This window comes from Malaya genurostris, chromosome 3 (assembly GCF_030247185.1).
Source record: "Malaya genurostris strain Urasoe2022 chromosome 3, Malgen_1.1, whole genome shotgun sequence".
Lineage (NCBI taxonomy): Eukaryota > Metazoa > Arthropoda > Insecta > Diptera > Culicidae > Malaya > Malaya genurostris.
Window position 1 is genome coordinate 80,575,890 of NC_080572.1, and position 72,089 is coordinate 80,647,978.

General features: G+C 36.4%; 6 protein-coding genes across 14 annotated transcripts in view; 4 read left to right on the plus strand and 2 right to left on the minus strand.

Moving 5' to 3' along the window:
* Positions 1 to 785: 785 nt before the first annotated feature.
* On the plus strand, positions 786 to 2,177 carry LOC131438321 (CD2 antigen cytoplasmic tail-binding protein 2 homolog). The gene is made up of 2 exons (XM_058608242.1): positions 786 to 1,136; positions 1,236 to 2,177. The coding sequence occupies exons 1-2, from the start codon at positions 994 to 996 to the stop codon at positions 2,134 to 2,136; spliced, it is 1,044 nt and encodes a 347-aa protein (XP_058464225.1). The 5' UTR covers positions 786 to 993; the 3' UTR covers positions 2,137 to 2,177.
* Positions 2,178 to 2,980: 803 nt separating this feature from the next.
* LOC131434706 (probable citrate synthase 2, mitochondrial) lies at positions 2,981 to 25,919 on the plus strand. Its single transcript, XM_058601726.1, has 6 exons — positions 2,981 to 3,080; positions 3,355 to 3,457; positions 5,719 to 5,877; positions 14,805 to 14,931; positions 23,681 to 24,372; positions 24,432 to 25,919. Exons 2-6 carry the CDS (start codon positions 3,410 to 3,412, stop codon positions 24,804 to 24,806), a joined length of 1,401 nt encoding a protein of 466 aa, XP_058457709.1. The 5' UTR covers positions 2,981 to 3,080; positions 3,355 to 3,409; the 3' UTR covers positions 24,807 to 25,919.
* A 1,420-nt stretch (positions 25,920 to 27,339) lies between these two features.
* Positions 27,340 to 28,116, minus strand: LOC131436093 (vacuolar protein-sorting-associated protein 25). The gene is made up of 2 exons (XM_058604578.1): positions 27,918 to 28,116; positions 27,340 to 27,856 (listed from the first exon to the last, which is right to left on the minus strand). Exons 1-2 carry the CDS (start codon positions 27,965 to 27,967, stop codon positions 27,385 to 27,387), a joined length of 522 nt encoding a protein of 173 aa, XP_058460561.1. The 5' UTR covers positions 27,968 to 28,116; the 3' UTR covers positions 27,340 to 27,384.
* Positions 28,117 to 32,607: 4,491 nt separating this feature from the next.
* On the plus strand, positions 32,608 to 46,854 carry LOC131436013 (uncharacterized). The gene is made up of 3 exons (XM_058604424.1): positions 32,608 to 33,010; positions 33,073 to 35,056; positions 45,005 to 46,854. The coding sequence occupies exons 2-3, from the start codon at positions 33,113 to 33,115 to the stop codon at positions 45,614 to 45,616; spliced, it is 2,556 nt and encodes an 851-aa protein (XP_058460407.1). The 5' UTR covers positions 32,608 to 33,010; positions 33,073 to 33,112; the 3' UTR covers positions 45,617 to 46,854.
* Positions 35,907 to 39,440, plus strand: LOC131436014 (ankyrin repeat and LEM domain-containing protein 1). The gene is made up of 2 exons (XM_058604426.1): positions 35,907 to 37,623; positions 37,713 to 39,440. Exons 1-2 carry the CDS (start codon positions 36,147 to 36,149, stop codon positions 38,468 to 38,470), a joined length of 2,235 nt encoding a protein of 744 aa, XP_058460409.1. The 5' UTR covers positions 35,907 to 36,146; the 3' UTR covers positions 38,471 to 39,440.
* A 10,834-nt stretch (positions 46,855 to 57,688) lies between the features above and the next one.
* LOC131435732 (solute carrier family 12 member 4) overlaps positions 57,689 to 72,089 on the minus strand; it is a 652,550-nt gene continuing 638,149 nt past the window's right edge. For all 9 annotated transcript variants that reach the window (XM_058603892.1, XM_058603893.1, XM_058603896.1 and 6 more), the window contains one exon: positions 57,689 to 67,037. In XM_058603892.1, the coding sequence (XP_058459875.1) occupies positions 66,946 to 67,037 (92 nt within the window). In that variant the 3' untranslated portion in view covers positions 57,689 to 66,945. The remainder of the gene's footprint in view (positions 67,038 to 72,089) is intronic.

The window sequence follows — 72,089 nt, forward strand, 5'->3', positions numbered from 1 at the left end:
ATTTGATACAGATTTCCTAAATTTAATACGAATCTCCCAGGAAGCAAAATAAAAACTTTTACGTATGAGCAATCTATTAGTATTTGATTGCAGTGACGAGAAGCAAAGTTTTGGTCTCATTGAATCTAACATTCTACAGCCATAATGTGTTGAAATAACATCTTTCAACATAATTTTATTGTTGAAATTTAATTTTGTTAGTGAATACAGATAAATACAGATTTTTTATAGAAAGTAATAAGCTGCCCTTACACCAGACAATATTATTGTCAATACAAGGAGTATTGACAATACTTTTGATCGTGTAATGGAAACTTCATTGGATTGACGAAAATATTGTCAAAAAATCAAAACTGCCCATCAATCCGACAATACTTTCTCTCCAGAGAGAAACTGTTAAATATGTGCAATGTCCTCTTCTCTTAATATTTTAATATTCATTTGCAATATTCAAAGCACCAAACACTTGAATTTCTCGAAAAACTCGGACTCTAGTTATCAAACCAATTGGATTGATGGTATTGACAATACTTTGGATTGACAATAATACTGTCACGTGTAAGGGCAACTATACAGATTTCCTATGAAAATATCTGGCATCTCTGCTTGGCAGTTTGATAAAATTTGATCTGGCATCTCTGGATTTAGCATTTCAAAATGATTACTCGATTAACATTACAAATAGTCCTACTCGCAAATGACAAACTCGGTTTGTTCTTTTTCTTTTCAAATCATCAACGTGTAATCCTATATTTTTTTGATTATCTTTTCAGTTCAGGTAAATAAAAAAGATAATTGTTTCTAGTCGCTTTATCATCGGTTGAGTTAGAGTGAAAGATTGAAAATAGTTAAGTAAACAAAGAGAAATTGTCTTATGCAGATAGTACCTTTTCTAATGTTTGTCTTCTAGTCTAGTTTAGTGTTATTGTTCAGATATTGCGATTTGTCGAGAAAATATTTTATGAGCCATCGTGCAAGTTTAATATAGCACTGATGTACAAACGCACAGCTTCCATAGTAGCCGAAGAGGACAACTATCTTGATGATCTTGTGCATGATAAACAGAGCAACCGACCTTCCACTAGTAAACATACTCTAGACTCTGACGAAGAGGATAGTGGTGACGATGATACTCAGTGAGTACGAAATCGTAATGAAATTATATTAAAAATAATGATTTCGATAAAATTTCATATCGATATAATTATTGGACTGGGTGTATTGTATTTTTTCAGGTACAATGTTCTTACTGAGAACGATATCGAAGGTGAGGAAGATGGAATCGCCCGTGTTGATGGAGAAACCAAAATTACCCCTTTCAATATGAAAGAGGAAATGGAAGAAGGTCATTTTGATGCAGATGGTCATTATTTGTGGAAAAAAGGTGGAGAAATCCGCGATAATTGGTTGGATAACATAGATTGGGTCAAAATAAAGAATGATCCCAACTATAAAGACAAAAAAGTTAGTCTAGTAAAAGGGTTGGCAGAATCTGACTCAGAAGACGATAGCGATGATAAAATCAAGCCTTTTGATGCATCTTCAACGTACCGAAGTATACTAGATATGATGGAACCCAAGGAAACCATCAAGAAAGCTCTTCAAAGGATCGGTAAAAAAACGGTGAAATTAACTACTGCTCAACGTTGGAAAATGAAAAAGTTAGGTACTTTGGATGAGTCTAGTGAAAAAATTACCAAATTGACGGAATTAGCCAATGAAATTCTGACACAAGAAGGTAATATGGATATTTACGACGAAACCTATGAGATGATTCAGAAAAAAGTAAAAGATTCCAAAGGACAGCCTGACGAAGAATTAGACATGTATGCAGATGATTTTGATAACAAGGAGAAAGTCAAATTGAAAGAACATAATTCGACGGATGGTTCAACTCGTTCCAATGAGGAACCTTCCTCTTCCAAAACCCGAATTGATGAAATCACTCAGGGGCAAATGTGGGAATATAAGGAACAGCAAAATGCTGATAAGATACTCGGACCTTTTACAACGGAACAAATGCAACAATATGCTGAGGAAGGACGATTCAGCAGTGGAGCATTCGCTAGAAAACTGGGCTCAGAAGATTCTCGGTTTTACTCTGCTGCTAGAATTGATTTTGAGTTATATTTGTAATTACGATAAATAAAACGAATGTAGATGAATCTAACTAGAAAGCACTTTTCCTCAAAATGCGCACCGTCAAACTTCAGCACAAAACCAGCCTGTCATAGCAAATGTAAAATTGTATTTTTTAGTTTAGTCCATTTGGTTTTGTTCGGAAAAAAATTTCGTTTACAAAATACCGCCTTTTTAGTTTTAATGCTGATAACCGCATATTCTACCAAAATACAATTTCAAGTGAGAAGCATCTCCCTCCATACGTCATGAACTTCACAGCTCGGTGAACTCAACATTTTACTGTGGATGTTGACAGATGGTTTATTGACCACTATCATAAAAAGCGCGAAAAATCACGACGAACATTACAAATGATACTATCTACAAATGTGAATTCATCTGTTTTTTTTTAATTTTTCCTTCAAACTACTGTTGCGGAATAATCCATAGATCGATAGACTGTTGAGGCGCCCAAATGATTTGAGTAAAATGCTTACAATACCGATATTATCGGAAGAGAAAGTAACTAAACTATCGTTTAAAGATTGGATCTTTTGTCATGTTAGTTTTCAAATGGTGAAAAGCATAAAATGCCGGTTACATTACCGCGATTTGATTCTCATATACTAGTGAATGTTCTAAATGTTTCAGGCACACATACTATTTTACTAAAAAAGGTTACAATTTACATTACGTAACCCTACAAGAGAAGTTCTTGAATAGTTTTATTTCCAAAACCAGTTACTCACATTGTAATAAATAATTGTTATTATTCATGAAAAATCAGAACATATTATAGCGTAATTTATGGTAGCTCTCAAGCCACGCCGCCAGCGCGGGGAGTTCGGTGAGCGTAGTTCTCTTTCCTTTAGCTCAGTTGGTTTGGTGACAGCGAGCAGTAAAGAGGTGATTGACAATCTTGAGGAAGCGTCTCCTTTCTCATCGTGGTGTGGAAATTGGTTAGTAGAAGAAGGAGAAAATTGTGCGTTCGTATAGTGGAAATGAACAGTGTCTATGTGTGTGTATAAGTAGGAAAAGTCCTCACTAATGACAGTTCCTTATCTAGTGAATTGATTTTTAGATTCCCAAAAATAAAACTATAAATTAAATCGAATCAAAAAGTTGGCATTTGCGTTATAGATTTCCAGTGAATACATGTGTTTGGACGAAACTAATCCATTGGCAGTGGGGCACAAGTTCCTTCAATTTTCCCTACTTTTTCTTCTCTTCTAGGTTTGGAAGGTTGTTTTGCGAATAAAAGAAAGCTAATTAGGAATCTTCGACGATCATGGCTCTTAGCCGCATCTACACATCAAAATTGGCTAGCGCCAACAAGGTAAATGGAAATTTCCTCTAATCAATGTAGATGATGTAGAGCCGTTCATATTTTCTATCCATTGAAATCGACGTCAGGTATCTGTTTCATAACATAAATGAAGAGGTCAGGAAAATCCATACACATTTTCTGTTACGTAATGTGCGGTTCTACTAGTCTTCTGATTTAGATATAGTCAGCGATACGAATAATGAATTGTAGTGACCATGCAGTTACTTTATTAACAGAAAAACCAATAAATATCTAATTCTACACTTGCACATTTTCTACTACCTACTACCATGGATTTTTCCTCGATGGCACATTGTAAGCATCGATGTGGAGGTACGTTTAATAGTACAATTTCATTGAAGTAGTTCGTACATTTACCGCACTAATAGGCGCGTGGAAGTATATTTTTCTCTTCCTAGGAAGTTGACCTAGGTTCGATTAGAGGACAAGTTGTGTTATGTAGCAGGCTAGAAATTACGTTGCATTGAGGTGTGCTAACTACAAATAAGCATTCTTCAACCTATGTTGGTATTTGTAGCGCAATGTTAAGTAATAAAATCATGTAATTTGGTATGTTGGGAATGTACTTTTTAATCGATAATCGACCTTCACCAAAGTGCCAAGTATTGTTAATTTGGCAAAAAACTGTTCGCGAATTTTCCAAAGTGTGCACATTTTGTGGATTTGGTGAAGAAAAAATGAAAAAAGTATTTTGAAACCTGCTAATTTAAACAACTTAGAAATGTATAGCAGAAGAGGCATCCCTGTTTATCATATCAGCTAATTTTCGTAAGATAATCTACTGTGAGGTTTAAGCCCACTAGTGCAACAATAAATACCGAAATCACAGAAAATTGTCAATATTTTCTTCTTGAAATATATCAACTAGCTTCGAGGAATTAACCCTGTTTTTGACTAATCTAAAGTTGCAAGAAGCCACATCGGCAGAATTCAGCAAAATAGTTTTTTTATCGGTAAATTACTAGAGCTAATGAATTGAAAAAAAAATCGTCTCTAATCACCTTTTAATCGTTATAATTATAGACCAAACAAACAACACAATACTGTGACGAATCGATTATAGTGGCGATTATCAGTACACTCACTTTAGTACAATTACACGTGTGCATAAATGCTAAAACTTCTTCATATATCTCACGCGTTCAATAGTATCGAGTAACCATTGCATGCAGTCTATCAAGAGTTTACGTCACCGCGATATCACAGAAAAACCAAAGACAAACCACCGCAGCCCATGACTAGTCGGCATATACTTCGTGGTAGTCAGACAAGGAATAGCGAAAACTAAAAAACCGGTTCGCTATCGAGTGTCTGAATAATGACCTGACCTTCCAAGTTGCTTCCTCGCGCATTCTTCTTATGTGTGTGCTCAAACTTCTCTGCCAGGCCATGACCATGTGCGTACACAATTTGATAATGTTCTGGGCCCGTAACTGAGAAGACGAAAACGAAATACAATGCTGCGAAGGTTTTGTCGTGCCTCCAATTTTTTCTACGAACGATTTACTCCAGCTCATTCAGCTCGCTCACGATGTGAAGCAGGTTGGTTGCTAGTCGCTACACCGTTTATCGGCCTCGACCTCGTCTTCATCGAACGGGAGTCATCAGCCAATCACCTGACTGGTTAGGCAGAGATTGAACGTACTACTTGGCGCTATTTTATTTTACTACTCTCTACCTTTGTTGCAGCAGTGTGCGAAAAATAACATTATAGCAGAGAATACCGATTATCAAGAATAAGAGCAAAAGAAAATGCATTTGTTGCTGCAGAGCATCTTGAGAATTTTGGTCGTTTCTTTTTAGTCTAGTTTCAAAAAGACTTTGTCTATCATGAATCGATATCAGCAATTCACGTTAGATTGGATCATGAAGGGACAGCATCACTAGAGTAGCTATTTCTGAATGATCCATTGACTAAAAGTAAGACGAAAATAGCAGCATTCGAATTGTCGAACTATTTTTTCTACGATATTGCTTTTTAGAGCCAAAGCGAAGACAATGCTATTTATGCAATAGCCCTACAAAATGTTATAATATAATGTACAACTATTGCGAAGATGTTATTATAATTACGAAAACAGCTCGCTGTGTTATTTTTATCAAATAAAGGATTTACTTACGTCGATATCGGTGGAAAATCAATTCATAAGAAAATTCTTAGTTCAGTGTTATTAGTTTATTTGATGTGTGATAAAATTTAGTTTTTAATTTAATTCATGTTTTTTTTTGTTTCCGTTTCATTTCATTAGAATCTTCTTCCTTTGATCACGACCTACGTGCGTAATGCTTCTGACAGTACCGATCTGAAAACTGTCCTTAACGAAAAAATTCCGAAAGAACAGGAGCGCGTCAAAAACTTCCGCAAGCAGCATGGCAACACCAAAGTCGGTGAAGTTACTGTCGATATGGTAAGTTTTTATCAGCTATAATAAATAACATTCGGGAGAGGCGTTTTACTTTTGGCACTGATAAAAGTGGAGCGCATAGGCACATACTCAATATGAATAATCTTTGCTTGTTCTACGAATTGTACTGATTAGAAAGTAGTTATTGTTCAATATGTCACGATGACTTTGGTATTTTTATGGCATACGTTTCTTGCCATATACATGATACACGTCGTTTTACAATCCAAATAAAATTCATGTTTTCAAACTATTTCCTACGTGAATTATTTGCATTATTTAAATTTCTTAGTGATACCTTTCTTATTCAGCTGATCTTATGTATCCACCAAATAAAAATCCCATAAATTCATAAAAAAAAATAAACTCGCCAAAGTTTCTCCAAACGTTAGCATCGTTGAATCGAATCACGTGACATCATGGTACATCGTAGCTGTATGCGAATTCGGCCCAGACTCATCGACCGCGCAGCTGCGTTGGCGAACTCGCCTCAATTGAATTAAGTTATAGGCGAGAAGCTTTCAACCTCGCTGATGTGGGCAATCATATTGTTACCGGCAGGGTTAGGAGCAGTCAACTGCCAACTAGCGTAAATTGACCTGCGTGATGAGAGCGGACAAATGTGCACTTGCCGGTCATTTTGATCCAGTTGGCAGTAGTGGCGCTACGATACCACCCAGGAGTTGCATATAATCCAATCAAATCTGTTACTGAGCTTGATCGTGTGTTCCGTCAGATATTGAAACCATAAGTGTAGAGGAACACAGGCTGGGAAGTATGCACTATTCATTTTACTAATGCATTTGTCACTAATTAACATGTTCTAGAATAATAGTTTATGCATCTTTTGAGCTTTCATTCAATCAACATTTGTAGGCTAATGTTGAATAAATCATGTGAATCGCTAAAAATCGGTTAGCGATCTTGGATCTAAATTTTAAAATATGAGAATCGAATCTCATTGAATTGTCTATCTTGGCCAAATTGATCTTTACTGGAAATTTCAAGATTAAATCAGAAGTAAATGCAGAGATTCGCTGTCCTATCTATAAAAGTTAAAAAAAACCGGATATTTCTTGTTTCGTCGATTGTTGCAATTGTGAAGTTGTCAACTTGCAACGGGCCAACAATGTAGATATTACGGAATTTGAAAAAGCTACTCCCTATTTTGCCATCATACGAAACAATTGCGAAGCAATATGAACATTTCAATATATAAGCATAGATAACATTCGTTTTAATTAGTGCGTCATCACTTTATAATTGGTTTTCTTTACGTTTAAAACTCGAACTCTATTACCAAACTTTGGTCTACGTGGTTTATGAACGGTCCCTATATCAAATTCCAAATAATATCTGAAAAAAATCATTATCAAATTTTTCTAAACTTTGTAAATATTTTTTATAAATTTTTGGCATCAGAAAGTAGAAGAATGAAGGTTTATTTTCATCCATCATGAATCACTGGAGTGTCGCTCACCGCGTTTTTATTTATAACATGTTTTTGTAGGACCAGTGGTACGTTACAACTATTCGCGAGTTTAAGAAACATTTTAAATAAATGGATGGGCTTCTTCACAACCTGTAACGGATTCGTCTCGGTATAAAAACGACAATTTTGCTTGTTTACCGCGCCGTCCAAGTGGAATTCGCCTTGGCGGTCATCGTAATATCGCTTAGCGAAATCGCACCACTGCCTAGCGTCTTGTTCGCACCAGTTTCAACTGCTAGGAACGACGGATTCTTTGAAACCGAGTTATAAATAAAACCGCGGTGAGCGACACTCCAGTGCTCCATGATGGAAAACTACTAGACGAAAATAATCCTTCATTCTTCTATTTTCCGATGCCGTGTTTGGTTTCTCCTTCCCTTGTTTGGTTCCAGTGTAACCGGAGTACAAAATGTGCCAGGTTCCTTTGCGCAATCCTGTACAAAAGATAATGAATATTCTTCCTTTTTTACGCCATTTTACAAAATTTTATATAATCGTAAGAAAACTTAGCATTCTTAATTTTCACAAATTTTACTTTAATATTTTAACCGAAATTGTACTTCAATAATTTCAACCTGGCTATTCCGTGTTACCTTAAAAAAGTTGACTTTGCATCGGAGACCCGGAGAGCCCTAGTGCTCTATAAAAAATCGACTCAGCTCCGTTTTATCTATCCGCTCCATTTTTTCGGATATGGCTGAACCGATCTCAAGAAATTTGGCTCGTTTGAAAATTCCTATTGAGTTATTGATCAAATCCGAAGATCAGATGGATAACACTTCTGGTGAGATATTATAGTATGAGTGACGTAACCGACAAACCGAACTAATAATAAAAACCGATTCTAACAATCTTAAGCTCATTTGAAATCCCTTATCAAGCTCCAGTTTTAGAGATATAATCCTTTAAGTCGCGTAACCAACAGACCACACTTTTTGTTATCCGAAATGCTTTCCTAGAAATGGCTGAATCAATTTGAACAAACTTGGTCTCATTTCAAAGCTTCAGTGTGGTCACAGGTCTCGTCCAAAAGGATTGTGCAGGGCACTTCCAGTTCCGTATATACTACATGGAATGAGAAGTTCCGGGCCTAACAAAGAAAAAGTCGTATTATTACCGTGTAAACTTTTCAGTATAATCTCCATCTACAGTGATACACTTGACCCATCGGTCCTCCAATGTTTTGATGTTCTTTAAAGAAATAAGATTTGTCTAGGCCTTCAAAATAGACTCCCATTTCTGCATTCGACGAAAATTTCTTTTCCCGGGGAAACCTTTTCAGGTTTGGAAATAAATAACAGTCGCTGAATAGTTATGCACGAATGCGCTGGTGCGTCTTTCTTCATAGCTTGATGAAAACTAGAACTCGTCTGACACGATCAACTGTTATTCAAACACTAGTGAATAAATTGTAATGTAATTTGGATTGGCTAGAGGCTTATTCTCAACAAAAATGTGACCGGCTCGAAACTATTCACGTCTTTTCTGTGAGAGGCCCCAGACTTTTCATTCCATGTAGTATTATCGTAATGATGACATTACCAACAAAATACACTATTTTCGCAAGAAAGACTCAGCCGATTTGATGAACTTCGGCTAGTTTGAAAACTGCAGAGGGATAAATTCTGAAGTTCAAAAGTATTATTGCTGATGGTTCCGCAAATGTAACCTAATGAGCAACCTAAACCTTAACGCACCCGTTTGTGAATTTCCCGGATAAATCTGCACGGAAAGACCGATTTGGCGAAAAAATTAGTTGATTTTCTGATTTTAGTTAGTTATTTTTTGAGACAACTAAAAAAATCTTACTTTTGCTTATTTAGATTTTTTAATTCTAATTTCCTTGATAATAATAAAATATTTATTGAAATGGCTATTTTTTTAGTTGAATTCACCAATTGTCATTTCTTAGCTAAGGCACACTTCATATCCATTCAACTAATTTTTTAGTTGAATTAGAGAAATAAAACGTTGTTTTCAACCAACATAAATGGTTGAATTGGTTTCTGCAATTTGCAGCTATATGGCGCTCTGTCGCCGAAATAACGCACCTTAATGACTACTAGCCACTAGATGGCACACTACTACCGAAAAAACTTTCAGTCGCGGTTGTCTTTTCTATATTGGCAGGTATAAATACGATGTTGTATTGGAGAAAAAGACATAAGCGAAACTTCTTTTTGAACATTTTTCTTCTAAATCGCTGTTTTCTTCATTCGACTTCGCGAAATCGACTCTCTCACTGAAAACTTTGAGCACTCGGAAAATAAAAACCGAATACAAGTAGTACATCGAACGGCGTGGCCCGGAAGGTTGGAAGATACAAAAAACATCATTTGACATGTACAATTAGAGTGCAACATTCGAAACTCAATTCACTGTTCCGCGTAAAAACATTATTACGCACAATCGCTTCAAATGCGCACCAATTCTGAATAAATACACTTTCCACTAACAGTTTACGTCATTTTTACATACCGGTTTAGAAATTTATATATGGATATATCCTAACACATGCGTAAAACATCTAAACAATTTGCAAGCAGTTTCAACAAGACTGTCCCTTTTAGCTTTTTATTGGATTGTTTTGTTTTGACACTTCTCACGAATTTTGTGGCTAATAAACTGGTGATAGATAAATAGAAACAAATTTTCTGATTTTAAAAACAAAATTAGTTGTCAATGAGAATTTCGTGTTGGATTGAGATATTGCTGGTTTGTGTCCAGAATATTCGCCAACTAAACACATTCTCTAAAAATAAGAGTTTTTTTCAGGAAATAAATTCTCAATTTTAATTTATTTTATTTTGGAAATTTTGTCAACTAATTCAAAAACAGTAATACGAATTAGGCGCAGAGCTAATTTCGGTCGTTCCGTGTGGAAATTTTGAATCTGGCCAAATTTGTGCCAAAAACAAGCTCATTGAAGAAAATTTCACGATGAGATTATTTGAATGACAAGAGAAGGCATTCTCATGCCATTATGTGTTTAAAGAATTAATCCTTAGAATGATAAAAAATAATTTATTTTAGTTTATTTCTGAATGTCTAAATGTTTCTAGTTTTTTATGCTAAGAAGGACTACAACCTCTGTTAAATCCATATACTACTACATCTGAAATATATCCGAAAATATAAAAAAGGTTTATTCTTCTAAATCAATTTCAACATCTTCAAAGTAATCCTCTCCCGACAGCATGCATTCATGCCAACATTTTTGCCAGTCCTCGAGGCATGCCAAATAGCCCTTTTTCGGTATGACCTTCTTCGATTCGGCTCTTATCTCTTCAATCGACTCGATCCGGAATCCACAAAAAGAGCCTTTTGAGTTTGTAGAACAACCAGAAATCACACGGAACCAAATCAAGCGAATACAGTGGTTGTGGAAGGATATTTATGGAATGTCTGGTGAAAAACTTACGGAAATTCATTGCAGAGTAAGACAGCGCATTATCGTGGTGCCAAAACCTGCTTTACCCAAATGACGCATAACGCCGTAAAAATATTCCTTGTTTACAGTTTAGTCGTGCGAAAGTAAACATGACCTTGACGACTTTGGCGTGATTTTTTCGATCTTGCTTCTCCTTTAGCACGGAATTCACTGCACTGATCGGTTGTTTCCGGCATGAACCCAAGTCTAATCGCCCGTAATAGTTTCAGCTTATCTTGATAATGTAAAAGCATTGTATCGCTCGCTACGGAAATTATTCGAAAAAATAAGTGTTTTAGGTTTCAATCGAGATTTGATGTGTTTAAGATACAAAATATTCTTCAAAAAGGTAATTTTGAGATATCAATACCGTCAGCAATGAATTCATCATCAAATGAAACCGTCGGTTGACAGTAAGAGTACTGTCAACTTCTTGAAACAATAATCTAAGAGGAATTTCATACAAGAATCATCAGTTATATGATTTATACTAATTGATGTTACACACGCCAATAATCATTTTAATTTTCCTGATCAACATTCTAAGATTGCTTCAGGAAATTTATCATGAATGTCACACCTTTGATCCGATGCGAAGCACGAATTAATCATCGGAATCTGCTAAATGAAATAGAAATAATATCCAAATTCTCGCTAGCCGAAAAACAATAAATTTTGCCATTCCAAACCACTTGCTAAGTAATCCGAAAATCTCACATCTTCCCGCTAAGTGGGCTTTTTTGTCCAGTGCTTCTATTTAAGTTCAATGTCATACAATTAGAACATACGCCGGGGGCTGGTAGTGAAGCTGAAGTTAGTTCACACAGGTATCATTGATTGACGTACATTTGCTTATCGCTGAGCAGCAGCTCACGATGAATAGCCATGTGACTGATTAGATAAACGGCACGTCCCATGGTAGGTGAGGCTGAGCTTCGCTATTTTCACTGATCACGTGATGATGTCGGTACACGATGAAGAGGCTTGTTTTTAATTTCTTGATTCGATAAGCTAAACGAAGAAAGTATTTTTCTGATAAGAAGAGTTATTTTATCGCATACCCTGCTAGAACACACTGACATTGAAAATAACCTTCGGACAACAGTGCATGATGCACTGTATGTGCATCTTATATGGAGTTGAAAACTATACCAGCTTGCAATGAGCGACTGTTTTTTTTTTACAAATGTTCATTCCAGAAGGAAACTTATATTTTTGTATATTTAAAGTATTGGTCATTGCCAACTACACATTTTTTCCCATCTTTTTGAAAATTTATGGATTTTTCGCCAACAAAAATATGCATTTTTTGAATCAGAGAAAGAATTGGTCCATTTTTGACGTGCATGCTCCTCCGACCCAAAAAGCGGTAATCTGAAGGGGCATGGTATGATGAGTAGAAACCAAAGCTCAATCGCCGGGGCGAAGATCGAAGACAAGTTAAAACACGTCCACGCACAATAGCTGTCTAAAACTGACTGGTCATTCAAAATGACCGTCATTGTCAGCATAAATGAGGGTCATGAGTACCAACACAACGCCATCAAAAGATAAAAAATCGAACATGTGATGTGATGTGAAGTGAAGCCACCATCAGTTCAAGGACTTGCCAGTGGATGCGGGTAGACTTACAGTAGCCCCAATATGACTCATCCATTCACCTTCTTAGTATAGCTGTTACCGAAAAGCGAACAAAAAGGGTTGGGCGGATATGTAAGTAGAGTCACTTACTCGTATTCCGCGGAAATAAAAGATGCTCTTCCAACCAGTGCATGGATGAAGCATATCGCTATACATGCTTGAAGCCGTATCTCGTGGTACATTACGGCAAAAATCATCTTGGGCCTTCATGAACAATTTGAAATATATTACTTCAATTAAGGGGGCCGTCTTGGGTGACAGTAGTTTTAGATGGTTTACTTTTGAAAAACTTTCGCAACAAAATAATCATTTTGTTATACATCTTTAGATGTGAAACTGTTCTATTTTTATATATGGGGATGAAAGTTAAAAATTCAAAGGAAGGGAAAATACAGATAGAAACGTGGTCAGGTTTTGAACACTTACAGTTTAGTCAATTTCGTTTTGATTACTAATATTACCACCGATGGATTGTTAATATTTCTACGTATCGTTTTAAATGGCTGCAGCCAGGTATTTTCAATATCATATGATAGAAAATCTAATCATTAGTTAGCAGCGTCTTATTTCGCCTGCTTGAAATCGGAGACGCTATAGTATTTTACGGGCTTTCTCTAACAGGTTCGACGATTTTGAAGGAGTAAACGACATGTTGATTGGTTTGCGTGTTCAATGTTCTTCGAATTTACTCTCGAAAACTTAAAGCTTTGCCTCCGTCGAATGACCATTCAAGTTAACGCCGGAGTGGAATAAATTGAGAATAATAATAATGATAATAATAACAGCAATGTGTTATGAAATGTGGCGCTCGTACTTTTGCGCATTAATTTGCATTAAAAGAAAATCAATTTTTCCCCTTTTTTGAGACTACATAAGAAAAACTAACAAAGTGTTTCTAATTCTTTGAGTCTAACTTGAAAAAATATTTGCGCTAAAGATGCACTTTGAGGAAGACGCGTAAAAAAAGGTTCCTAATTTATTCATAATAAGTATTGTCTCAATACAAATCTAATATACCTGAACTATTAGAGGGCCGTCGACTTCTTCAAAGAAATCATTCAAGGCCGTGATTTGTGAAAAAAACTAATTGTATCTATTTGACACGCTAGATTATCCCGTTAATAGCTGCATGTTCTAATAGCAAACTTTTCTTGTAATAAATCTCATTGTCTCGCTATTAGAATTACTCTAGTCAAGTCAACGAATAGCTACAGTTTTAATTTTCAATGTCACTGTTGTCATGCCCTGTACGCAGAATCCTCTAGTTAATTTATCGTACGAAATAATAAAAAGAAGGAAATTACACATGCACATACACAGAGCATGCATTATCTCCTGCCAAGCGTTAGAATTTGACCTTGGCCGTACTTCACACTTCATTGCTTATTAATCTTGAGTATCTGCTTCGAAACTAAATGTGCGATTTGCACCGATGGCAGACTTTCTACATTAAAATCAAAAGTCGCAATCAGCTCACAACCAACACAAAGTGCATACTTTCTATAAGGAACCAATACTTTTTCGTAAGCACTTGTTCGTAACATTCGATGATGTAAGTACTAATGAACTGATACGGCGCATACCTCTCGCTATGCCGAGCTATCATTATCGCTAAAGTGAGCATTCTCAGTTTGTGTGACTCCCTATTTGCAGCTATTAATCCGTCTAATAACGAATGTCACTAATGTCGTGTCATTAGGGGTACTGGCACTCATCTTCATCCCCGTTGCTGTTCTCATTTTTGACATTGAACTAGAAATGAGTAATGAACTGAAATGATACACGATGGAGAGTTTCCGAGATTACATTAAAGTTTGTTTCAATGTAGCCTACCGGTTGCAGACAGAATTCAGAATTATCTGAGAAGTACTTTGTAAGTATACTGTGTAATTAATAGTCACCGGTAACAACACAATTAATTTGTTCCGCGGAATAATTTATGCGACTCACTACAACACCGTTTGAAATTGATCATGCATCGGTAGAGGTTAAGCTCAATGACGAGATTTTTCTCTGGTACAATACAACGATAGAAAAATCTCAATGGGAATTATGAAAAAAAAAAGTGTTTTTCAGAAGTAAATATCTATGGTCGAATAGTCAACACATCACAGCCCGACTGTGGGACTAGTGAAAACACATTTGACTGACCATTCAAAACACCGCCATCATGGTCATGGTACTACCGCTATCAAGGGTGAAATGACTTGGAAAATGAATGTCATTCAAATTTATCTTTTTTTCAGCAACCCAAGCAGATTGCATAACGGTGGCCAAAAATAAACGCTTCTCTAAAAACAGATTGCGCGCAATCACACGACAAGAATCTTAAAATGGAACGCTTGTATTAATGTTATGCTCTTTTAGATGTACGGTGGTATGCGAGGAATTAAGGGTTTGGTTTGTGAAACTTCAGTACTCGACCCGGAGGAGGGTATTCGCTTCCGTGGATTATCAATTCCCGAATGCCAGAAGGTCCTTCCAAAGGCTCCAGGTAGGTGTCATAAAATAAAATATATTACACGCTTCCCTAAAGGTTTGACATGACATTACCGTATTCGACTTTGCATCGATAACAAGACTGAGACATGAATAAAATATTAACAGCCTGTACATGCACTACCGCCGCTTTTGTAATAAGTAGATGTACTTGAAACGTGCGATCAGTGACATCTATTGCTCTGTACTGTGCCGTAGTAATTGGCACGATCCGCGCGCGATGGCGAATGCCCGTCCTTAGTTTAAATGTTAGAAGTGCTTGCTTATGTCTTTGACCCGTTTGATATGCATTCTAATGCACTTACAGTAGGAAACAGGTCTAGTGTATGAGGAAGTGGCGCTAGTACAGTTGCATATTTGTTATTATACTAGATTGACAGTGTAGGGAATAAAACTGGTATAAATAAACGGATTTGATTAAAAACGAATTTCAATTAGTAATAAATCGCAAACCTTATTTTACAATCTAGGTTTCTTTATTTTGAATTTTCAAAGTTATGCGTTTTTTATGCGAATTTACTAAGAGATCTGGTGTAATCTAGAAAAAATTCCATTTCGGAAATCTCAGCATTTGTCTCAATTTTAAAATCGGTATATTTCAAACACTTTTATTTGAATTAACATTATATCCCGACGTTTCATGAATTTTTAAGACATCCAACATACAAATTTTTTTCCTTGGTATTGCGGTTTTTAAGCAAATTTTCAAAATTATGCAAGTTTTATGCGATTTTTTTATGCAGTACGTATTTTCCGCATAGAAAAAATTTCATTAGCTGTTGTGAACATTTCATATCTAGATCAACATGAGAAAAGTGCGAAAGAGCTAAAGTGTAAACAAAGCATGCTACTCTTTAATTCGATTGAACAACTCATAAACTATTACTTTCATCAAAAAATTTCCTCAAGAATCGTTTAGTTATGCTTACAACGAGACTTGTGTCAAGGTCGTAACTCAAAAATAAAATTTCTCCATCATTATTGTTTATAAGCCTTTCAACTAAATTGTTGAAAATTTTTCAACAAATACGAATAAATATATTCGAATGTTAATCATACTTTTGAAACGATGGGTCGGTCATTTCGCCGTGATGTTCCGCCACTTGAAATGTCAACATTTGAATTTCGCCATAGTTCATTAGCAATTGAAATATGCAGCCGGCATTCAGTTGGTTTGTGTTCTTTTTACCTATAGCACTATCACTATAATTTTAGGCAGAAGCTTAAAAGTACAAAAAAGAAAGCTAACATTATCTGAATATTATGTTAGGATTTTAGACAAAAAAAAAACAAAAAAGTTGCACTGAACCCTACTCATAAATATTTATTTTACTTTCATCAAACATAAATGAAATGCAACACTTTTCGGCTCAAGTTTTCTATCAAGGTTATAAATTGTATAGTTCTTAACTATTTAATTGCTGTGAATTTTCGCGTAAGCCTTTCCTTATAAAATAGCATTCGATTGTTGTATACCTATCTTTACCGGCTGTTTTTTTGATTCGATGAGTTTGAAATTTCGCCTATTTCAAATTTTGGTCTAGATATTATTTCATTTATTTGATTAAAATTTAAGATACTTTACAAGCAACTTTTGATTTAAGTATAGAAGAAGATGATGTCATAGATATAACCGAGAGATTGACGTAGTTATTTGTAAAAATTCAGAGTTCAAGCTGGTGATATTTTGAATCTTTGAAGTTTTATACGTCGCGACGCTTCTGGACTGATATTCAAAGTGGGGGAGACCGGGGCTGGTTAACCGAAGAGGCAGGTTGGCCGAGTGGCTTTTCTGGAAAGGCTATCATGCGTAGTGGTGACATCTATAGTGTTTTGGTAACGTATTGGGTGATTACACATGTACCGACGTAATTTCAGGTATTTTTGTGTTATCGTTTGTGCAGAAGAACGTTTGTTATTTCTTCGGAACTGTTGAGTAGATTTCTACTTTTGTAAAGTCATACGTGTAACGCGGATCAATTCACGTCCGATTTCCAAAAAAGGTAAGGGAGGGTATTCAAAACATTACAAAATTACATATCGGTATCCAGTATAACTCTTCCTTCATTTTTGTTAATCGCGATTGTTCTTGAAAACATTCATTGGGTAGGTTGACCAAGTTTTGTGCGGGGTTGGTTGGCCGAATTGTATTTTTTGCTTAAAGTAATGTGTACTTGAATATTTGTGAAATGTTACCCTTTTTTTGAACGGAATTAAGTAATGAAAATAATGAAATTTATTAACAAACAGAAATAAAAGATTCGTCGAGACTTGTTTTCGTTCGGCACGTCAGGAAAGACTTAGCACTTCTGTGCTGATTACAAGTGTGTTGCAAATAGCAATAACTTTACGTCTGCTTAGCGGTTCAAATTGAACTGTTTAACCCAGTATGAAGCGTATGATATATCATACGTAGAAATATCTATTTTTCAAAAAATGTTTGCAAAAACAGATAAACTACACTACGCAACTTCTTTGGGTGTTAAATCTGCAGTTTGTTTTTCAAAATTTCATTGTATTTTGATCCTTGACCTTTGACCTACTAACGACTAGAAATGGTAGTGCAAAAGTGAGTTATATATTGCTTTGTATTTTTTGGTCAAATTATGCGCTAATACTTATATCTTGCGACAAAACATTAGCAGAGGCTCTAAACAGGTTATATTTATAAAAAAATCCCGAATAATGTGTAAAATAATGTAAAATTTGATGCTAGCATTTGTGTGTATAATATATCATACGGTGGCATAATTTCGTTTCGAAAAGATTTTAAACAGTGGTTTTGCGTTTCCCATAATCTTCAACACAATATGCTGGAACGGATGATATCAGCTCATTTGATTCAAATTTTAAACCCCTCGGGTTATAATGGGTTAAGTTTGCAGTAAGCAGTTCAATTTGTCTAAGACGAAACGTAAAGATAGTGAAATTGGTTATGTGCCCTAGCACAGAATAAGATTAATCCCTAAATTAGCATTTAGAGTTCCTGACCGGATAGGTCGCAGATTGACCCAACCCCGAGCTAAATTCGTCTTCTAGTATAGAATCTGCTGCAAATGAAGGCCATTCTGAAAAGGTCATACCTCCACAAAGGCGAGTGTAAGGATTGACGCTGGAGGAGGGAAAGGTAGAAGCGAGAGCTGAAAAAAGTTCAATAATGCTGCCGAAACGAAGTCTAAAATAGTTAAGACTAAAAAGTGAGGAGGGGAATCTTTTACGTACCTACACAATACGAAATGTTACATGCTAACTTTTTTTTGACTAATAAACTCTTTCCATTGATTCATTTTGCCACTTGAATGTTTGAATTTGAACGAATGAAGTATACTTTTCATTGAAAGAAATGATAACTTAGCAAATTTAAAACAATTTACAAACACAACGATGGATTAAAAAAACCTTATTTGGAAACGCTGAAATGGAAATTTCTGCCCCGTCGTCCGTATTCAACGAACATTGCTCCATCGGATTATCATTTGTTTCGATCCATGGCGAATAGCTTGTCAGAGCAGCACTTTCGAAAACTGCTAAATAACCTACACATCACTACTACAGATAGAGAGGAAAGTTGAAAATGCATGAAACAGCGAAAATTGAAAATTTTGCGAAAAAGTATCGCCCGAAGAAAGGACTTGATGCTTCAGTCTTCTCCTCTCCGAAGAGACGCTTTACCAACTACGCTACTCTGGTACTCAACAGATGAACTCTCGGTTAATTTTTCAAAAGGGCGTATAAACAAGTGACAGTTTCTCTTTGTTTACTTTCTCTTCTATTAATTACCAAGCGGTTCCCACGTTTATCACTCAACTCTTTGCATGAAATGATACCCGAAACTTTTGACTTTCGAACAGAATAGTGATATCAAAGAAAATATTTTTGATCACATCACAATTAGAGATGGTCGGGTATAGAAATTCTTATACCCGAACCCGACCCGTACCCGAGTGATCAGCAAAAAAAATTACCCGTACCCGACCCGTACCCGATTAAAAATTTAAAAAATTACCCGTACCCGACCCGTACCCGATCAATAATAAAAAAAAATTACCCGTACCCGACCCGTACCCGATAAAAAATAAAAAATTTTACCCGTACCCGACCCGTACCCGATTAAAAATTACCTGTACCCGTACCCGACCCGAATGAGTAGTAAAAAGTTTACTAAAATTCAGGATGGAAAAAATAAAGTGTTTTAGATAGCGAGCTAGATAAAGCGTATCAGGCTCTAGTTTGTCAGTAAAATACATTAAAATGCTTGTTTACATTTAAACATGTAAACAAAGACAAATAATAAAGACATGTATGTGCTTACAAATTTATATATATAAAAATGGATGTAAGTTTGTATGTTTGTAACGCGATAACTTCGGAACTACTGAACGGATTGCCACCAAACTTGGCACAGGTACTTCTTGTATTTCAGAGATGTTTTAGGGAGTATATTTATATGGGAGGGAGCGTAGCACGTGTCATTACCAAGGGGGGGTCATGAAAAAATTCATATAACTTCACAAGAGTCGATACGTTTTGTAGAACGTAGAAACATTTTGCATACCTTAGATATGACTATATGAGGGGTGGATGTAGCAAGTGTCTTTAAATAGGGGGGTGTAGTGTTTAAAACGGCATAATTCCGAAACTACTGAACGGATAGCCACCAAACGTGGCACAGATACTTCTTGCTCTTCTGAGATGGTCATAAGGATATTTTAATGGGGGAGGGAGCGTATTAAGTGTTCTTAACAGGGGGAGGTTATGAAAAAAATTTACTAATTTGACGAGAATAGATACTTTTTTAAGACCATAGACACATTTTGCATGTATTAGATATGATTATATGGGGGGTGGATGTAGTAAGTGCCTTTAAAAAGGGGGGTGTAATGTTTGTAATGACATAACTCTGGAATTACTGAACGGATTGCTATCAAACTTGGCACATGTACTTCTTGCTCTTCAGAGATGGTCATAAGCGTATTGTTATGGGGAGATGGAGCGTAGCAAGTATCATAACAAAGGAGGGGTCATGAAAAAATTCATGTAACTTGATGAAAACCGATATTTTTTGAAGATCTTAGAAACATTTTGAATACCGTAGATATAATTTAATGAGGGATGGATACAGCAAGTGCCTTTAAAAGAAGGGTGTAATGTTTGTAATGGCATAACTTCAAAACTATTTAACGGATTGCTATCAAACCTGGTACATGTACTTCTTGCTCTTCAGAGATGGTCATAAAAATATTTCCATGGGGGAAGGGAGCGTGGGAAGTGTCCTTAACAAAGGTGGTCATTAAAATATTATCTAATTTGACAAAAATCGGTACTTTTTGAAGACACTTTTGCACAACTTAGATAAGATTATAAGGATATTCTGTGGAGAGAGGCTGTAGTAAGTGCCTCTAAAAAAGGAGTGTAATGTTTGTAACAACATAATTCCGGAACTATTGCACGAATTGCTATAAAATTTGGTGCAGTTATTTCTTGCTCTTCAGAAATAGTCATAAAGGTATTATTATAGGGGAGGAAGCGTAGCAATTATCATTAACAGGAGGAGGCATGAAAAAAAATTCAAAAATTTGACAAGAATCGATAATTTTTGAAGATCATGCAAACATTTTCAATACCTTAGATATGATAGATATGGGGAGTGGATGTAGCAAGTGCATTTAAAAAGGGGGATGTAACGGCATAGCTCCGACACTACTGAACGGATTGCTATCACACTTGGCATAGGTGCTTTTTGCTCTTCAGAGATAGTTGTAAGCGTATTTTTAAGGGGGAGAGCGTAGCAACTATCCTTAACAGGGGTCATAAAAAAATTTATTTAATTTGACGAGAATCGATACTTTTTGAAGACCATAGATACTTTTTGCGCAACTTAGAGAATCGACATTTAGACTAGAAGGAGGGTTTTTGAAAATAAATTTTATTCTCCCATTTTTTATAAAACAAGAGAGTGGCAAGAATTTCAAGGTCGTATTTTTCTTTAAATAATTTTAAAAGTTCTGGTTCCATTTTGCGGGGAATTCAAAGAACTAAGGGAAAATAGTCTTTGTCTGCTTATGAACGTGAGTGTATTCAAGTCTCAGCATAACTACAAAACAACTAAACGAATCGCCATCAAGTTTGGCACATGTACCAAAGGTGGGAATCGATATTTTTTGAAAAGCATAGATACTTACTACACTACTCAGGGTAATCATGAAAGAGATCTGTAGTACGTTCACTGACAAATTTCTAGCAACTAAATGAGGTTTGTCGAGAAATGAAATTTATGATTATTGAGAGATCTGAGATGGGGCACTGATCATTCGCAATTTGAACATGAACGGAGTATTGTTCGATCGGGTTTCCGTCTAAGTTATGTTTCACTACAAGAGTATTTCACTAAGCAGGACAACTTCGAGAAATTTTTTCGGTCTTCCCTTCACGAAACATTTCCGAGCAACGCCGGGTAATTCAGCTAGTATTAAATAAAAATCTGGTCCGTTCCCGGTCTTCTGAAATGACCGCACTCACCGCTTGGTGGAGCGCGAGATTAATTGCATTGTTATCATTTCGACCAAAGTGTGCCATGAAATCTCAATATATACCATTGAGCTAACGTATCGAAAGGGTTCTCACGGTTTGACATTGGCATTATGAATGCGATGATGGGAACTCAGCAGTGCAACCAATTTATCACCATTGGTGCCAGTTTCACGGAGGACCGTAGATGTGCGCCAAAAAAAGATCGTGACTGTCATGTCTGGAAATTCGTTTGTGATAAAAATACACTGTGAAGCATGAATAGATTTCAAATGTCTTTGGTACTTTATACTCATTTACAAATGTCAACAAAAGGGAGTAATATCTACTCAAATTTTTCGAGAAGCATATTTATCCAAAATGTCGTAATACCCATTCTATTCAATTTTTGGTAGGTATGGTTTTTACGAAACAGTGCGACTTTTGATCCAATTCTTTAGAACCACAAGTAAGCGTGCTCATTATCTTGACACACAAATAAAAATTCACATTAGAATCACTTGAAAAATCACGAACATTCCCTAAAATTGATAGAGTATCATCGGTTCGTTTACGTGAATTGACCAAACATCGAATAATTCACGTGTATTCCCGGTGTGAAAAATTCAATTTTGAAAATGGTGAACTGTGAGTCCTTCAAGTGTAAGTAGTTTGAACATTTGTAGGTACTTTGTAGGTACACGTGAAAATTAAGGAGATATTCACAAAAGAGAAAGTAAACAAAGAGAAACTCTCATTGGTTTATGTGCCCTTATGAAATGTTGACATCGAACTGGCAATATAGCTCAACTTGCTGTGCCATCAATCGGTGTCATTTCAAGTGAGGTGACACCACCCAGAAGTGAAGAATAAGAAGAACTTCTATGCAGATTTTCTGAAATAAATGTTCATGTTTTTATGGTTAGAATCCTAATGATTTATATGTAAATTTTGAAAATCTCCAACCAATATTTAAAATAACAGTTCTCTGGTATCTGAATGTGATATGAGTACTACACTACATTTTATATATTAATCAAATAATTTTTACTGGATTGTGCATTATACAGCTTTAAAATGGGAGTCCATTAAAACCTACGTGGAAAGTAGGGTCTGACAGCAACATCTTAGAGCTAATGCAGTGTATCTTATTAAATATGTTATAAAAAAGTAGGGTGGAAAATATTCACATAACTTTTCACGTAACTATGATTGATCGTTTTTTTTAAATGAAGAAAAGAAATGTTTTTTTCTGGAAAAAGATGCCAGTTTTCAGGTCTGGTTCTAGGCGCGAATGTCAAAACCCCTTGAATCAAATTGTTTATTTTTCGGAACAACTGTTTTGCAATAAAAAATTCTCGTCAACGTGTAAACATATTTATGTGAAGTACAAATGCTCGGGTAATCGATCAGAAAAAAAATTTACCCGTACCCGACCCGTACCCGAGTGAGTAGTAAATTTTTTTACCCGACCCGACCCGTACCCGAGTAAGCAGTAAATTTTTTTTACCCGTACCCGATCGAAAATAAAAATTTTTACCCGTACCCGACCAAAAACCCGTCGGGTACGGGTACGGGTCGGGTTTCGGGTAAAATACCCGATACCCGACCATCTCTAATCACAATCACCGAAAGAGAGAGTGATTAAAGAGACACTGTCACTTGCTTCTACGCCCTAATGAAAAATCAACCAAGAAATGGTGTTGAGCTTGTGCGTGATACTAGACACGAGCCGAGTGGAATTCAATTACTGCTCTAGCTGCTGGGTGACCTCATTTCGCAATCTCTCGATTAAACGGTGTGTAACAACAAGAAATAAGATAAAATAAAAAAAATCCAAAGCGTCCTGCTGGCGAGCTATGGATAAAGGAGAGAAGGTTTATCCATAGATTTAAATTTAAAGAACGATAGTCACTGTCGGGAGTACTGCCACTTTTATAATTTTGTTATTCCGCGTTCAACGATTTTATGTTGTTTTTCCGAAAATTTTCTCCTATGACTTATCTAGAGACAGAGAAAAAAACGACAGTGCAATCCGATGGTGATCTCTTCTAATGAACCATGCACCAAACCATTCTTCTGTATTTGTCATCTGAACATAAATTTATATTTCATTTTAATTTTCTTGTATAGACTCTGCAGACATATTTTCCCTCATAGTTCTAATGCACTCGACAAAATGTACTAGTAACGGACATATTCTAAATGAAATAATTGATAATCTCTTTTGTTTCCAGGTGGCGCTGAGCCCCTACCCGAAGGTCTGTTCTGGCTGTTGATCACCGGCGATGTTCCCACCCAGGCTCAGGTCGATGCCTTGTCCCGCGAATGGGCCAACCGTGCCGCACTGCCATCGCACGTTGTGACCATGCTGAACAACATGCCCACGACGCTGCATCCTATGTCGCAGCTAAGCTGCGCTGTGACCGCTCTCAATCACGAGAGCAAGTATGCCAAGGCCTATTCCGAGGGCGTGCACAAGAGCAAATACTGGGAGTACGTGTACGAGGACAGTATGGATCTGATTGCCAAATTGCCCGTCGTTGCAGCTACAATTTATCGTAACACTTATCGCGATGGTAAGGGAATCGGTGCCATCGATCCCAAAAAGGATTGGTCTGCCAACTTCACGAAAATGTTGGGTTACGAAGACGAAAAGTTCACTGAGCTGATGCGTCTGTATCTGACCATCCACAGTGACCACGAGGGCGGTAACGTTTCGGCCCATACGGTTCATTTGGTTGGTTCAGCTCTAAGCGATCCCTACCTATCGTTTGCGGCTGGTATGAATGGCCTGGCTGGTCCACTACATGGCCTTGCTAACCAGGAAGTATTAGTGTGGCTGCAGAAGCTCCGTAAGGAACTGGGAGATAATGCCAGTGAAGAAAAGGTTAAAGATTTCATTTGGAAGACACTAAAATCGGGACAGGTAAATAGATTTTTATACAAGTGTAGCAAAAAATATATATACTTCTTGTCTGTACTCAGGTTGTCCCCGGTTATGGTCACGCTGTTCTGCGTAAGACCGATCCTCGCTATACTTGCCAACGCGAGTTTGCATTGAAGCACCTGCCAAATGATCCACTGTTCCAGCTGGTTTCCAACATCTACAAGGTCGTTCCACCAATTCTGACTGAACTGGGCAAGGTTAAGAACCCATGGCCCAACGTAGATGCTCATTCCGGTGTCCTATTGCAATACTATGGTTTGAAGGAAATGAATTATTATACTGTATTGTTCGGCGTATCCCGTGCGTTGGGTGTTTTGGCTTCACTGGTTTGGGATCGCGCTCTTGGACTGCCAATTGAACGCCCGAAATCTATGTCTACTGACGGACTAATTAAGGCGACCGGTGCCAAGTAAGCTGACGGTAAATCTACGAAATGTAAAACTCAAACCAAAAAAAAAAAAAGAAACAAAATAAGTGAACAATTTTCAAAGATCCCCGAGTACCATGCGAATTAGGGAGCCGCTCAAGCAAAGTAATAATAAAGAAAGGAACCCCATAGCATCTCGTTCAAGAGAATGTTCGGGAAAGAGTGTAACAACAAGTCAAACTTCAAATTGAGTTCCCCTTCATAGTTTTACTTCGTCCTCACCAACTCAAGCGCTAGGCAACAAACCTTTCACGCGTATACATTTGTAAAATTGTATGATTTTAATTAAGTGTTAAAAGCATAAGTAACTTAATTAGTTTTAGGGAACAAGCTAAAGCTTGCGGGCGCTAACACAAGACAAGGCTTCCGATACCATTCTTATCAGTGAATATCAACAAATAAATGGGAGCCTTCTCGCAGAAGTAAAACATACTTTTATTTATTTTCTATTTAAAACCTGTTAATTTAATTGCTGATTGATATTCAAAAGCTTGAATGAAGCGGCCATGAAAAACAATAAAGAGGAACCAAAAACAATAAAACAAATGTTATTCTCTTATACAATCACAAGAGATCGATTAAATACAACATGTAGAATATGCTACCTCATAATCATCCCGATTTTGTAAAAAAAAGACGAATTATTTCATTTATTGATAAACGTCCATTAGTAGTTCCTCCATGTTCATTTTTCAGTTCCAATTGTTCTTTGCTTCACAACTGCCCACAACAGTTCCCTTATTTATAAGAGCCACATTGCAATCGATATTTGAAAAGTTACGCATTCAATAGGAAGAAAATATATCGATCTGATTCGCCAAAAAATAAATGAAGTTGTTTAGCTTCATGCAACAAAACCAAGGAAAATAGCAACTAAGCGTACATGCTGTTTAAACATGGTATAAATACTTAAAAATATTCTTCGGTAGTATTGTTTTGCGTACTGTTCTTAACATTGGCTTACGACAAAATTAGTCAATCTGATTTCCATGTGACCACAGTAGTAACGTTGATATGCAAAATATGAATTCAATAAGCATCATCCTGAAAGCATTATACAATATAGCTGTGAACATACTAAATTAAATCTTTGAACAAACGAATGCCTAATTTACTGACTTTAACACCGAACGAAAACCCTTTTCAACCCCAAAAAACTCATACAATGCACAGTGGGGAAAAATGGACCAAAAACGCGACGGAGGAGGCAAGATTTTTTTGGAGGCATGATACAGCACTTTTTTTGTGTAAAATAATCAGTAAAATCGATTCCACGTATTTAGAAGGACCACACGAAACGCTATCATGTTCATTTCACCCCAAGTTCCCTTTTTATACTGTATCGTATCGAAGCTTAACGATATAACATAACACCGAAGTAGTAGTAGAAGAGCGAATAGAGTGGTTGTACCGTTTTACCCCATTTTTTTTCTAGTTATAATATGCAGTTGAAATATGATCTACAATCCAAAAGCAGATCCAATACGATCTATCAATATTGGTTCATATTACGTACAAAACATCTGTGATCCAATCAAACACAATGGGAATGCCAGTATCAGCCTGTTTTACCCCAATTTATATCAAAAATCGAATTGCTGGTTAAACTTTCTTTCGCATACCGGAAGGAGGCTGATTGCGCTTGATGAAAATCGATTGATTTGACGAAAGAAAGAGCAATCCGTAATACGAAAGAACGTTCACCCAAATATACAACTTATGACATAAACTGAGATAAGCGCGAAGCATGCGATCATGGAAACTACCTTTTTGAGGTTACATGCGAAACATGATAGTGAATTTTACGGATATTCTAACTATCATAAATCGATTCTATAGAAAAATTTACAAAAGAAATACTAACTTTGAAAATATTTGATTATGTTTTTATAAAATTATTGAGCAAAGTCGTGTTTTTAATCGTTTTTCTTTACTGTGCATTGTCTGCAAATCAGCAATTCGTGTTTTTAATAGAAATATTTCGAACATGTATGAAAGTTTCACTCTAAATTTCAATCGAGCTCCCTTACAAAACCGTCTAGATTAGACTTAACTTGGGTCAGTTTCGAAACTGAGTCCTATATCGGGTTCACTTTCACCACTGCATTTTATTTGACGGACCTACTCTGAGTCAAATCTTTTTCGCTTGAGAAACCTGAAGTTTCTTGAGGTTCTTGAGTGAAAACAACATAAGTTTTGTAGAACTGTTGCCATCATCCCTCGTATTGGATGCCAGTAATACAAATGGAAAATGACACGAAATGCTGAAATTTTGTTGGTTCTAAATATATCGGTTTGGAATAAAACTTCAACGCTTTCAATTCCCTTCAACGCTTTCAAATCCCTTGAAAAATTTGATACTACATGAAACAATATGCAAAACTTGGCTCTGTCCATCACTTCTTATTTAAGAGAGGTATATGTCAGTAATCAAAAAAATTTCATTCAAGCACCTTAATTTGAACGAAACGATTCAGTTGCAGAATTTATTTTGGATTTTCTCTACAAAATGAATTAAATTTACTTAAACGATTTTAAATATATTTACATATATATCAGACGTATCAGAAAAATTTTACACCTTCGTTATCTTCAAATGCAATTATTTCACATTTACCTCTAGCTTCTAGCAACTTCAACACCTTTTTGAATACTTCTTGATCTAAACTGTGAAACTCTTCTCCAATGCTTGTATCTCCGGAAACTAATTCGTAGATTGTACATACAGTATTAGTCATTCCGTTTGCAACGACCCAGTCATATACTAGTGCACTCCACTCTTCCAGTGTGTGCCAGTAGACTTCCCATTGTTGTTTACGCTTGTCCACAGGTGATGCATTACCAGACTTCGACAACTCTTCCATTACCCAAAGTCGTCCTTCAGGGGACAATTTTCTTGAAATACTTTTGTTTTCAAACAGTTCACTATCTTCATTAATGTTCAACACCGCTTGTCGGTTATGTTTTTGGTAGCTTAAAACCAACGATTTCCAAATCATTAATTGATGTTCTTTCGTTTTTACATGAGGTTGAACTCTGAAATGAATAAATTGAAGGATCGGTTTGACTACAAAAAATACAGTAAGTTATTACTTACGTGAAAAACGGAGGAAAATTGTATTCCCAAGGCCACTGATAATCAGCCATTTGGTTACTAAAAAATTATAGCTAATCTACTTTTTTTAAATGTTCGATATCATTGTTTACAATTTTGCAATTATATTAACAACCTATAATGCCTATAGTATTATAAGTCATCCCGTATCATTGCAATACTTCAGTATATATGCATATGCATATGCACATTATGTGAACTCTACAGAGATGCCAGGCAACAATTTCAAATATCTTCAAGCAGGGTTGAACAAGTCTGTAAACTTGAAAAAAGTCTGCGAAATCAAGTTGGCTTTAAAGCATGGAGCACGGAATTGGTTTAGCGAGCGAAACAAATACTGCAACAATTTTAAAAGTCTGAAAATTTGGCGAATATCTGCGAAAAACATGATTTTCAAAAGAGTGACACCAAAACATGCCTTCAGCTTATTTAAGAAATTTGCAGACCTGGCATCTCTGGAACTCTAATACGAAATGTCAAAAAAGGAATATTATACACTGAAACGAAAAATTTCAGAAACATCCCTACAAAATAGCGGGAGATTTCAATAATAGCAAATTACAGAGTAATGAGAAAATATTACGCAGAAAAATCTGGGTTGTTTAAAACAACAAAACGACAGACCCTGTCGGCTGGGAGCGAAAACAATCTTCAATTCAGAACGGCATCACATCAGCATATCATGTCAATTGTATGGGCGCGCAGTGCTGCTATTTTGGTCGGCACGAATTTGACATTTCTCTCCCCTACTTATATGTACTAGAGATTTCGAAGATATGGTGCTTAGTGTAAAAATGTCAATTTCAAGAATATTTGTTTACCTCTTTATATTAGCTAGTGAATTTCTCTAGTTTGCAGACCATGAGAGTCTGTAACCAAATAAACTATTGTTATAAAGAAACCCTTGATTGTCATAGAGAATCGTAAAAAAAATTGTAGGTCATATTATTGTATGGTTGAATGAACCGAATGTCACTATGCCGATATCCAGCTTTCGTTTCCGGAAGTACCGACAATAATAACCAAATGTGATAAAATCGAGATCACTTCACTTTCAGCTTTGGTGGTGCGTGCTATAATGTCAATATCATCAGCGAAACCAAGTAGCTGGACGGACTTTCTGAAAGTCGTGCCACACGTATCTATCCTCGCTCTTATTATTACACCCTCCAAAAGCAATGTTGAATAGCAGACACGAAAGGCCATCACCTTGCCGTAGCCCTCTGCGAGTTTCGAAGGGACTCGAGTTTATCCCCGATACTCAAACAACTCACATCACCTGATCCATCGTAGCCTTGACCAATCGTATCAGTTTCTCCGGGAATCCGTAGTCGTGCATGATTTTCCATAGCTGATCTCGATCGATTGTGTCGTAGGCTGATTTGAAATCGATGAATAAGTGATGTGTGGACACATTGTATTCGCAGCACTTTTGCAACACCTGGCGGATAACGAACACTTGGTCCGTGGTAGCGCGTTTGCCCATAAATCCTGCCTGATATTGTCCTATGAATTCGTTTGCAATCGGTGAAAGTCAACGGCATAAGATTTGGGAGAGTACCTTGTAGGCGGCATTCAGCAGAGTTATCGCGCGGTAATTGCAGCAATCCAGCTTGTCGCCCTTTTTGTAGATGGGACACACGATTCCTTCCATCCATTCCTCCGGTAAAATCTAGTCCTCCCAGATCTTGGTAACGACCCAGTGCAGTGCATTGCGTTCACTAGTGCATTACCATCGTGTTTTAGTAGGTCGCTTGGTAGTTATTTTTCAACCGGCTTACCTCCTCCTCGGCTTCTTGGAGGTTTGGGACCGGCAGTCTATCGTCCTCCGTACTTGCACATATCGGCCTGTGGCGCATGGCCTCTGCGCGAACGGTTCACCTTCTCGTAAAACTTCCTTGTGTCATTAGCATGGAACAGCTGTACCATCGCTTCGCGATCTCGGTCTTCCTGTTGGCGCTTTTTTCTACGGGATACCGAGTTTAATCTGTTCCACGCCTGTCTGTATCGCTCCTCGTTTGCTCTCGTCCGGTGTTGCAGCTTGCTCGTCCAAGCTGCATTCTTCTCGGTCACTAATTGTTCACATTCGTCGTCGAACCAGTCGTTCTTTACATTCGGAGCCGCCGTACCTAGCGTTCCTGATGCAGTGCTACCTAGGGCAGAACGGATGTCTCCACAGCCATCTTCAAGAGTAGCTACACCAAGCTGTTCTTCCGTTGGTAGTGCCACTGCCAACTGCTGCGTGTAATCTTGAGCTACTTCAGCATCCCGGAGCCGAGCGATGTTAAACCGCGACGTTCGGTTTCGACGTTTGGTACCCACCGTCGAAAGTTTTGAGAGCATGCATACAGCAACCAAGTAGTGGTCCGAATCTATATTCGCACTGCGGTAGGTGCGAACATTGTTGATGTCCGAAAAAAATTTTCCGTCGATCAAAACGTGGTCGATTTGGTTTTCGGTCTGTTAGTCAAGTGATCTCCAGGTAGCTTTGTGGATATCCTGTTGCAGTTCCATGTTCCAAGTTTCCAATTGTAGTCCTTATTTCGTCGCGTGGGTCTATGCCGATTGTTCCGAGTCGTATTCTCTCCTGTATTATTTATAATGATTATTTTACGGGCGGCTTATTAGGCCTACGCCAACCTCCTGTCTCGCCGGAGGATCATCGTGCTTGTTCTGTTCAACGTCCCTACTAGCACTAGGACGATCCCGTTGATGAGGTTACCACTTTGGATTTAGCTGGACGGGATGCAGCATTTTATACTCAGCCGCTGGACACCAGAACAGACAGTTTGAAGCCGCTCCTAACAGCACTCCATGTTAGGAGCGGCTTCAAACGCTCCGACATCCTCTAAAGAGGACCCCCTTCCCTGTCAGCATACGACCAAGGTCCCACCGGGGTTGGTTATCCGATCTTTCCTATGGTTACTCGTACCTTAGCCGGTATCGCGGGGAGGTAGGGATAGGAGTTACTGGACAAGAGGCTAAGAGCCACACTGGGGCCTGAATTACGCATTGTCCAGTCGTTTACCACACGTTAGCATCATTTTCGAATACCATTTCACGAATGAAAGCCGAAAATTCGAATTGAAAACACATACTTTAGTATTCAAAATAAAACTTCAGTGACGTAACGTTTTTTTAAGACCCCCTCACCCCTTGTCAAAATATTTGAAACTTCCTCCCCCCATTAGAGCGTGACGTAATTTGTGCATGACGCCTAAGCAGAACTTTATCCGCTAGGCGAAATTTCCGGTAAGGAATCTTCCAACAAAAAACAAAAACAAGCATTTTCACAACTAGACTTGGTATCTCTTGATAATCCATTGCTTATTTAACCTGGATTTTCGATATGAATATCAATCAATTGGTTTTATTGCGTATCGTACTAATTAGAGCGAAAATAACCAACTCAACTGATAATCAAAGACATCATATTTGCAAGATAACCTGCTCTCATATTTCCCGAACAGGCGAGTCCGCATCGAATCTCGTACATAGAAGTAGGGGAGAGGAATGTAAAATTCGTGCGCGCCAAAATAGCAGCACTGCGCACCAATACAATTGACATGATATGTTGAATGTGATGCCTTGCGATGGCGTTGCTGAACTAAAGATTGATTTCTCTCCCAGCTGATAGGGTCTGTGATAATGCAAATAAAAATGTGCCAAGACTTCTTCAAATATCATATTCATAATGTAATCGCTCATTATAGAAATTATTGGTTGTACCTGAATTGGATCCAGAAATAAGTGCAATTTGAAAAAAAAAATGGAATAAGACTATTCAATTGACAACAAAAGAGCATCATCACTCCACTAGGTGGATTAGAGTTAGTTCTTCAAGTACCATGACTTGGAGATTACAAATTATCGACTACTAGCTACTCGTGATTCCAGATGTGGTTTCTCCAAGAAGCATTTCCGCAGTGACCGGCGATTCCGACGGCTGGCCGACAGTGACGCTGATGAGCTTTGGCCACTTAACCATGAATCATCTACGAATAATTGAATGTTATGATTGTGAATTGTACAGGTTTTATTGCAAATATCCAAATAACTTCTCGCATTCTATTTTATTTATGGTTAGTCTTTGACTCGTGGAGAAATTGAAACATTCTCGATGTGATAACCAATTGCTGTGAAATTTATTTTCGAAGTATTGAGCATCAAACACAATATTTTGACACTTCATGAACATTTTTTGCAGCTATTTTGTGGGTGGATGAAATAAATATTGTGCATGATATTCAATGCGTTTCAATTCCTTTCACTTCGATTGAAAATCGCTTCGAGTATGTTGAAATTGAGTATTTGGTATGCCTTACATCATAATGAACTGTGTTTTTAATTGACCTTGTTTGTTCCATTCAAAACTTAAATAACAGTTTCCAGTAAAGAGTCAAACAAAAATGTTTCAGATTCGTTCGATTTTGGTCTTATGCTGGTCCTATGTTTAACGTTTCAATGGGAAGGTCCGCAAAGGGTTCAACTTCTTACCGGGCTGCTTTTCCCTTGAGTAGAAAATATCCCATTTTTTCATATACATACATATCGAGACGCAATTACATTTCTATGTATTTGAGGTTTGAACACGCCTTTTGTGTATGAATGTGTGTCGCAAAATATAGAAAATCTTCGTATGCCACTCGCCATCATTCTAGCTACAACTCCGTCGGCCTGCGGACACAGCTGAATGAATCTCGCGCTCCGCTACAGCTTGAATAGAGAACTGTTCGCAATACAGGAGAACAAGAAGAACGTTGTGGTGATTCGTTTTGTATTTTTCTTTTTAGAACCCTAATTAAAAACATTAGAAACGCACTGATTGGATGAAAATGTTGCGAGTAAGTTGATTGTTAAAACTAGCGGATTTTCGCGATTCGTGGCACTTTTTCGTCGTTAGTTTTCTTGTGTCCAGCAAAATAAGGTGTATAACATTGCGTGTGTGTAACCTTACGCGTCCTTGATTGAATGTTTGTTTGCGTGATGAAGAGAAGTTAGCTAAAAATTAAATTCTAAATATTGAAAATAGTGAATAATAAAATCGTCATAAATTGAAATCGAGTCAACAAAAGGTAGTATTTCTTCAATGAAAGTCATGAGAGAATCTGAAGATTTTATTTTTCATTGTCGTCAGGGTCTTGCATGCTAAAAACAGTTGAAGGAGGGGAAACAAAATGGAAGAGTCACAACAGCTGCAGTTTTCATTACGTCAAAATCTAAGTGATATTGGTAATAATAACAAACAATTAAAAGATAGTTCTTTACCAAACGCATCTGGACACGATGGTAGCGGTCACTTGGTTGATAGTGGCTATAATTCATACCAATCGTTCAATGCCTCGTCATCCGTCGTTCGATCGGGGCTGGCCACGATCGAAGAAGATAATGAAGGAGATTCCAGTTTCGAAGATTTGCGAGATTCCGAACCACTGAAAATTAGTAATATGTTGACACCTACAACGGCTGCAAGCATTGAACAAATATCGAACTTTCACCTGACCACACCAAACAGCACTGTCAAAAGAATAATTGCAAAACGAATTCCTTTGGCCCGCAAGCCTACGTGCCAAAATCTGTTTGTTCAACGTACTCCAGAAAAAAGTGATTTAGAGAATGTGCTTGAATTGGACGGAACACCCATTCGTTCGGGTAGAAAATCTGCGATGGAAATTTCGACACCGCGAAAGAATAAAACTTCGGCTAAACGCAAGCTGAATAGTTTTCGAGGAAAGCTATATTCGGATGGAGATATGGAAAAGGTTCACCCATTCCCGAGAAATGTCGAATCATCACTGGAGGAAGAATGCAAAAAATTAGATCAGGAGGATATTTCCCCAATTTTTCACAGTAAGCGCCGCAGAAATTCAGTTATTGATGATTTTATGCGTTCAAGCACACCGAAGACGGCTAGTTTTAAGAGTAGCTTCCATGTTGAAGCGCGAGAAAACATAAACTGGGAGGCGCTTAAGCAAGGCAAAGCAATGGTTGCTGCACGTAAACCACTGACGCTGCGTAAGTTTCAAAGTTTTAGTCCAAGTAAGATGCACAGTTATCGGAAGCGAGACAATATTTTACAAGAGAAACTGATGAATAACATTAACAGACCTCCGCTCCAAAGACAGTGTGCTTTTCAAGAATCTTCCCCATTAAAACTTCCTATTAGCCAGGACAAACAGTCCTCGGGAGTTCCACTAAAGCAAAATGTTGATTCATCTGTACCTGGGAATAAACCAGTCTCTGTGAATAGCGTGAACATTGCCACATTATTAGATGCACCATTGATAGAGCAGCAAGCATCAGATGATAATTTGAAGGTAACCGACTTGGATCAGGAAATATCACAGCTCCCGTCGTTTGAAGATTTTAGTTTCACTCCCAGTAAGACAAGTTACTCCAAATTAGAATTGCCGGAAAACGATTCTGTTATTCGTGAAGCTCTAGCCTGTAATCATGGAAAATCAGTGACATCGATTCTGGAAATTGAATCTCCTAAATTTTCCGTATCAAGCATTCCCAGAACGCCCACTTCGGCGAACAAATCTCGAAAATTAAAGCGGCTATCCTCACGCAGTTTAAGCTCAGTGAAAAAAGATAAACCACACAGCAAACCAACATCGCCTAAACATAGAACCGAGCCTACTATTCCGGGAAGATACCGACGCTCGTATGAGGGTGTTGAACGGTTGGATATTCTCAAAAGTCTCAATGAACACAACAAGTATGCTCTGGATGTTGTTCTAGATTATCTGACCGACAGTGATCTGGTTGAGGTAGTAGCGGTTTCCCGTGGATGGCGTTCCATTATAAAAACGCACCGTCGCGTTAACCGAAGATTGCGGGATTTTTTGAGCCGCACATCGCACACAAAGGAGAACCTCAATCGTACTGGTTCAGTTTCACGAGACTTCAGTGTACAGTCGTCAGCTAAATCCATATCCACAAGCTTTGAGAAGGACAAGGATACGATACCTCAGCCGGTGCAGCTGATCCGTCAACCTTTCAGCTTGTGTAACTCCGTCGATGGCAGCTTTTCTGCAATGGAACTGAAACGTTCGAATTCTGTGCAAAAATCGCCGCCGGTCAGTCCGTCCAAAAGAAAGTTTCGCGAAAATCAAAAGGTGAGTGATTTTTTTTTATTTGTCTGTTGACAGACGGCTGAAATCATTCACGGCCCATCTCACCAGAGTGATGTTTTTAAGTTGTGTTATTAAATGGGGATATTATGGGAAATCTGGACCCATATTTCCTTAAGTACAGTATGGCCCTTTTGAATCGATTTTTCAGTTACAAAAATGAATGGCAGGGTATTTTCCACAATGTTTTTTTCAGTCGGATTCATTATTGTTCTTTATTAGGTTTATATCGATTGTTCTGTGTTCGTATTACAAAAGATTTTCAGGATTCTTTTTATCACAACCTCGATTTCACTTAGAATCATGGTTTTTCTGCAATCACCGTCCTTTCTGTATAACACGCGTCACCTATTTATATTACCAAAACAATGGACTTGGCAACTTTGCCACCTGCGGTGCATTTTGATTACCAACAAAAATAATCGAGTTTACCGTTGACAGTTGGAGGCATGTACGGTTGAGTTGAGTTGCAATAGTTGCACACATATCGACAAACAAATATCCCATCTTCAAAGAGAGGGAAATTTTCCAAAATGAAATGTCTGACTGTAGGCAGACCCTGTCAGCTTGAAGCGAAATCAATCTTTAGTTCAGCTACGCCATCGCACGGCATCACATTCAACATATCATGTCAATTGTATGGGTGCGCAGCCCTGCTATTTTGGCGCGCACGAATTTGACATTTCTCTCCCCTACTTCTATGTATGAGATTCGATGCGGACTCACCTGAGGGCGACATGCTCGCAAAAAAGGATGTTGCCAATGATTTGTTCGGGAAATGTGAGAGCTGGATATCTTGTTAATATGATGTCTTTGCTGTAGGGCTATCATGGTATTAGTGCTATGAGCGAATGTTTACCTACATTGTTTTTGTTCAATTGAAATGTGTCCGCGTCTCTCCATAAAAATCGTTGAACATTCGCACGTTTCGTGTATTAATTTAGCGTCCTATGTTCTGTTTTGATAGCTATATTTGGCACATCGTATATTTGGTACCGGTATGTTCAACCAAAATTAAAGAACGGAATTAGGTACGCATCTAGTTGAAAGTGATTGAAAGTGTCCCTTTTGAGCAATGTCTCGCGCAGAGTATTTTTTAGCTCTCTGTTTGTTGGATTCCCTGGAAGATCACAACATAGAATCACTACGGATTTTGCTAGAGAAGCACAATGCGAATCCAAATGCGATTGTATTGGAGAAAAATGTTGCCCCAATTCATCTAGTGATTGGTGTGGAAAATGTGCAGTTGGCGGAGCGGATGACGAGTTTGATGTTGCAGTATGGAGCAAATCCAAATCTTCGTACAAGTGCGGAAGGAATAAGCCCTTTACATGTTGCTGCCAGTCTTGGTCGTGTTCGATTAGTAGAATTGTTGTTGAAAGCTGGTGGTGATATGGATCTGCAAGATGATGATTTCAAAACACCGGTTCAGTATGCCGTGGAGGAAGGCCATTTCGATGTAATCAAAGTGATGCAAAACTATGCATTCGAGAGAAAGTTTGAGAAGAAGCGGGAACAGATGCTACAGCAAACTTCGAGCTCAGGAAAAGCTTATATCAAATGTTTGGGTGGTTATTTGAAAGTCACTACCCCGACCAAAAACTGTCTTAGGGCGGTTCAAACGTTGGATGAAAACAAACTCACCCCGAATAGAGTTCATTATAATTTTGATGCAACTTCACCGTACTACATTAACATTACGCATCGGAGAAAAAGCCGTTCGAAAACAACCAAAGATAATATTAACAAGTCGATCGTAGCTATTGAACAAGCTGAGAATGAGCAGGACAATCCAGCTGCCGAAGACAGCACTGATAATGAAGAAGATGTAATAGTGGGACGACAAAACTTGTTTGAGCTTACTGAAAGAAACTTAGACAGCTTTAGTAGAAATATGACTGGATTGGGTCGCAGAACTTCATTCATAGAATGCTGGCGTGATAAGATCGCAACACTGCGAGACAGAAACAAGCTAAGCACCAATCTCGATGATATTCAGAAAATTCTTTCAGGATTTCTAGACGCAAGCATCGTCGAAGAAGAATTAGTACTCGAAGATAAAGTGCTTAGCGGCTCGGAGAGTGAACCATGTACTAGTTTCAGAACGGCAGAAGAACATGCTCTGCGGTATGATGATAGCCTGAAAACCAATGAGTTTGCACAATCTTTACATACATCACCTGAACCGGAAGCTGCCAAAGTACCTTCCCCCAAAATTTTAAATCATATAGTGCAGATAGCCGAAGAGTACATTCATACGGACGATGAAGCCGGTCTAGTATTTTACGAGAAAAAGTATTTAGCTGGCTCGGTTTCGCCAGTAGCTAATGTTAACCATAAACGAAATCCCTCAATATCTAGTCAGTCTACTGCCCTCACATTGCCTCCTCTGGACTATGATACTGATGCTTTGCGAGCAGAACTTACCAATTTCGGCGAACCACCAGGTCCCATCACTAAGCATACGAAAAAGTTGTATTTAAGAAAATTGATCAAATACAAGCGAGATCCCGAACGTGCGTTCGCTCAAGTTAAAAGCAAGCAGCAGCCAAGTAAGTATAGAATCAAAGTAGGTTTATTTTTGAAATGTTACGTTTTCTGATCCGTCACCATTCGACTCTGCAAATCTTTTATCGTACAGACTATTCTGTGGAGCTTCTATCCACCGTTCGTAGTTCAGATGTCTTTCAACAAATCTCAGATTATCAGAGTTTGGAAAAGGAGATGTCCAGCGAGTTTCAAACAACAACCGAGAAAACATGGCGCGAAGGACACTTGAAAAAAAGTTTTATCTACCTGTTGATCGATCCGCGCATTTCCGAAAATCTCCCGGCACAACAAAAACTACTGACACCGCACGAACTGTGGAAACGGTTTTTGCTGTCCATATTCTATGTAGGAAAAGGCAAATCTAGTCGACCGTACTGTCATCTGTATGATGCGATGAAGTTGTACCATCAAAAGTCTACGGAACCGAGCACGTTGAAGCCACACCGTCTAGATAGTCATCTGGAGGTGGAAGAAGAACGGATAATTTTCCAGAGCGAAGACCGCATCGAGCGTTTTTGCAGGGCGTCCAAGATACTGAATCGCAAACAGATGGCGGACAGTGCCAAACTGAATCGGATAATCGATATCTGGCGTTCGCAGCGTGGTGTCATTTGTCTGCATGTGTTTCACAGTATAATGCCAGCGGAGGCGTACACCCGGGAGGCGGCCATGATCGATGCGATCGGTGTCCAAAACTTGACTAACCTGAAACGAGGTGACTACTATGGAAAGGTAATGTCCTGGCCATTGAAGCGACGCAAACAGCTCGGCATCCTGCTGTTGCACAAGGCTATGCTGGTGTTTCTAGCTGAAGGCGAGACGCAACTATTGCCAAGTGATCTGATATGAAATGTTTAGAGATATATGATTACACAAACAAAGTCTGGTTTAAATTGTTATATTTTGTAGAAATATCTTGTAAATATAAGTCAAATCAATGTTTAGCTACTTCGATTTTTAAAATTACTAATAAATTATGATTTATAATCGGTTCTATATAGGTCACAAATACAATCTGTTTCCATTGTTTCTAGGCTTTTCTATTTCGTCCGGATCTGACTTCCGGTTCCGAGATTACGTGGTGACATCAAGCGTGATTTTCGCGAATTTAGCGCGGTTTCTACTTAGATTTTGATGTAATGGCGCGGATTTCGCGCGAATATCAAGAAACATTATTTCACTTTTCAAAATTTCGATTTTATGCTCTCCGATCTTGAGTGATACAAATTGCTATTCCAGCAGAGCTGCTACCAGGAATTAAAAAAACAAACTTTTCGATATATGTGATTGCGTTTCCCCATTCTAATGCAGAAATCGGAAGGCGATTTACGCACTAAAAGATATTGATGTGTGATGGAAGGTATTGTCTAAGTAAAAACACATCCAATAATGCAAAGAACGTAATAAATGGGATGCTATTCTTCGATAATATGGTAGCAAATTTTGTGCATGATAAAAATCGCATTCTTCGAGTAAAATTTGCACGACAAGCTTAAGAAGCGAAGTTGGACAAGAAAAGAAAGGATGGTATTTCCATCCGTAATGATAAGAAATTGTTCTAATAGTTTGCTGGTTCCACTACCCAACATTTTCAATTGTTCTTTGCGTTCTTGAATTTTTCCTGAAATATGGAAGAACAAGGGTATAATATGGGGCTGTCCATAAAAGATGTCACGCTTTTTTGACGATTTTTGACTCCCCATCCCCACAAATTGTCACAGAAGCTAAGACCCCCCACCCCCCCTATGTCACATGTCACGAATTCAAAATAAATAAAATTCATCTCAATACATTCTCGATATGTATGACAAACCATACAAATATTAGGGAAAAATCGATTTATTACATGCTGTCATTAGATTAAAAAATATCCCTAAAACTACAAAATCATTGGAATTATTTTATTAAGATCAATTAAATAAATTAACAAAGGTATTTGGTTTAAATTGATGAAACATTTAAATCATCTGTTTTATTCCTCCTAGGGGTACATAGATATATTATTGTTTTAGGTAAAGAATAATATTTCCTTAGTGTAGCATACAGGGCTGAGAAAAAAAAGACCAAAACTACATCAAAACGAGATTACTGCCGAAGAATCTTTTCAAGATCAGTTGATCAGTGAATTTTAAATCACATCGACCAATATCGGTACTGATTTTCGGTCACACAATGGGTAGTGATTTTGAGCTAAAATGATTTTTGATTTATGTAAGTTCAATCATTGGATGATTCGATAAGCTTTGATATTGGTGGAGGAAAATCACATATGATCAAGATAAGACATGGCATGATCTACGTCTGAAATCGTTGATCTCCCACCCTTTTTCAAATGGAGTACAATTGAATAAACTGCATCAGAATCAAATAAGAGAAATTCTTATGATATACTATTATCAATGCTAGAAAGTCAAATTACTGAAAAAATTGTCAGTGCATAAATTAAGTTGAACCGTTTGAAGGCATCTTTTTCTTTTTACTCATATTAGGAAAAATTTATTATTTTGGCTAATTTACTCGTACCTCCGTGCACTTTTGCTGATCACAACAGAAATGATTTCCTGCATCATTTATTTCCGAATTCACAAGAAGAAACTTTTACATCAACAAATACACGTTTTCCTATAGAGTGTACACGTTTATTGTGGAGATTTTTTCAGGAAATAGGGCAGAGCAGTAATATAATTAGGTATTTCAAAAATGCGCTCATTGAAAATATTGGACGTCACATTCCAAAAACCTCCCCCCCCTTTCCCCTGTCACAAAAGGTCACGTTTTATGAAACATCCCCCTCCCCCTTGCGGCGTGACGTCTTTTATGGACAGCCCCTATCCAACTATCGTGGAATTGCTTTGTGCGATATATTGAAGCTTATAGTTTTTCTGAGACTCAGCATGGATTCATGCCAAAGCCTTCAAATTTCACAAATTTACTAACCTACACACTTCCTTCATCATACTTCCTCCACAAGAACGACTACAAGTAGATTCTATATACATGGGATTTAACGGAATTTTTTGAATTGGCTTTGATCACACCTAACTGGTCATGAAATGATAGTGAAAATAGGAAACTGTACAACCTCACCATTTGTTGTTATTTCTGGAGTTCTTCAAGGAAGTCACCTTGAACCGTTTATAATTTTATTTTCTCAACGATCAAAATTTTTCGATCAAGTGTATGAAGTTATCGTTAGCCGATGACTCGAAAATATTTCATATTATCACATCTGCCTCTAAGTTATTAGGATTTATTTTCTGCGTTATTGAAAAATCTCTGATGTACATTGCTTGTAAGCTCTGTATTGCGCTTTAGTTCGCTCAACTCTTGAATATGCTGCTGTTATCTGGTCACCTTATAAACAAAACGATATCCAACGCATTGAAGCGATCCAACGCAAATATGTCCGATTTGCTCTCCGACGTCTTCCATGGAGATATCCTTTAAATTTACCGAGTTACCATGACCGCTGAAAAATGATTGGTCTCGATTTATTATCTGTCCGTCGCGATGGTTGTAAGGCTAGGGAATCAATTGCTCCGAGATATTGCAACTGTTACAATTAGACATTCGACGTCTTAGGGTAACAGAGGTATTTTGCCCCACTTTAGGATTGATTTTATTTTGGCCCACTTTATAAAAATATCCACCAAATATTGTAATATCTTTAAAAACCCCTTCCGCAATAGGTAATTGAATGTGATTAGCTTCAAATTGATGCAAAATGAGTTACTTAACATCGATAAAATCCAATGAAATCGGTAAAGTTTGTTAGGTGGGCCAAAATATATTAAGTGGCCAAAATACCTCTGTTACCCTAATATTCGATACTATTTTTTTCTTCGGATTCCGTATGTTAGAACTAATTATGGATATAATGAGCCCATTGCTAGCATGTGCCACATATTTAACAAATGTTTCAATTCTTTCGACTTTCATTTACCACGAGATGTTATCAAGAAATCGTTCCCATGTTATTGTCTCATTAGATTTAGTTACTATAGAAGCACTAGATTTAAGGAAATCGACGTGAACATTTTATAAGGGTACATAAACCAATGAGAGATTCTCTTTGTTTACTTTCTCTTCTGTTAATAACACCTGAATTTTGACGTTCACTTACCAAATTTGTATATAGAATGAAAGAAAATATCTCCAGCTTTGTAATAGTATCATACATGTAACGAACAATTGCGTAATAACGCAGATTTAATCGAAAGAGAAAGTAAACAAAAAGAATCTGTCAATTGTTTTAAGGCCCTTTTGAAATGTTCACGTCGAAATGTATCATTTGGATGATTGCAAGTTTGACATAAACTAACTCCAGTGGGCTTTCCCCTGCTCCAAATAAAAGAATAAAAAATGAGGAGGAAAAAAAGACATTCAGAGTAAAGACGGCGCTGTCTTAGAAAAAAAAAGTTAATCAGGAGGCGATAAATAATTAAAACTGAAATTAAAAAGAGTAAATCAAATCAACCTGATGTGGTCTACCTTATAATTCTTCTTACCGAGAAGGAAAAGCTTGCCGAGCAAGAAGATGTTGAAGCAAAAAAATTGTCTTCGCTGAAATCTGTTCAACATTTTTCAAAATCACAATTGTAAGCAATTTTATTTTTACTGCAACATTTTCCGTACATCAGAGAGTATAAATTAACTAAGGACATCGGAAAAGATGAAGAATAAAAATGAAATCGTTTTCATGGGGTTTCTCAAAGTGACGTGTTGTATGCGGACTTATTTATTGTGTTTATATAACACACCTATGCAGATTTTTATATTATATTTAAGTGGATTTCCAAGTTCTGTGGAAAGTATCATCTGCATGAAAAGAGTGGTGTATGCTACACTGAGGCATGAATAAACGAACAAAAATGACGTCATTTTGTAAAAAGAAGTAGTAAAATGTAAATTTTGTTTTTGATTACGCTGCTCTCGAAGTGTACTGGCTATTTTATCGCATTTTTCCACCAGATAAAATTGTAATGAATGATCGAAACGAAGTATGTACTTATTGCACAAACAAAAAAACCCTAAATGTTCAAATTCTGCGGCGACCAGTAGTCGGTCGTCAATTGTAACACGTGTCTAACTTGTGACACTGATCGTATCTACACATTTTTTTAAAATAAGATTTAAATTGGGTGTTCAGCCACAAGTGGTGACTTTTCAGCCCTATTACATAAATGATTTGGTTATTATCATGAGGAAATCATTTGCTTCCGCAATTCTGAGATTTTTGTGTAGGGAAAATTCTAAACCTACTTGTATTGTGTAATGGGGAAAAGGAACTTATATACTAACTTACTAACTAATACAGAGAGCGAATCGATTCAATTGAAGATTGCATCGATTTTTGTCGGAATTTGCTTATAATATTATGTGACATTACATCTAATGGTTCTATATTTGTGAGTCTGTGTAACTCATTTGTACTAAACCAGGGATGACGCTTCAAAATCATTTTCAGAATTTTATTCTGAATCCTTTGAAGCGTTTTCTTCCTGGTGGAACAACAACTTGACCAAATTGGTACTGCATAAAGCATGGCTGGTCTGAAAATTTGTTTATAAATTAACAATTTATTTTTTAGACAGAGCTTAGAATTTCTGTTCATAAGAGGATATAAGCATTTAATATATTTATTACACTTTGCCTGGGTTCCTTCAATGTGATCCTTGAAAGTGAGTTTTTTGTCATACGTTAAACCTAAGTATTTAGCTTGATCAGACCATGTCAATTCCAAGCCATTCAATTTGAGAATGTGATTATTGTTTGGTTTGAAGAAAAGAAGCTCTCGGCTTATGAGGAAAGATAATTAATTGCGTTTTTTCAGCATTTGGTTTAATTTTCCATTTTGACAGATAATTACTGAACATATTTAAGCTTCTTTGTAGGCGACAGCAGATCACTCTTAGATTTCTACCTGTTTCTAACAGACTTGTGTCGTCACAGAATAGAATCCCATTTTCGACTTTGACTTGCTGTCTAAGCGAACGAGCGTTTAAAATTTTTTCCCTGACAGGACATTTCAAATAATTGGATTTATGATTTCCATTGCAATTTGAACATGAAAATTTATCAGTGGTTTCATTCATTGGACAAACGTCTTTCGAATGCGATTTACCACAATTCAAACACCGTATATCCATATGACAATTTTTGGTTCCATGACCGAAGCCTTGGCAACGACGACATTGCGTTAAGTTTGCAATACGATTATGCCGTTTATAATGTTCCCAATGAATTTTAATGTGGGAAATGAAACGTACTTTTTCTAAAGTTTTCAAATTGTTTACATCACTTCGATTGAAGTGTATTAGGTAAAGTTCATGGGAAGTTCCAGAGCGTGGTTTAGAAGTACCATTCGCTCTTTTTTTCATAAGTATTACTTGGGAAGGGGCAAACCAAGCAATTCTGAAATTTTCAATTTCATCAGTACTTTGATCATTTGATAAGCCTTTCAAGATAGCCTTGAAGGGTATGTCTGATTTTATATCATATGAATAAAATTTATGAAGTTTCTCGGACAAATATCGAATAAGAGGTTCGTAATCTTCCAATCCATCAACCAAGACTCGACATTCTCCTCTTCGTCCGATTTGAAATGAGACTTTTACTACCCGTAGAAAAGTAGAAAGCTCAATCCGGAATGCTTTGAAGTCGGAAATCATCACCGTCACTTATGGCATAGATTGTTGTTTCTTCCCAGAACGACAAGCGTCCATTTTGGGAATTTTTGAAGAATTTTCTTCTATGTCGCTACAATCGGATTCAGGAAGAATCTCGTAAATATTGTTAGACGGCATAGGATCAACGGAAGGGAAATCCGTCCTTTGTCTTTTATTTTTACATTCAGATTCTATAAGATCGTGAATGTTATTAGAAAAATGTTGAATAACGGATTGTGATTTATTCCGTATTGAATTATTTTTAGCCTTAGGCTTGTTGCCTTTCCGGTTGGACGCAGTCAACTCAAGGTAGCCAGAAAAAAATTCCAGGAGCCAAGAGCTATACGCGTGCGGTGCGAACGACTGTTCAACATCGACTGATCGTATCTAGGGATGTCGTAACATCGATCGATTAATCGAGTAATCGAATAATAACCCAGATAATCGAGTAATATTTAATCGATTAGCCTAAAACTAATATTCGATTATTGAGCTAATCGAATAATTAAAAAAAATCCCATAGTAAAAATCGAATGAATAATTGAGTAATCGATTATTAACCCAGATAATCGAATAAATTTTAATCGATTAGTTTCAAAATTATTATTAGCAAGTTGAAAAAATGAATTTTCATTCCACATAAAATGTTTGTTGCATTCAACAAAATCATCCATAATATAATTTCCTTCTCTTATATTTTTTTTCAATTCCACAGATTGCTTCGCACCTCAAAAAATCGGAAAGACTGAAAATATGTCCACGTTGTGAAAAGCCAAGTCGCGTGGTTCAGAGTAAATCCTCCATCAAAACTGCGTTGACTAGTGCTACGACAAACCTGAGCTCAACGACTGCCAAGTTGGAGAAATCATACACGCTACCAGATGCTAGCTACAACGATTCCGCCAATCTCGATACTGTCGACAGTCCCGTGTCGCCGAACAGCTCGGATCGAATCCGTAGGAACCTATTCTCCACCAGTTTGCTACCGAGGTCCTGTTCGATGGACACTCGCAGCACTCCGGTTAGCCAGGCGATCCGGCGACGTAATTCCGTCGATACAAGTATGGAGTTTTCTGGTTCGCTGCTAGAACGTAAGTCACGAAAAGGCAACCGCCATCGACGTGGTGACGAGTCCCAGTGTGATTATGCGGTATGCAGTGGCAAAAGCTGCGGGTTTGTATTTTGTATCAAATGTTTGTGTGAATTTCACCCGAACTCGGTGTGCAAAGATTTAGCGCCGAATTCGCCCAGCAAGGAGGAGGAGTCAACCCATAACGTTGCATGTAGTAAACAAAGCCGTCGGTCACTGCTAAGACTGCGGAAATAATTTCTTTCGGTTCATTTATCGCTGCTGAGGGAAATTTCAATTTACAAAACGGTATTTTTATTAATGTTTTAAACAGTGAAAGTTATTTATTACTATCCTTTAGGTTTATAAGTGTACACGTTCCAGTTTCCTACTTCATTACCTGTGCTTGTATTTTTTTTGTATGCTTTTAATTTTAATGTGTTTACTTTAGATCAAATGTGAGATTGTACTGATTTTGATTTTTACATGAAGCACGGTTTTTTCCAATGAAGAAACAAATAAACAACAGGTGTCCCTGCGAAGCAAACTTTATCCCAGTACTGCTGAATAGCGACTCGAATAAGACTAATAAATGATTTAATTTCGTCAGACTCATTGTGGTTAGTTCTTCCAAAAATAAAAAAAATAAATGTTTATTTCTTCATCGTGATTGTGCAAAATCGATCGACATTGCGGAAATACAGCATAGTATACAAGTTGTGAGTTTGTACTCTCTAAATAAATAGCACTGAGTTGAATGAGTTAATAAGTGAGCAGAATACCATGACAAAAAAGACAAATCATTCCGAATGCTACCTCGTTAATCAGCTGATAGTAGACAGCGCTGGAAGGCTGATACTTAAATGTTAGATGTACGCATGTGTACTACATCACTGCAACTCAACTAGGATAAAATTTGTAGGAATTGATTTTTTAAGCTTCATAATAAATTTTGTTGAATAAATTGCTTACTGTTATGCATTACATATTGATGACATCTTGTTCCACTGTAAGTTATGATTTTCATTTCTTTTCATACATTCAAAGGATTCATTAAAAAGAATAAATACACATGAGATATCTAGGTTAAAGTTAAGTTTCAAACTTCTCCGGTGTCGTTCGTGCACGGAACAGTGCCGGCACTGAACCATTTCGGAACGGTAGGAATAGTCCTTAATGTGGGTAGAACTTAATTCTGCTGTTCGGTAAAGATTCTTCATGTGATGTGATGTGATGTGATGTGAAGTGAAGCCACCATCAGTTCAAGGACTTGCCAGTGGATGCGGGTAGACTTACAGTAGCCTCGATATGACTCATCCATTCACCTTCTTACTATAGCTGTTACCGAAAAGCGAACAAAACGGGTTGGACGGATATGTAAGTAGAGTCACTTACTCGTATTCCGCGGGAATAAAATATGCTCTTCCAACCATAATATCCAGTGCATGGATGAAGCATATCGCTATACATGCTTGAACCCGCCTGATGGTTTGTTTGAGAAGGGCGCGTCAGACTCATGTCAAACCTTCAGAAGGAAACAAGTTTCCCTCAAGTGACTTGGGCTGGCTATCCACAATCCCTCGTCCAGTCATCAATTCGTCCGATGCCCTGATGCTCCCTCCCCTTTACGGCCCCGTGCAAAATGTTTTATGTTGATAAATACAATGAAACATAGTGTAATGAAATTATATAACATAAAATGATATAATAGATTACAAAATAATATAATATAACATATTATAATATAATATATTTTAATTTGATATAATATAATACAATGTCATACAATATAATATAATATATTATAAAACAATATATAAAATAACAGTTAGTGTAGAGTGTCAGTTATGCTCTTCTACCTTCGCAATACTGCAGGAAGTAGAATATTTCTCTTCTAATAACAATAATAATATCCACATCTATAAAAATAATATATGTTATTATTATTGATGACAAATTAATAATAATAACAATAAATACAATAATGAAAATAATAATAAAAAACAATATAGCACAATTAATTATATAATAAATAATAGAATGAATAAAATGATATGTTGCGATATGCTATGATGTTATATTACTTCAATTTATATGTCATTTCTCATCCTCTTATTCTGCCATCAACGCATTCCATCGACCAATTGTCACCACAGACACACGTGTAGGCATGAAACAGGAACCAGTCACCTTGTGACGACCTTGATATTTAGTTAAAAGTTACTTTAAAAATGATAACTTATATTGATGTCGCAGTGTAAGTTACGTTCTTCTAATAATAATAATAATAATAATAATAATAAAAATAATAATAATACATGATGTAATTAACAACAGAATTATATGTTGTAATATACTATGACAAACACTGCACTTTAGGGTGATACGTAGACGCTCGGGGAGGCATAAGATGGGGACTTGTGAGGACTTAGTTATCTCACCATTTGACGACCCTGTTCGGTAAAGATTCTTCATGATCAAAAAGTCCCATTTTCATCAACAATTTGCCATTTAAACTCTAGCCTTACTTTTGAGAAGGACCGAAGCAAAAATTCCTTGAACATTTAAAAAAACTATACCACAGACTAACAGACAGGACACTCAAATTAGATTCTTCAATCATTTTAACGGTCATTTTGAATATTCCTTTATTTGGGACAGTACTCACATATGTCATGATGGCGCCACGTTACCCTATCAAAAACATCCTGTCTGTCATCTAGACTGTGTTTATTTTTTTCATTTACCAACAGAGTTGCCATTCATACAGAATTACCTGTAATGTATTGAGTTGTATACCTCCATGCGAATTTCATGCAGGGTACAGATTTAATACATATTGCCAAAACTATATACATAATTGTGCCTACTTCTCATCCTCCAACGCAATACAAAATCTAACCAATATTTACTTACTTCTGGTCTGCCGCCACTTAATTTCGGGTGAAACTTCCAACAAAATAAAAAATAGTCTAGATGAACAACGTTGAGTCAAATAAATGGTTACCTTCCAACATCGCGAAAAAGTTAAATATATTATCAACGTAATCCAAAAATTTATTGTGACGATTCATTTTCAAATATTTTGATGAAATCAGGCATCCCTGCAAGCAGCTGATCGGTGTTGACAAACGAGGGGAAACCAACTAGTAAAAAAACTTATACATATCACAAGGGGTGTACAGATAGTAAATAGTTCGCGCAGTACAATATAGGTGGAACTAGTGCATCACGAAAAATTATTTTTATAAGAATTTACACATACTGTCATGTCTGTTAGTCTGTGACTATACTATAAACGATTCGTTCGATTGATTTGTTGTTTTCGGCAATGTCTTAGGAGTATGGAGATAGTATTCTTTAAAAAAAAGTTATTTTATTTAAATGAAAAGCCTGAAAATCAATTCTTCCATAGAGGGTATTTTCTATTTTTTGATATATTGTAGCTGACAACTGATTTAGTTTTCTGCGCTATATCTCAAGGTAGAGATATAATAGACTAAAAAATTCAGTCCTGCAGATATAGCTGAATTTCTGAAAATTGTTCATTGTTTTAATGTTTTCCAACTCGAATTTTTTAAAGAACTCAACATTTTCAATTTCCCGAGATATAGCTAATTTAAAATAACGTCTGTTGAAAATCTACAAATTTCAATGGTTTCCGATTGTTTTTTTCCTTCAATGCTTGTACTAATTTCGTGATGTACATACATTTTTTTGCACTACATCACATTTAAGATAACACATAATCAAAAATAGTGCGCTCCTCTCCTCGCCTTCTTCTTCCGAACGGATTTCTTGCAACATGCCATGTCCACCGCATTCTTCCGGCTTTGGCCACCTTCTGGATGCTGGGTTCGCCGTAGAGTGCAGTGAGCTCGTCCTTAGCACGCGTCGCTCGAAAACTCGAAGTGCTTGCAGGTCCTCCTCGAGCATGATCCATGCTTTGTGTCCGTAGAGAATCACCGGTCTTATGAGCGTTTTGTACATGGTACATTCCGTGCGGAGTTGAATCTTTTTTGACAGCAGATTCTTTTGGAGCCCGTAGTAGGCACGACTTCCACTGATGATGCGTCTTCGTATTTCACGACTCACATTGTTGTCAGCCGTTAGTATGGATTCGAGGTAAACAAATTCTTCCACTACCTCGAAGGTATCCCCGTATATCTTGACATTACTTCCTAGACGAATCACGTCGTGCTCGGTTCCGCTTACTAGCATGTACTTTGTTTTCGACGCATTCACCATCAGTCCAACCTTTGCTTCTTCGTACATTTCTGTCACGTTCCAAAGTTTCTCGCGATAATGTCCATGTCATCCGCTAAGCACACAAATTGACTGGATTTCGTGAAAATCGTACCACGGCTGTTAAGCCCGGGTCGTCGCATTACTTTTTCCAAGGCGAACTGGACAGTTCACCCGAGACTCTTACGCAGTTTTGCACACTTTCCATCGTCGCTTTGATCATTCTAGTCTGCTTCCCAGGAATGCTGTTCTCGTCCATAATATCCCATAGTTATATGCAGTCGATACTATCGTATGCCGTCTTGAAGTCGATGAACAGGTGATGCGTTGGCATTTTTGGAGGATTTGCCGCACGGTAAAGATCTGGTCCGTTGTCGATTGGCCATCGACGAAGCCGGCTTGATAACTTCCCACGAACTCATTCGTTTTAGGTGATAGACGACGGAAGATGATCTGGGATAGCACTTTGTAGGCGGCATTCAGAATTGTGATCGCTCGGAAGTTCTCGCCTTCCAAATGGTCGCCTTTCTTGTGAATGGGGCAAACTCCCCCTTACCTTCCACTCCTTGGTAGCTGTTCGGTTTCCCAGATCCTGACTATTAATCGGTGCAAACACGTGGCCAATTTTTCTGGGCCCATATTGAAGCTGGCTCATTTCCGTCTTCTGCTGCACTGACGTAGTCGTTTCCTCCGTTATCTTGAACCCCCATGCCTATGTTGTCCGCGTCGTTCAGGTGCTCAACGTAGTGCTGCTTCCACATTTTAATCACCTCACGTCCATCCGTTAAGAGGCTCCCGTCTTTATCCCTGCACATTTCGACTCGCGACACAGGGCCATTGTGGGATTTGTTGAGCTTCTTGTAGGATTTCCGCGTTTCTTGAGAGCGGTACAGCAGTTCCATTTCCTCACACTATCTCCAGTCATATTGGACTATAACATTGATGGTACAATTATCTCTAGAGTGGATCAAGTGTGTGATTCTGGTGTACAGTTGGATGCTAAACTGACGTTCGATGTTCATCGTTCACAAATCGTTTCGAAAGCAACACGTCAATTGGGTTTCATCGCTAAGATTGCAATGGACTTTAAAGACCCGCATTGCCTTTAGGTTTTGTATTGCTCACTCGTTCGCCCAATTCTCGGAAACGCGTCGGTAATCTGGACTCCGTATCAAGTATCGTGGAACCTTAGAATTGAACAAATGCAGAAACGATTTGTTCGTATGGCATTACAAAGGTCCTTATTCTGCGAGTCGAGTGAGGTGAGATAAGTCGAGTCACCCGAGACACGCGATTCTGACAGTCGAATGAAGTGACAAAAGTCACCAGAATGAGCTTCGATGAACTCTCACCGTATTCTTGCAGTCGAATCTGGGTGACAAGAGTCACTACGCAGTGAGTTTCAAAGTCGGTACTAGAGATGGGCAAAACAGTTCATTTTAAAGAACCGTTCAGTGATGCAGAGTTCTGTTGAAAGAACTATTTCTCCAGAGCCGTTCGTTCGTTCTTTTCATAGTTGGTTTGTTTGTTCAAAGACTGAACGATAACTCACTTTTGTAAGCTTAAGCGAGGAAAAAAAGGTCCCTCGAAATAGAACTGAGGTTTCGTGACGAAACTTTCTTATTAGTACCGTTCTTGAAAAAAGGTTGAGCGAGCTTAAAAAACAAAAAAAGATCCCTCGACTTTGAACTGAGGAACTAACGTTGTCGAAAAAAGAACTATAGCTCGTTCATTCTTTCAAAAGAACGTTCGCGAACGAATTGCTCATCTCTAGTCGGTACCGGTAAAGCAAGTGACAGGAGGAATATTAATCGAAAAATCTTAGATATTTTCAAACCTATTGAATTTTTAAACATGGTTTGATGTTGTTATTAAACAACAAAACTAATTGTACCAATTATGTTGTTACTTTTCAGATTTCCTATGAAAAATTCAATTCTCATGCATTAGGATAAATGTATACTTCCAGAGAATTAGAAGAGAGATTGAGCTGTAAAATTATTAGATACAACTTTATGAGCACGATGGACTAGGCTCATAATACATTGGGATGAAAGGACTAATACTCACGAAATGCGCGAAAGCACAGATTATTGTAAAAAAACTGTTTTAACCCACATAATGTGGTGTAATGATGCTTTTCTCATATAACTTTTTCATAAATGTTACTAAGGAAAAAAAAAGCTTCGAATTTTGAACAAGGAAAGTTGTTTAAGCATATAGCACAACCTATATAATTTATAAAAAGCTTTAAGGCAAGTTTACAGAAGTTTGTCTTTTTTTGCATTTTGCTCTACATGGCGGAATACATTTTAAACACACTTGCCCTGTTGTTCTGGAACCCGAAGTGACATCCAAAAAAAAGTCAACGGCAGACCATAAAACCTTTTATTATGGTCTAAATTTGCAAAATGTACTCAGCTGTTTCTTAGGAAGTGTTTTCAGTTCAAAATTCAATGACAAAATATTCCATGCTGAACATTAATCATTATGTATTTATTTTTCATCCAGACTGTTGATTTAGTCTAATGCACTATTTCGATTAAACCCAACTAAAAGTTATTTAGCAGGAATTTGATTTTGTAGAAGTAGCAGGAGTGCAGGAGTTGGTTTCTCTCGAGTAGCCTGCAGACAAAGTGCTAGTTTGTTTGCAGTATTTTCTGAGATCACCAAATCGCCATCGCTAATTCTGTGCTCCTGCTACTGTATATAATATTTAAGTGTAACTTTACATGTTTATGTGGCCCAAAGTCATTCGAAACTCTCAGAAACATTTGACCGTTAAAAGCCAATCATCAGTCAGTCGAAAACTGAATATTCAATCTTCAGCACAGTGGCTTGGTATGAATTATTTTGTGAGAGGAAGGATGTTCAGATAACGAGATAGAAAATTATACTCAGGGCATCTGTGTCTCATGAAGACTCGAATACCAGCACACTGTACCATAATCAAACCAACACTTTAATTGGACTCGTCCTTGCCTAAACCGCAGCCATTATTAACTACTCGATATTGTTGAGAGATTAGCTGGAAAAAATACAATTAGGAATCCTGTACGATCCTTTCAACTTGAACAAGAATGTTACAACGGGTCTTTGTCCACTGGTAAGCATTTTATTCGAATGAGTGACAGTGGTCTGGACTGCAATGTAGGTAAACTTAATACCTAATTAAAATCAAATAAAAAAATCTTGAAGTTGATATTTCGCTCCTCAGAAGCGTACTTTGCAAATAAGACCGATCGTTGCAAACGATTCAGAAATATATTAAGGCCAGTAACTTGTAGCGATTTCCAGGATTATCGACATTAATTATTCATACCAACTAACGGCAATTCATACTAACTAACGGCAACGGAACTCGTGATTGGAAAAAAAACAAACCGGAATCCGAAAACAAAGTCAACACTAAAGATTTATATCGAGAAAATTTAAACCTCACAACCGGCAACATTTCCAAAATTAACCTCACAACCGGCAACATTTCCCACTCGTTTTGACGTTTGGGAAAATGAATCGTTCGTCACTTGAGGTCAGAGATGCCATTTATACAGATTTATCTGTATTATACAGATTTTTACATGCGCATACAGATTTAATACAGAGTACAGATTTTATACAGATTTCTCAAATTAAATACAGATTTATACAGATTTATAAAAAGTACCCAAGTAGCAAATGTAACTTATTGAACCTTCAAGATGTTTTACAATTGATTTAGAAATTTATATCGAGAAAATTTAAACCTCACAACCGGCAACATTTCCAAAATTAACCTCACAACCGGCAACATTTCCCACTCGTTTTGACGTTTGGGAAAATGAATCGTTCGTCACTTGAGGTCAGAGATGCCATTTATACAGATTTATCTGTATTATACAGATTTTTACATGCGCATACAGATTTAATACAGAGTACAGATTTTATACAGATTTCTCAAATTAAATACAGATTTATACAGATTTATAAAAAGTACCCAAGTAGCAAATGTAACTTATTGAACCTTCAAGATGTTTTACAATTGATTTAGAAATGTTGTTTATGTTAGATATGTTTAGAAATATATAATAAAATTGGTTGTGCAACTTATTACTGTTAAGTTTCACAATACTACCGAAAAAATCACTGTAGAACAACTTTAAGTACATCTAAAACAATTGTGCAGTAAATCACCAACTTGTTAATGTTTCACTAGAACCTCTACAAAAAAATTCACATCGTCATGTAAAACGGGAGTAACTATAACAATTGTGCAACTTATCAAAAACTTTCCAAACGGCTGTCATAATTGAACCAGGCACAATATACGTCAAAATTGCTATAAATCTCTTGTGGAAGAAAAATTATTGAAATAATGGATGCTCTCCGCAAGGCAAAAAATGCTAAGCCGAATTGATAACCTTGCAGTAAAAAATATATTTCTGCAGAGTCCGCATTGGTTTGGCTGCCTCATGAATTTACAGATCAGTGTGCGCAGTTTTCTTCAGTTTCAGAAAAACATTGATATAAAATTCAAAACTTTCAAAAAAGTTGTGCAAGATGTTTGAATTGAACGCAAAACTTGCAGACATGAGATTATTATCATAAAAGTTGCAGGAATACAGCATTACATACGCAATCAAAATAAAAATCAAACAGATGATTTGTATTCGGTTTTCATCTCGCGAAAAAAAATAAGCAGACCTGACATCACTTTTCAAAGATATTAAACGAAAAGTTAATTTCATCACAGTTACCGCTTGTGCAACTTGTTTTTGCAACTCCAGTACACGAACTTGCCAAAATAATACCTACAGTGCGTATCACAAAAGTCGGGCCCTCTAAGATAAATGACTATTGTGTATTGTTGTTTAATTCAACTAGAAGGTTAAACTGATAAAAAACAAAACGTAGAGAATTTCTTTCCGAAATATGACCATGTTAATGTTTCCTGTTATTTAGATAATATATGTCATTACATTGGGTGAACCATTTTCTATTCAACTCACTGTTACAATCGATGCCATAGTGGAAAATATTCAAGAAAAAATCATTTCGAGATTTTTCAAGTTTAATTACACATTAGTTTGTTCAAAATCGTCTGAGAATTTTAAAGAATGTTTGAATACACGTATTTTAAACACCATTCCGATGATTCTCATTTAAAATAATAGACTGTTATTTTGACAGAAATTTGTGTATAATCATCAAAACACGTTAATTCGAAAGCGCTTGAAAATTTCGGGCGAACGAATACATGTTTCACCATAAAAATGCAGTTCGTTGTCGATTTTTCATTTACAAAAACACAAAAGATTAATTCTAAAATATGTGCATTATCATTTTTCATGTGCAGATTATTTTACAAGATCCATGTTTGTGTTGAGAGCAGTTGTATTGAAAATCAAATGTGAAACTTATTTATTAGAAATTATGTTTGTTATGTTTTTGTAAACGTCATTCATATTTATTGTTTACATTACGTAGTAGATTGCACGAGTTTCACAATTGTTTTTTCGCTGATTTTATTACTGCCTTTTTCGATGCATGAGTTTTTGTATCAGTTGCACATTCGTTGTGAATAAATGTTCGTAATAACGGATGAACTTGAAAGTATGTTGTACAACACAGATAAATTGCGCTTTTTCCATAACACAACAGTTATTAGAATAGTGATATAAACTAACTTGATAAATTGCACAATCAGTAGAAATATACATGACAGCAACTTAACATGCTACTTGGGTAAGAAAGAAATAATGAAACTTTTCCGTCTGAGCGTGTTTGATTGCCAATATTAAAATGAAAATTTTATCGTGCAGCTGTTTAATGATGAACGCTGAAATACATTTATATCATAATTTGAAACCAATTTGAACTGATGTTCAAGGAAGTCATGGCGTCATGAAACTTTATTGTCAGACTGAAAAGTTGTATGACCTGACTTGACGTTGCGTATTGGGTGTTTCAATTCCATGTTTGAATTCCAAGTCATCATTTTCAAACAAAAAAAGTATATGGATTTACAATTCAATTGTGGTTGATAACAAAAACAATAAAATTTTGTCGTTGAATGTTCTTGTCAGTGCGCAAGGACTTACGATATAAAGGAATGCTCCTTGCATCTGCAATTCTATAACAATAATCTAATGGAATAACATCTTTAAACATCATTTTATTTCCGAAATTTCCTTTCATTAGTGAATACAGACAAATACAGATTTTTTATACAAAGCAATACAGATTTCCTATGAAAATATCTGGCATCTCTGCTCCTAGAATAGGGTGACTACAGTCATGTGACAAAGAGGTGAGATTTGTCGAGTCACGTCACTCGACTCGCAGAATAAGGGCCGAAATTTACCGTGGAGAGATCCAGTAAACTTGCCACCATATTCAGACAGATGACAATTGTTAGGAATCAACTCGTTACAGCGACGTAGAAAAATTCAACAGGTTTTGATAATTGTTAAGTTGATCAACGGAGAGATTGATGCTCCTGAACTGCTTTATGACCTTAATTTTCGAATACCGAATAGATCAGTGCGTAAAACAAACCTGCTTCAGGACTGTATTCGGATACAACGAGCCAATCACTGCAATGCATAAGAACATTCACTGCAGTAGAAGAGTTGTTTGAGTTTGGAGAGCCTTCCCGCCGCTTCGTTGAAAAAATCAAGCGATCCGCAATAATCCGACTATAGATAACTTAATTTGTTATAAGTTGTTTGTACTAGCTCTTAATTACAGGGTCCGTCATGTAACTTTTTTTTCAAACATGCAATAAAACACAAACGGTTTATCCGATTTCAAAATTTATTTTTTCATATTAAAGTACAATCCTTCCGGTTGGCCTTGCAGTACGCCATACGGTCGGTCCAGTTTTATAGTACATTTTCGATTGTATGCAGCTTTATATCAGCTATGGCTGAAATAACCGCTAGTTCAAACAAAAAAGTTAGATAGCGGACCCTGTAGTTGTGTAGTTATCATGTAATGCTTGTGATTGTTTTTAAAAGATAGTGGTTTTTATGTCTATCTGAGAATGACATACATCTTTCAACTCAGATGGGCTTTTTCCCACTCTGTTAGTCCATTTAGACATCAGTCCGATGGATTTTGTTTAATGAATAGATAAATAAATAAATAAATATTTGAAGAAATTATTTTTTGTAAAAATATCTACCAAATGTTGAAATATCTTTGAAAAAATCTTTCCGCAATAAGTAATTTAATGTGATAAGCTTCAAGTTGATGCCACATGGGTTACTTAACATCGGTTAAATTTATAAAGTTTATTAGGTGGGCCAAAATATATGAAGTGGCCAAAATACCTCTGTTACCCTATTACTTCATTAAACAGGATTGAAGTTCAAACGGCTGTCACTTCCGGATTGGATGATGTAATAGTATAAGTGACGTTAACGTCCAATTTTATTACCGTTCAATTTTCTCGGACATTTGTGACCCGATTTCAGTAAATTTGGACTCGTTCAAGACTAAAATTGGATGGTGGATTAAGCTTGAAGATCATATGGCATATCATATCATATATCATATTGAAGTATCAGTTTCGGAGATAAAATCGTACAAGTGATGTAATCGACAAATCAATTTTTTTGTATCCGCATAATTGTTTCAGACAGTGGCGTACCAAGGAAATTTGGCGCCCGGAGCAAAAAAAAACAAAATAAGAGATTTTGCCGCCCCCATCGTTGGTTTTGTGACAGCTGAACTTCATCTCCGGAAAGATGGCTTGGGCGAGTAAAAAAAACGGTCTCAAGGATTGTCCCCCCTAAAAACGTTGCGCCCGGGCGAGTGCCCCCTTCGCCCCCCATCCTAGGTACGCCACTGGTTTCAGATAATGACTTCTTGCTGATACGCTTGGTCTGAGAAATGTTGACGAATATGTGACATAAACGCTGAAGCATGCTTTTGTAAACTATCCGAATCAATCTGAATGAATTGGTTTAAATAATTAGCCCAAATTAGTGTCTTAAGGTAATAAAAAATAATCCAAATAAAAAAAGGCAAAGTGACCACCGTAGTTAATTCCTACATCGTGGAGTAGATGTGACAATCACTAAGATCCAATCAGACGAAAAGTTTTGTTTTTAATTCCAATTTTTATTTCCCTATTTTGCAATCTCAATCGTGTTTTTGTTCAACCTCTGGTTTAATTTTTTTCGTACTTCAACCGTATTCTGCTGTGTGCCATCAATGATCGATTTACTCTATTAATTTCAGTAACTTCATAACTTGCGAATAATTCAATACTGTGTGTGTTGAGTTCTTTGCTCTGTTCAATCTGCTAGCTTATGTTTTAATTATTTAAAGACTTCCTAACATCGATTTTTAGTTGCTGATAAATTGTGTTTTTTTTTTGTTTGTTTCTGTCCTTTGTTGTTATATTTTCTTGTTCCGGTTTCATGTTCAAATAACAAACTATGTTCTCCTGCGTATTGTGTACCATTCTTCCAACTAATCGGGCTTTTGTTCGGTATCTGCTCTCCAATATAATTACTACGGAGGATCTGTATATTGGCTGCCTCTTCAAACTGCTGGCAACATCAACAATCGTTCCATAGATAGAGAGAGAGACAGAAACAGGGGGTGTCTGGCAGGCTGACCGTGTAAGATGGATTTTGTTGTTTAGATCGAAATAAATAAAACATTTTTCTGTGTTCTTGACTAGACTATCGGAAACGACCAAGTCGCTGTTATTTCAAGACGCTACTACTTCCGCAGAAGTGTTTGATTTCACTAAATATACATTATAAACTTTGCTATCATAATAAAACTCACTGACTTCAACAAAGCGTTAGACGACTTCTTATATCATTATCTTCTGGTTGTAAAAAAATAAATTCTAGCATAAATCTTTAAATGATACTATCAACAACAGATAAAATATGTAAAGTCAATCAGTAAAGTTATCTCATTGTCATTCAGTGAAAGTAGGCAATTTTGAAGTGATGGTTCCGGTGTTTTGTTTATATTTTTCTATACAGTCAGGTCAAGTCAACTTCACGTACAGTACCTAACAATTTGTGGACTCTTTTAGTTACAAAATCTACGTTGATTTGTTATCTTTCTTTTTCTCCTCGGTGTTTGGGCGGGAGATTTATTAGAAAAAAAATGGATTCTGGATAGCATTTGGTACGCAATGTGATATATATTTAAATTTCAATAGTAATCGGATACAATCTTATTATTTCTGTTGCGTATCTAATTTATCGTTTCACTGTTTACGTAGACATCCTAATAATGAAGAATGTTTTATTTGGCAACGGTTGATGTCTTTAAAAGTGAGCATCCGAACTGTTTTGTATGCGTTTAAAGTTTTTTGATTGTAGCAAATATTCATGTTAAATCAATAATTTATTGGTAGCAATCCAACACGTGGAAAATTGTGTATGGATCTATTTTTTGGGTATGGTAACTTATTAATTATAAATTTCAAATAATTCGGATAGCCGGGAATACCAACACAGAAACGAAATGAACACTGGAATTCAATTTTAGGCGGAATTGACTCGGTCACGTATCATATCGCATCGATCGAACATCGGAAGATTTTGTATTTTTTTTAGCACGCTACCCTTCCTTAAGAATAAGGGAACGGAGTTATTTTGGTCATTCTAATATTTTTGGTTGTAATCACAATAAAGTACATTTCATACCTTATATGATAAAGAATGGACTGATCTTTAAAATTCCGAGACACTATGTACTTTATTTTGATTACATCCTCCGTTACCCTATTAGCAATTCGTAATGGTTTATCGAACTTACTATTTACTCTCTGTCATCGTTATTATTTTTATTCGAGCACCAAAATGATGTGTGCAAAAGAACATATCTCTGTACTGTCAAAGCCAAATACAGACCAACTGTCACGATGTCAATAGAAGAAATCAGAATTGTACAAGTAATTGTTGTACGAGAATTTCATTTACAAAGGGTATTTTGACAGTACCATCTCCCGCACTAATCGTAAGGAACTTGAGTTATCTATGATTCCATGTTGTGTCAAGGCCTGGCACCTTTCATTTGATTATAAGTTCGTGAAATAGACCAAGTAATATCTGAGAAATCAATGTGAGTTCAATTTCGATGTAAAGCAACAATGCACCTTTCTTCCGTATATCATTGACAATGCGAAGCTTGTCATATTAAAATCATTTCGTAATGGTATTGCTTTGGCAACAGTCTAAAATATTTACTGGGCATTTTCTTATTCGTTTTAGTAAAACGTACACCTATATAGAAAACAAATATGTGCTCATATTCTGAAAGCACAAATAAAATGTACATCTCATAAGTTACCCCAAACCTCAAACCGAACAGGAGATCAGAGATGCCAGGTAAAAATTTAAAATATCTTCAGACAGGGTTGCAAAAGTCTAAAAGCAGGCGCGTACACAGGGGGGGGTTTTAGGGGTTCAAACCCCCCCCCCCCCCCGAAACAAAAAATTATAACCAATGGGAAACATTGTGATATAAATTGTACATGTGTTGATTTATCACCATGTTCTAAACCCCCCCCCCCCCCCGAAAATTTTCTCTGGCTACGCGCCTGTCTAAAAGTCTTGTAATCCGACAGTTAGCAAGTATTGGCAGCAATATCTCTATAAAGTATGATACGCCAAACTGACTTGGCGAGCAAAAAAAAAAAAAGGTCGCGAAAGTCTGCATAACAAAAACAAAAAATATCTGCAGCACTATGTCCGAAATCTGCAGATTTCAGATCTGGCATCTCTGCTGGAGATGCTAGAAGTTATTGGCACAATGACGCTAAAATAAAATGTAGAGGCGCTGCTTGTTTCGAGATGATACTTTCAGCAAGAGCTGTCAAATCGGTAGGAAAATTTTTAATTACTCCACCTTTTCAGCGATTTCTTATAAAAACGGGCAAAACGGGTGATAATGTTGATCTTAATTTATTGTGCGAAAACTAACGTTTATTTTGAATGAAGTATTATACTTGGTTCAATACCATTTTTCAATTTCCTGGAAATAACAAATAAAGTATCCAAATTACATGGTACTTGATCGCTAAACATTCTAGTATTCGAAAAAAATAACACTACACTGGCTTCTGTTTAAAAAAATGTTAGTCCGAATAAACCCAACCTTACCCAATTTCACACATTTCTGAAGATTTTCCATGTTTAGTCATAGCTCAAACTAGAACAAGTAGTAGTAGTATTCACTTTGAAATTGATTTTCTTGTACTCCGCTCTTATTGCTGATATTTATTTTTACTATTGGAAAAACGAAAAAATCGTTGCAAATCACTACTGCTGATATGAAAATTTTCGAAAGAACCCTCCTTTTCTTGGTTCCATTTTTCATTGACAGCCGACAGGTGCCGCTACCGGTAATTCAGTTTCGCGGCAATGTGCCAATCGTGTTCATCCGTCGAGTGTTTCTGTGTGGCCTTCTGTTCTGTCTGGCTTTCCATTGAAATCCCCAAGAAAGTAAACATACAACCAAAGATAAACTCAAGATTACTAAGTACCATACAAGCCATTGAAAAATTTTTGGTCACAGATCGTGAACCGGTGAACCGTTCGTAAATATCCATCGCTTGACCCCCCAACCCATGAAGTTCAATGGTAACGATGGTATCTATGGAGAACTTATTTGGTATTTATAAATAATAATAACTTTGGAGGTGAAAATCAGTTTCAGTGTTTTGTTATCTCTCTTTGCTCGTCGGTTTGACTTTCTATAATCTCAGGGTTTGTCTAAAATCGAACGGCTTGGTGAATTAAGTTTGTAGTTAATAGAATATGAGTTGAGACATCGTTTGTTTTTGAACGACAACTTTTCACTTTGTTACTTCTGCACTGAAATCATAAACTTGTCAGATATTCGTAAATCTACAACAGCGTTGAGTGAAACGGTGCTTTATGTGCATAAACTATCATCATATTGCTCTCCTAATTGTAATGTCCTCTTGAACTAGGCGATAGATTGCAACAGATTCATCTAAGACTACACCAACTGTTCAGGCTCTTAGACGCCTGTAATAAAATCCCCAGGTTACATTTTCTCGATTGCGACTCCTACAAAAACTGATGTGTAAGTAATCTCTCGTGTGCAGATTCTAACCCACTTATGCCATTATCCTCTATTTTTTCAAAAGATGAAGAACGCGAAGTGCGGACGGGAAACAATTCACCGGTGCTAGAATCAAAATTATATAGAACGGGATAACGTGCCTATTGAGCATGAACGGTTTAATGAAAAAGCAGTAATCTGAAGAAGTAAAAGATGTCATTAAAGTTAAAGTTTGTGTTTTGATGATATTAAAATTTGAAAATAAAAGAATGAAATATAATTCAAACAATAATTTTCAACATGAAATTGTATGTCTAGAAAGATGTTCCACTCAGTTTCTCAATTTATCTTCCAGTGGACATACTACAGCCATAGCTTTCCTCAGACTTCAAATACCTACTGATTGATGTTGAATATTCAATAATTTTATGTGTGAATTTCAATTTTATGTGTGAATATTTTGTGATCATGATTTGATATATAACGTAATGTGAAATGTCAATACTCCGACTATATTCTAGTAAATATTGGCAAGATAAACAAATTGAAGTAGTGCATAGCAACATTCAAATTGAACGAAAAGTTGCAGTTCAATGAAAACTTTTGACAGTGAACCGATGTCATCGAGGGGTCTTGTTTCACTGGTACACATAAAAACGATGACCACTCCATCTTGAGTTTATCTTTGATACAACTGCAAACTGTAGACATACCAATATTCTTTCGAAAACTATTCCTCAGAACTCAATCGGTGAAATATGTTTTTAATGGACCATTCCAGTCGCTTATCACTCAAAAGAACTGAATTGAAGCAAACGTAATTGTCAGGAAAATGATTAGTTACCTGAACTATTCGGATATAAGAAACTATCCAAATTGTGCCTAGCATTTGAAACGCAGAAAAAGAATTTTGGTTATGTAATTTCGAAAACATTATAGCTTGCTTCGGACAAATTAGTATTTTTCATTTATATTTCCTTATGAGAAACGAATAGTTTCTTGAAAACCAGATTGGAAGCACGGCATCAGATACATTAGTGACAGAAAACGACTGCCTTCTGCTTTCAAATGCACACCATTCAAGGTAGTTGACTTCAATCGCTGATTGAAAATTGAGCTCCTAGAAGTGAAATGCGCCTTTTGTTCAAAACACTAGGTATATATTTATATTTTTCTCGGGAAAGTCTCCTATTCAGGTATGATTGAAGGTTGTCAGATTTGTCAGGTATCTCAAACCTCAGGGTAGAATTCTGGGAAACGGTTTTCTGCAGAATAGTACACACCTAAACAATGTACATACAGTCTCTAACTATTTCGATTTGTGAAACTTTCTGTCCCTAACCGAGCGGTCTATTTTTGTTTTTCATCTAAACTATTTTTTTTCTTGTTTACTGTTTCTCAAATATCTTGTTATTGCTTTTAAAATTTTCTTTTAGTTATTTTTTTTTCATTTTCTCCCGTTTAAGATATTTTTTTGTGTCTGCTTTTTTCATTATTAATTTGATTCGCCTTTGTGTTTCTCTACTCTAAAAGTGGTAACATTCTATAGGTGTGTTTTACTATAATTTAAAAACTTGACTTTCATCGTATTAGATTACTCGACTAAGAAAAAGTATTTCCACGCGCACTTACTTGCTAAGCTATATGATGGCTTGAAACATTCAGTTTTGATCTTCAATTATCTACAGCTTATTCGATTTCGAATGTGTATCTAAGAATTGATCCTAATTCCATAATGTTATTTTTTTCTTTGGTAATTTAATTCTCGAAAGAAAGGTGGCTACAATTTGGAAAGAGGGCCAAATAGTAATACTTTCCGGATGATGTATACACTTATAGTAGCTAAACAAAAATGCGAAAAATTATTAACAAACCAAAGCTAATCCGTGGCAAAAAAAAGTACAGGAAATTTTTCAGCTGTTTGCCAAAGATCACGTTCGATTATAATTTCGCTATCTTGCATTATAAGTAGCTTAGTTTAACTCAAATAATAAGAACCGATGAAAAGTGACTCCGGTTTGGCTGTTTTTTATCATAATCCGGTAACTAACTGCGTTTATTATTATTAGTATTAATATTATTATTCTTATTATGTTATACGTATTTGTCAAATTTGATTTTCACAGTAAATGAGCTATATCTTTCCAAAACACCACAAGTGTCCTGTTCGAAGAAAAACTTGCATGGTTCACCTTGGTTACATGATTAATGGTGTTCGTCATCTAAACCGTTGCTGGCACTGGGCTTCGATTCCGTCCTTCTAGAAGGGTCTCGAATTTTCGACTGGTTTCCTAAGTTACTTTGCCTAAGTTTTTCTTTGATCATCGCTTTGGTGTTTAAGAGTTTTTGTTTGTGTTTCGGATTTTACTCCTTAGTTTATATATGCTTAACATTTGTTCAATAATCTCTTTAAATCATAACGGCTGCAATTATTGTTACTAACAGATACATTTAATTACCTGAAAAAGTATGATACTCTTAATCTAAACCTTAGGTTATATTTCATCCCTTCGAATCTGTTCTAGCTCGCATCATTCCCACCCACCGTTACCGGTTTCAATATTCGCATTTTAAAGTAACCTGTAATAAAATTATGTTAATTTCTTGAGTGTGTCTTCTCTTCTGTCAAATACTGGAAACTGCACTAAAAGTTTTAGGCAGTTCACATACTTGCGAAGGAGAGATTTTAATTAATTATAGTAAATGATCATTTCTCTATATAGGTTCTTGTTCTCTGTCTAGCACATTTAGATGAGTTTTATATATTGTATTTGCTCCGTGTTTTGCAACGATTCTAAAATAGTGTATTATTTTTATTTATTTCTATATTACCCTCTATAGCGCTACTTCCGCTGTTATATGCGTTCAAAACCGCTTTTCGGTACGCACTGTTTATGCAATCATCGGTAATTTGCTTTGTAAATGTTCCTTCAATATTTTTATTTGTATAGAACAGTTTTCCTTAAAAGTACGTTTCATTCATAAGAAAAAATCCTACAATCAGTAAAACAGATTGGTTGAAAATAAAAACACAGTCTTAAACATGTTAATTTTCGGAGAATGTATTCACGCTTTCTATACATACTATTTCATAATTCTGTTTTGTGATCATTTATGTTGTTTGTGTGTTCAAGTGTAGGCCTAAAGTGGTTTGCATATTTTATAAACCAGCTAAGATCAGACTAAAAATTACCGGTGTTTTCAGGGAAGTGAGCCAATTTTATTAACATATTCGGTATTTTAACGTCGCACGGTCTATAGAAATGAAATCAACTTACCTCTGAAAATAATAAAATAATAAAAGGAAGAACCCCTAACAAGCTCAATTTGTTGTTCAAAATGTAAAACAAAATCATTTTACTAGTTCCAAACATTAAAAAATACTGGTATTGCCTGCACGTTTCATTCGTGGCAATAACTTTCAAAACATGCTAATAGTTACGAGTCTGTCAAGCTTCTTCCCAAATGTTTGTGTGGCTAATTAACCTTAGGTCACTATAATCGGAATTGTTGCGCTGCTTCTGTTTTGGTTTTCCTTTCTTGGTGGTGATTGATTTTGTACTTTTTCATGCAACAAGGCGTAGTCATGTTAGTCTAGTGAATGACAGTCTTCCTATCAACTAATACACCGTTCGGAGTTTCTTGATTCTGCAGTAAAGTGCCAACAAAATGCCACGCGTCTCCTTCATCCACCGGATGATGGAGGCACTTCACTTGAATTCGGCTGCAATCTGTAGAATTGTAGAATTGTGACGTGATATTTTGTCTGGTACTTAGGAAACAACAAACAACAAATAAAGGATGTTCTTTCTTCTCTAAACAAATGCAAAATTTAAAAAAAAAAGAAATAAAAGGTTAAGCAGCTAAAACAGGATCTTCATTTCAACGTAGCATAGTGTAAGATATTCTCAACAGATTAATAAACTAAAACAATCGTAATCACATAACATAAACGTTCTGTTGGCACAGATAAAAATACATTACGGTTGATTCGCGTAGCTATGCTCGCATTTGCCCTAACTTTTTCTTTGCTAATCTTTGCTACTGAATTGAAACGAATTGACATAAACTAATACTAATCGCTCTTTTACGATAGTTGCTCGAATGGGTAATCTGTAAACTATCAACGCTACATTAACAACCCCTAGGCTCTTGTCTGATGCGGTATGACTGTATGATTTCGACCAAGAGCCGTCGGAACAGATAACAAGTTTTGTCTGAGAGAAAACTTAAAAGTTTTTTTTTGTCCTCCTCCATCTATAAATACATGCGGCGATTAGAACTTATAATGACGTAGCTCTCTTTTTGCTGTTGTATGTTGTTGTGTTCATTTTCTTTATGTAGCCTGAATGTTTGATTTTCGTGCTTTGGTGTAATGATTATTATCTGTTTTTCAGTTTGTTGTCCAGGGTCGAATATTATGTACTGCATGGTTACATTGTGGTGTGCCGTTCGGAGACGTTCCTCAATAGTTCCATAAAGACGCAGAAGTGAGTATATATGTAGCGCTGACTATGGTACGAAATGGTTCAACTATGTTGTATTCACTTCGTAATTTGACTAAACTATTCAAATGAAAGTAAGCAGAACACATTCATATATTTTTTGTGTTTCTTTATCTTTGTTCGTTTTAAAGAAAGACTCATATATCTTATTGAACCTTAGCTGTAGGTATATCAATTTGATTCGCACCAACTATCTGGATGAAATTTACTCTTACTAGTTAGTAGTTTTTGCTCAATCTAATCTGTCTCCCAGTTATCATATCTTATCGTGGTACACTCGTACTTCTACGATAGTTTCTGCTAGAACTGCCCAGTTTTTTTTTCTATAATTTTCCCAATTTTATTAGAGTTTACTATTTTCGATATTATAACCTAGAACTAGTAGATTTCACAGTTTGACTATAATTATGATCTTTTTGTTTTTTTTTGGTTTCTTAAGTTTTTTTTGTGTGTTTGGTATTTTCGAGTGTAGAAAAATGTTTGTGTCACATACGCACTCATGTGTTGTTAGTTGGTGTATGTGAGCGGTAATGTTCGCCGTCTGAATGTAGGTGTTTGATGTTTGTGTACTCGTAATACGTGTGTGTATGTATGTGTGTATGTGTTGTTGATTGCGCCGTTGTGTAACGACAACGACGACAATGGCCACGGCGTCGGTGGCCCCGAAGACGACGACCGCGACGACGATGTAGAAGCGTAATTGATACCATGCTGACCGGCGCAGCATTTATTTGTTGATCCTTCCCGTCGCAGCGACCGGAAGGAGTAAGGATGGAAACTGACAGGTTCTTAAGAGTAGATGGTGATGACTTCTCGTCCGCCGCCCCGCACCATCAGTACCCGTTCCAGACCTTCCGTCAGAACCTCCAGGAATTCCATATCTAGTGAAAAGTTTGAGTTCAGGAATTGTTACGCACTTGGATTCAGTTTGGTGTTGTTTTGTTGATATCATTGAAAGTATTGCCCACAAGGGATCGATACATAACCTTAATTTTTCTATGCCAAAAAATTCAAAAATGCTGCAGGGTAATGTAGAAGACATAACTGGATTACGTGAATACGAATGAAACTGTCATGTTTTCTCCACACTTTCGTATATCGATAATTTCACGTACTAGTTGATTGTTTGTGTGATTTATGCAAACTTTCAATACTTCACTTGCATAATTGTAAGGGTACAATTATAAGGTGGGAAAATTAGAAAGTAAAAAAAATACGGGGTTGTGTAGGAGACAAGACCGATCGAATCAGAACTACAATGTTCAAATTTATTCATAAATTGAAAAAGCCACAACAAATGGTTTTAAGCCATCTAGTATTTCTAAATTTATGTTGGGAATTTTTAGTGACATTAATTTCAATAACTTACTTGTCAAACTCGTCTCGGAAATTACTAATTGTATAAGAAATTGAAAGAAATTCCACAAACCGAATTTAAGAATTCTAAAATATAAATAACTAGCTGAATTACCCGGCGATTGCATCGATTTTTGTTGGAATTTGCTTATAATATTATGTAACATTACATCTAATGGTTCTATATGTGTGAGTCTGTGTAACTCATTTGTACTAAACCAGGGAGGACGCTTCAAAATCATTTTCAGAATTTTATTCTGAATCCTTTGAAGCGTTTTTTTTCTGGTGGAACAACAACTTGACCAAATTTATACTGCATAAAGCATGGCTGGGCTGAAAATTTGATCCTAGAAAGTGAGTTTTTTGTCATACGTTAAACCTAAGTATTTTGCTTGATCAGACCATGTCAATTCCAAGCCATTCAATTTGAGAATGTGATTATTATATGGTTTAAGAAAAGAAGCTCTTGGCTTATGAGGAAAGATAATTAATTGCGTTTTTGCTGCATTTGGTATAATTTTCCATTTTGACAGATAATCACTGAAAATATTTAAGCTTCTTTGTAGGCGACTGCAGATCACTCTTAGATTTCTACCTGTGACTAACAGACTTGTGTCGTCACAGAATAGCGATTTCTGACAACCAACGGGTAGATTTGGAAGATCAGAACTGAAAATATTATACAAGATTGGAGCTACGCTCGAACCCTGCGAAACACCTGCTCGTACGGGTAGCAATTCAGATTTACAATTCTGATAGCTAACCTGAAGAGTACGATCAGTTAAATAATTTTGAATCATTTCGATCAAATAAATAGGAAACTGGAAATCAGACATTTTTGCTATTAAACCTTTGTGCCAAATACTGTCGAATGCCTATGCCTAGAAGAGCAACTCCAGTGGATAACCCAGAAGATTTTTTTTGATTTTATCATGTTCGTTACTCTGACAAGTTGATGAGTAGTTGAATGTTCATGACGAAATCTAAACTGCTCTGGTGAAAAATTGAATTCTCATTTATATGAGACATCATTCTCAACATGATAATTTTTTCAAAAAGTTTACTCATAGAAGAAAGTAAACTAATTGGTCGATAGCTTAATGTTTCTGCTAGGTTTTTAGGTTTGAAGATAGAAATTACTTCAGCGTTTTTCCATATTTTGGGAAGTAAGCGAATGAAAAACACTTGTTGAAAATTTTAACCAAGAGTCTCAAGGCAACATCGGAAAGATTTTTCATAAGAATATTAAAAATTCCATCATTACCAGGAGCTTTCATGTTTTTAAGTTTCCTAATAAGTGACTTAATTTCATCAAAATTCGTCTCAATAATGTCATTTTGTAATAACACTTGAGTTGAAATATGGCTCATTTAGATTGAACTGAAGGTTTGTTTTGAGCGCCGTTTTTCTTGCTCCGTTTTTTTCTTTCATATGCATGATCGAAATCATTGATGCACAAAGAACAATGCTATGCGAACTAACTTGTCTGCGAATTATTATTATGTCATATTTGAGAATATCTGCAAGAGTGGCATCCCTGAATGTACCTTAGCCTACTGAGTGAGAGGTAAGATTTCTTATTGACAATAACTCATTCAATCTGTTAAAGAAGGAAAGATACACATTTGTAAGAACGAACAAAAGCTCATGCACATTTTTTTCTCATTTATAACACGCTCTTCAAAAGCCGAAAATCCGTTGAGCTCGTTACTTGTTTCCACCTTTCCAGCAGGGATGCCAGGTCATTTTAAAAAAAATCTGTTATCAAGCCAAAAACCTGTCTGTGCAAAATCTATGCACGTTTCCCCGTTTCCATAATAACTGATCGAAATCATATTGGTAAGCAAAAAAAAAGTCTCACTATTTCCTACCGCTCTGTGCAAAAGGTTGAAAATCTGTGAAACCAGTGCGGTGAGCTGGTGAGCTGCGGTTCTTTTAAAAAGAGCTGTGAGCTATCAGTTAAATAAAAATTTTGTAAAAATCAGCTGCATAGTTGCATATTTCGCTTCGGTGTAAGGTTTTATCATAGGTAAAAAAGGTAAAATTTTGTATAACTTTGCCAGGAAACAACAAACCTATGCACTACCTTCAACCAAAATATGGGACTTTTTATTTTCTTCAATTATATCAAACAAAAAATATGCATAAAAAAATAACTTGAAACACGTTATGAATAAAAAACTGATTTTAAGGAGGTTGCCACAAAAACGCTTTGTATATCCGAAACGGTGCGACCTAGACTTTTGGTATATTTGACAAAGGAAATTATTTTCAATAGTTCTAAAACTTTGTAGAAGAAAAAAATTTCTATCTTTTCAGAAAAAAAGTTATGGTTATATTTTTTGTCAAAGTAGGCCATGAACAATTAGGAATAGAATTATTTTACGCGGTATATATTTGTAATAATTTCCTAAAAGCAACTATATGCATTAAAAGAACGGTTTGACAGCTACCGATTTATGTCCATGTTTTTATTGATTCGAACCACTGTGCGTCGTGCCGTGTTCCAAAGAGTTTGCTGTTTCTCTCGTTAATCCGTCAACAAACCGGCCAATAACCACGTTTCTTAGTTTTAATCGAACTTTCCATTTTGAGTTCTAACGCCGCGTATTTCCGGTAACTTTCAGGTGTTGCGTTGGTTCTACACGCGATAAAAGCTGATGCTTGTTTCTCTTTCAGCTCTGAGCACTCTGTGTCCCACCACGGCACAGTGGTCCAAAACGGCAATTTCATGCCTTTAATTATTTTTCAGCAAAACCGTAGACTTTTCATCATTGGTGTCTTATGAAAAGTTGCACGGGTTGTTACTGCGGTTTTATGTACATGGACGGTCATGTTCCAGTACACTTGTAAAGACAGAAAAAAAATTAACTTTTTACTGGAAGCAGCTAGAGAATTTTCGTCTTCGACAATATTGTAGAAAATTAAATTTCGAGTAACTTTACCTAAGAAATTTTTTTTCTAACTCTAGCCGTTAATTAATTTTAGATGGTTTAAATAATAAAGTTTTAAAAATCAGTTTTTTTGTTCTAACAAGTTTTATATTCTTCTGAGAGTAATGAATTTTTCTACAAAACTAGATTTTGTGCAAATACTTAACAGTCTATAACATTTCAAAGTGCTATGATAAATTTCAAAAGAGTTATGAATATTTTTATGTAAAATACAGTCGAAATTCAAACTTATATATCGCAGAAGAGTGCAAAAAGTAGAAGATCAAACAGTTTAGGTTGGATAATAATTTCGATTTAGAACAAAACCTCGAAGGAATGGTTTGTATCCGATTGTATCCAAGGATTTCATCAATAAATATAACTGGAACATTGGAAGCCGCTGTAATATAAAACGAATATAATAATAGTAATAATAATAAAAATAATAACAATAAGAATAATAATAACGATAAAAATAATAATACGTAACTGTGAATATCTTCAATACATTTTAGAAATATTTTGTTTTTTATTATAAATAAATAAATTTTTCTTAGCTAATTATCGATGGGTGACAGTGCGTGATTAGAATTTCTAATCCAGTACTGAAATTTCTTTTTGTATTCAATGTCGTCTACCGTTTTCGTTTTATCACTTTTACAAAAAAATGAATAATTACTGTGCATTAAGAATGAGCTCACGTATTCTACTAATTGAGGTTAGTTGGGACAATAAAAAGAATGATTTCACGACCGGTTGCTTTGATTTTTGCCCTGCCAGCATAATGTAATCGCTTGCCAGCTGCTGGTTATTGCCAGCATGAAAATTTTTGATCGTTCTAAATTTCATGCTGGCAAGCGATGCTGGTGGAGAAATTCAAGATGGCGACGGAATGAAATTGATGTATATCTCGCACGTATTTCATGTTTTTCTTAGTTAAAAGCATTTGTTCGCGCAAAGTGGATCAATATCATTAATGAGCATGATGATTTAAGTATTTTAAAGATGTTTTTTATAGTTTTTTTTACAAATTTTGCCAGCAAGAAATTTCCAGCAATAGTGTAAACATTGCCAGCTGCTGGCGTGTCAGTATACTGGCACCACCATGCTGGCTACCAGCAATAGTGTATACGCCACATTTGTCTTTGTTATACAGCACATCCACCAATGTTCACAGGTTGGAGCTCGAGAATCGCCGGTTGCTTTGATGTTGTGTTATTTTCAAATTTGATTACATTTACAACAATGTGTTAGCTAAGAAAAATTTATTTGATTATAATAGAAAACAAAATATTTCTTAAATATATTGAAGATATTCACAGTTACATATTATTATTTTTATCATTATTATTATCGTTATTATTATTCTTATTGTTATTTTTCTTCTTATTATTATTATTCTTATTATTATTATTATTATCATTATTATTATTCTTATTGTTATTATTTTTATTATTATTACTTTTATTATATTCGTTTTATATTACAGCGGCTTCCAATTTGCCAGTCATATTTATTGATGAAATCCTTGGATACAATCGGATACAAACCATTCCTTCGAGGTTTTGTTCTAAATCGAAATTATTATCCAACCTAAACTGTTTGATCTGCTACTTTTTGCACTCTTCTGCGATATATAAGTTC

Bases quoted from the DNA above. Each gene is read 5' to 3' on its own strand.
- LOC131438321 (XM_058608242.1), top strand. From the start codon at position 994: ATGTACAAACGCACAGCTTCCATAGTAGCCGAAGAGGACAACTATCTT. The intron at 1,137-1,235 runs GTGAGTACGAAA...GTATTTTTTCAG, and splicing joins AGTGGTGACGATGATACTCA to GTACAATGTTCTTACTGAGA.
- LOC131434706 (XM_058601726.1), top strand. From the start codon at position 3,410: ATGGCTCTTAGCCGCATCTACACATCAAAATTGGCTAGCGCCAACAAG. The intron at 5,878-14,804 runs GTAAGTTTTTAT...ATGCTCTTTTAG, and splicing joins GTGAAGTTACTGTCGATATG to ATGTACGGTGGTATGCGAGG. The intron at 14,932-23,680 runs GTAGGTGTCATA...TTTTGTTTCCAG, and splicing joins GGTCCTTCCAAAGGCTCCAG to GTGGCGCTGAGCCCCTACCC.
- LOC131436093 (XM_058604578.1), bottom strand. From the start codon at position 27,967: ATGGCTGATTATCAGTGGCCTTGGGAATACAATTTTCCTCCGTTTTTC. The intron at 27,857-27,917 runs GTAAGTAATAAC...TATTCATTTCAG, and splicing joins AATTTTCCTCCGTTTTTCAC to AGTTCAACCTCATGTAAAAA.
- LOC131436013 (XM_058604424.1), top strand. From the start codon at position 33,113: ATGGAAGAGTCACAACAGCTGCAGTTTTCATTACGTCAAAATCTAAGT. The intron at 35,057-45,004 runs GTGAGTGATTTT...TCAATTCCACAG, and splicing joins AGTTTCGCGAAAATCAAAAG to ATTGCTTCGCACCTCAAAAA.
- LOC131436014 (XM_058604426.1), top strand. From the start codon at position 36,147: ATGTCTCGCGCAGAGTATTTTTTAGCTCTCTGTTTGTTGGATTCCCTG. The intron at 37,624-37,712 runs GTAAGTATAGAA...TTTATCGTACAG, and splicing joins TAAAAGCAAGCAGCAGCCAA to ACTATTCTGTGGAGCTTCTA.